The sequence below is a fragment of the Protomyctophum bolini genome (assembly GCF_963924005.1).
Source record: "Protomyctophum bolini genome assembly, chromosome: 14".
Classification (NCBI taxonomy): Eukaryota; Metazoa; Chordata; class Actinopteri; order Myctophiformes; family Myctophidae; genus Protomyctophum; species Protomyctophum bolini.
In genome coordinates this window covers 25,600,867-25,672,955 of record NC_137875.1, presented here as the reverse complement: position 1 = coordinate 25,672,955, position 72,089 = coordinate 25,600,867, and the positions used below count along the sequence as shown (strand labels likewise).

The 72,089-nt window shown below is 42.6% G+C and overlaps 2 protein-coding genes across 10 annotated transcripts; one reads left to right on the top strand and one right to left on the bottom strand.

Moving 5' to 3' along the window:
- Window positions 1-16,899: 16,899 nt before the first annotated feature.
- Window positions 16,900-41,174, top strand: fancl (FA complementation group L). Its single transcript, XM_080781993.1, has 14 exons — window positions 16,900-17,201; window positions 18,438-18,496; window positions 19,167-19,227; window positions 19,982-20,038; window positions 20,644-20,741; window positions 25,522-25,618; window positions 27,495-27,563; window positions 33,062-33,212; window positions 33,442-33,525; window positions 35,569-35,614; window positions 36,267-36,348; window positions 38,916-39,032; window positions 40,486-40,557; window positions 41,030-41,174. The coding sequence occupies exons 1-14, from the start codon at window positions 17,109-17,111 to the stop codon at window positions 41,063-41,065; spliced, it is 1,122 nt and encodes a 373-aa protein (XP_080638119.1). The 5' UTR covers window positions 16,900-17,108; the 3' UTR covers window positions 41,066-41,174.
- On the bottom strand, window positions 40,991-58,657 carry LOC308328227 (serine/threonine-protein kinase VRK1-like). Of its 9 annotated transcripts, none has more exons than XM_080781983.1 (15): window positions 58,519-58,657; window positions 57,068-57,206; window positions 56,775-56,830; window positions 55,747-55,816; window positions 54,463-54,550; window positions 53,535-53,643; window positions 53,068-53,160; window positions 52,387-52,519; window positions 47,909-48,029; window positions 47,646-47,704; window positions 45,146-45,366; window positions 43,539-43,631; window positions 42,851-42,943; window positions 42,286-42,588; window positions 40,991-41,699 (listed from the first exon to the last, which is right to left on the bottom strand). In XM_080781983.1, the coding sequence occupies exons 2-15, from the start codon at window positions 57,195-57,197 to the stop codon at window positions 41,256-41,258; spliced, it is 2,013 nt and encodes a 670-aa protein (XP_080638109.1). In that variant the 5' UTR covers window positions 57,198-57,206; window positions 58,519-58,657; the 3' UTR covers window positions 40,991-41,255. The 9 variants fall into 9 exon arrangements, 8 of the variants coding, with proteins under 8 accessions (XP_080638109.1, XP_080638111.1, XP_080638112.1 ...); XM_080781985.1 differs by having other exon boundaries at window positions 42,851-42,940; XM_080781986.1 differs by having other exon boundaries at window positions 45,191-45,366.
- Between the last annotated feature and the right edge of the window lie 13,432 nt (window positions 58,658-72,089).

Sequence of the window (72,089 nt, the reverse complement as noted above, 5' to 3'; positions counted from 1 at the left end):
ATCAGGCATAACGCCGGCCATCAACAAACAGGAGTCTGGTCTGCTGTACTACTATTGCCAACGTAAATGTGATTGTGTGTATAAGACAAATAACAAATGACTGTCCAGGTTACTTATAACGAAGCAAGTAGAGGGGGGAGAGAGAGAGAGAGAGAGAGAGAGTGAGAGAGAGAGAGAGGGGAAAAAAGTAGAGGCACTCAAGTGAAATTGAAGACAGTTGTTCAATATTTAAAATCTAAAAGTGTGACATAGGTCATATGGCATGTTAATGCTCTCCACTCCAAAACCACAGTCTAGACATGACAGCAAAACCAACAAACAAGTGCAATAAAATGCTATGGCAACATAACACTTACTGAATACTGGCAGCAAAGGAAAAGGTTGAACCACAGATACATAAATAAAAGACAATCTGATAATTATGTCATTAGACTAGATAGAGATAGACGACAATTCCATAATATAGTATGTCACCCTTACTATACCTGTCAAGGTTCAGAACAACAACAGCAATGCAATTATCAGCACCACAGTATAGACAGAAAAAAACATCCACAATCAGTCAAAAACTATAACAATAGAATTAATCACAGTATAAAAAATCACCTAATGTAGTAGACATTTTCTTTATTTTAAAGTAAGGGGCAGAAGTCAATTTCCTCGTTTAGGCCTAGAAAGTGTGTGTGTATCACCACCTATGTGTTCAGGTCTATGATTATGTGCGTTAAAAGGGCAGAGGAGAGGAGAGGAGAGGAGAGGAGAGGAGAGGAGAGGAGAGGAGCTGACAGAAGAGAGAACCCCTGGCAGCCTGCCACTCATCTGGGCACCTTCCTAAGCAGGGCATAAAATCAAACATGCCAGGAAAGAATTAAAAGAGAGAGACAGAGAGAGAGAGGAGAGGAGAGAGAGAAGAAAAATGATTTTTCTTATAAATAGCAGGGCTCGCCAGGAGGCAGAGGAAATGAGAGCGAGCAGAGTGCTGGAAGAGAAGGACTTGAGCTTGACACGGGGCTTAAAATTGAGAGGGGGCGGAAAAGAAGGGACCGACTGCGAGAGAATGTCTCCAACCAAAGCAAGGATTAGTGTTCCAAACCTCCTCCATGCCCAAGATCCACTGCTACAACTAATCACCTTCACAGCTTCCATCCCTTTCTCCTTTCTTTCTCTCTCTTCCATGGTTTCTCTCACTCCCTTTACTCCTGTCCTTTTTTGCATGCCTTTTTCATTCTCTACTTTTCATCTAACCCCCCTTTCCGATTCACTCTTCACATTCCCTTATTTCTCTCTCTCTCTCTCTCTCTCTCTCTCTCTCTCTCTCTCTCTCTCTTGCCCCCATTCTTCGCTGTTGTTTTCTGCCACTCTTCTCCCCCCCCCCCCCCGCCCCAACACACACACATATTGTCACAGCCTAACTGGTGCGTCATGTCGGCAGGGAAGAGCTGAAGTGGAAGACGATAGATATCAAACTTTAGAAGCCATGCATCTATTCTACATACATGACAAGGATGTCACAAATGAACGACCCTGTCCTCTGGTCCTCCCCCTTCTCTCTGTCACCTCCTCATCCCTCATCCTTCTCTCTCATCTTCACCTCTCTCTCTCTCTCTCTCTATCCTTCTCCACCTGTCAGTCTTGTCCTTCCCTCTCTCCTTCTGTCTGCCACTGCAATCCTCCCTCTCTCTCTCTCTCTCTCCCCCTTTCCCTCCCCATGGACTCCTTCCTTCCAAAGATGGCGGCAGGTGACAACAGAGAGAGAACGGCAGGCCTCACGTAAACATAAACAAGTGGAATTGATCACACAGAAGATGGAGGCAGTATCAAACAGACAAGGGACCATTAAGTCCCCCCCCTCTATCTCTCGCACGCATGCACGCACGCACAGTCTCAATCACACACACTCACACTCTCTCTCTATCCCGGTGGTGACAGACAGACACACTTCATAAGCCTAAGATGCAGGCTGGCACCAGGGGATTCAGCGTCAACTCACTCTTCTATAAATACACATTTTCCACCTTCCATTTACGTGAGGAGCACAAATATAATTAGACAGAAGGGGGGAGGGAGGGGAGGGCATTTTTCTCCGTTTGCACATTTTTGTCCACAAATACGTTACTACAAAGACAAGAGCACTTTTCTTCTCTAGAATATTCATTTACAAAATAATGGCTTGCTGAGATGTAAGAGCGATACGTGAGATAATCAATTAGCAAAATGTTCTACAAAAACCTGGTAAGGGAAAGAACACAAACTCATGATGAAGGTGATGATAATGATGATAAAACACACACACACACACACACACACACACACACACACACACACACACACACACACACACACACACACACACACACACACACACACACACACACACACACACACGTTGTTTGTTAGTGTTTCAAAGTACGTTATTTGTTAGTGTTTCAAAGTACTAGTTCAGCAGAAGTCAGCCCTGAATATCCATACCACATTAGCCTAGATAACAATAAGACAAAGCACGCAAAAAAAACAGAGAGTACAATGTTGTTTCTAATGCCTTTGTTTGTTGTGCCGGTTTGTACAGCAAGGCGAGAAGTTTGTTTTACATCCAGCATTCCTAAATTCACCTGCTGTTTGCTGCCGTTTGCTGTTGTTTGCGTGGGATTGTGAATATTACAGGAAACAAAGAAAAACGTGTACTGAATTTGCAGATAGAATAGGGGCCTGTAAAAACAAAGAAAAAAATAATAATAATGAAATGACGAGATAGTCACAGAGGGCATCGAGGCGGAAGGTCATGAGAATATGAGACTCGGCACCGCTGGTGATCAGCATTGGCAATCCTTGTTGTACACAATTCAATTTTGTTTATATCAACGGACAAATTGAGATCACGGCTCCAAATAACACATTTCTCAGACCTACGACTCCTGGCCTTCCGATGACACCAGGAGATACATGCATACCGTACACACACACACACACACACACACACACACACACACACACACACACACACACACACACACACACACACACACACACAGACATATATATATTCATGAAATGATCCCTGCATATTCCCTGCACCATCTCGCAAATATGCCAAGTAATTTACCGTTAAATTCCAGTACGGCGGAGTGTAATTTTACAGCATGTCCGACCTAATTGAATTGTTCTACGGGCACACTACTATTATGCGCTGCTATTGTTACCACCGCACTATTACTGCATGTGATACCAATTACTGTAACTGTAATTACGCCTAGTGCCTACGATTAATAACTGGTAGTCGAGACTAGAGCTACGGACGGTCAAATTAACCGCTGTCAATAATAATAATATCATTATCAGCAATTATAATAAACAATCATACTCCTACTATACGACTGTTGCATACTATACATCTAAGATTACTTCTATTACTACTACAATTACGAATATGTATATCATTATTATTATTATTATTATTCATGAAAATGGGTAAGGTGGATGAAAATGTGTAAGACTATTAATTGAACTCTGAGTGTGTAAAAAAGGATCCACAAGTGTCCACATATTTTTATATTTCTACATGAATATTTGGAAGCCCACATTCCTCTCCTCTCCTCTCCTCTCCTCTCCTCTCCTCTCCTCTCCTCTCCTCTCCTCTCCTCTCCTCTCCTCTCCTCTCCTCTCCTCTCCCCTCCCCTCCCCTCCCCTCCCCTCCCCTCCCCTCCCCTCCCCTCCCCTCCCCTCCCCTCCTCTCCTCTCCTCTCCTCTCCTCTCCTCTCCTCTCCTCTCCTCTCCTCTCCTCCTGCAGCCTGGACCTCTGGTGTCATGCAAGGCATGACATCCTCTACTGGCCAGATGAGGAATGGCAGCAGTGTGACCCTGTACTAGGACTCTTGGCAGGGAACAAAGAGGTAGAGCTGTGCCAAGGAGGGTCTGATCTCCCTCTCTCCCTCTGTCTCTCTGTCTCTGTCTCTCTGTCTCTCTGTCTCTCTGTCTCTCTCCCTTGGAGAGCCATGAAGAGGAGGGCATATTCCAGGGGACCGGGCAAGGAAAGGTTGCGTGTGTGTGTGTGTGGTGTGTGTGTGTGTGTGTGTGTGTGTGTGTGTGTGTGTGTGTGTGTGTGTGTGAGCATGCAGCTGCACCAAGTTGCCGACTCAGTTTCCAACGGGCTAGGGGCTGTTTAACATGAGCACGTAAAGGGTGCAGGATTGAGTGATAGTGTCTGTCTGTGGATGCTGTGGACACGCACACATGCACATACGTGCGTGTGTGCGTGTGTGTGTGTGTGTGTGTGTGTGTGTGTGTGTGTGTGTGTGTGTGTACGTGCATGTGTGTGAGGGTGTCAGGGTGGGGTTTGGTGGAGGGCTGGTTAAGGCATCTATCAAGCTACCAACTAACGCAGTCATATTCTCCCATTATCATGGAACACACGCGCAGTAGGAGTGAATACCTCCTCACAACCCCCAAAAGAAAATAAACAACCCCCAAGGTTTGGGGGGTCAAAGCGGCAGGGTGTGGGGGTGGGGCTTACTCAATAAGAACTGTGACTGCACTACTACGCCAGCTGAATGTTCACCCTCATATGACGAATGAGCGAATAACATAGAAGCACAACATATTAGCTCAATTGTGGGGGGGGTTCCAAAAGAAAATGAGCAACAGTGCCACAAGGGCATCACAAATTTGACAATATCCTTACTCTGGACACAGGGTTCAGCTGAACGAAGAGTTAAAATATCCTTACTCTGGACACAGGGTTCAGCTGAACGAAGAGTTAAATATCCTTACTCTGGACACAGGGTTCAGCTGAACGAAGAGTTAAAATATCCTTACTCTGGACAGGGGGTTCAGCTGAACGAAGAGTTAAAATATCCTTACTCTGGACACAGGGTTCAGCTGAACGAAGAGTTAAAATATCCTTACTCTGGACACGGGGTTCAGCTGAATGAAGAGTTAAAATATCCTTACTCTGGACACAGGGTTCAGCTGAACGAAGAGTTAAAATATCCTTACTCTGGACACGGGGTTCAGCTGAACGAAGAGTTAAAAAGCAAAAGGAAGGAAGAAAGAAGTGCGAGACTGCAAGTGACACATTTCCTCACCCACAACCCACCCGCACGCATGCATGCACACACACACACACACACACACACACACACACACACACACACGTTTTGGAGACTGAATCTGAGGAGGCCGAGACAAGAGTTCTAGCCTCTCTCATAATGACACCAGGAGAACTTCACCTGCACTGCATCTGGCAAAGCCAGCTTTGTTGAGTGAAGAAGAAGAAGAAGAAGAAGAAGTAGTAGCAGAAGTTGAGAGGTATTGAACTGTGGACTGACGGGGGTGCAGGGGGTGTAGGGGGGAGGTGACATGCGTTCCTAGCACAAATGTAAATTATTGTTACTTACATGTTTAACTCAGCACCCACAATCCCCCTTTTCTCTGTTCACCACATACACTGACCAGGAGTGGAGCAATTCTGACATCATGTTGCCCTCTTTTGGTGGACATGAGCAACTGCGGCCTCAATCTCCACTCCAAAGGTATCAAACGAATACTGTCTTCCAAAAACGGTGGAATTCAGAGACGTGCCAGAAAGAAAAAAGTAAAAGTGGTGAGACAATACAACCTAGGATGTGAAAAAAATAATTAAATGTGCCAAACGACACTGAGAATCCACTTCACTGAAGCAAAGGACCATAATGTTTAAAAGCTGACAGTGTGTGTGGGAACCTGGGTGGTACAAATCCTCCTGTGATTTATTTTACTGTGAGTATACTGTAGGAAAGCAGAGAGCCAATAGATGTTTTTATGTAACAAGATTAGTAATTCAGATCTTTAATCACAGATATTACATACTATATAGCTGTAAAGCAGAATCACAAGCTGGACAAGCTAATGATACATGGACGAAAAACAATCTGTCGCACAATTATTAGAACCCTCACCGAGTACATATTAGTACAAATGAAATGCAACTGATGAGCATTAATTTTGTATCTGAGCGATGTAAGATATGAAATAACTGAGGGGACTTTTTCATTTGAACGGATACTAGTGCTTTGGACTTGTGACGACTACCTTGGTTCATTGTCATGGTGATGCGTGTCGTGTTTTACACCTAGCTCAAGCTAGTCACACATCAATTAAGCCATCGGCTGTCAACATGGGTGGCTCGGCTCCCCGCTGTTGGATTGACGCTAGGCTATAAGACTCAAAGAGTCCATAGCGTTGCAGCTGCCGTAGTACAGTCATCATTTCTGAGATGTCTGAAGGTTGCAACCACAGCCACATCAGCACACTGCTGGAATACATTCTACCTGCTTTCAGAGGGAGGCGATATTGAACTCCTCACCTGTTCTCTCTTTCTGTCTCTGCTCGGCTTGTCCCCAAGCTCTCTTTCAAAGTTCAGCTCACTGTGACTCACTCGCTCGCCTTGGGGAGCCTTTTTACCCAGGCAGAGACACAGAGCAACGCACACTCTCAAATGGGCACTGCAGTTCACGTAAACACCGTCCACGATGCAAATCAAGAGATCAAAGCGTGCCAAAGGGACCTGCCTCTTTTGTGTTGTTGTTGTTGTTTTATGGAATGAAGAGGATCACACAAACTGAACAATTGAAACACTATTTTTTTTTTTTAATAAAACATCCAAGCGATGTTGGACGTGAAATGGAACAGTGGTTCAAGCAGGTTGTTTCATGGTCATACCTGGTGGTGGTGCATTCAGACCTCTGAATCACAGCATCTGTCTCTGTGCAGAGCTCCAAAATACTGAGAAATACATTCCATGCATCTGTAATTTGTCTGTTTGGCTTCATTCAGGTAATATTCAGCAACGCAAGGCTAAAGGTTCAAACAAGCAAACAAAAACAACATACTGTAGTGCAGTTGGTCACCAACTGTTTCAACTGCATTTAAATGAAGTGATACTTCACTTTCAATCAGGGAATTAAAAAACAAATAGTTTAATGAACCTTACAGGAGAGGGAAAAAAGGAAAGAATAACCAAAGCATTGTTTTTAAAGGATTGTCCATTGCTGATGATTTGCCATACAATTAGTGTTCCACAGTCATGCACGCACGCACGCGCATGCACGCATGTGCGGTGCGGCACACACACACACACACACACACACACACACACACACACACACACACACACACACACACACACACACACACACACAGGCACAGTCGTCAGGCAGAGCTCCAAGCCATTTCTCCCAGATGCATCAGGACTGAATCGATAGGGCTCCTCGCAGCATATCATTAGACATAAGTATTATAATTACTTGTGTTATTAATTTTGCTTTAATACCGGGGATAATATGATATGCAATTCAACTCCATTGAGGGAAGGGAAAATAAGATAATCGCAAATGCATCTCTTATGAAAATCAATGGGTGAAATGGATATTCCGATAGCACCCAAACCGCCGGGCCCCCTCTGTGTTTTTCCTCATGCATATCAACCAATCATTTTCCTCACTCGTCTGGAAAAAAAATTGAGAAATACGTCCAGCATATTTCACATCGGTGCCCCCTTGTCCGAGGCAAAACAATATGGATTTGTGTTGCCTCGCAAACAATTTTAATAAAAAGCTATTGATTGGGGATTGAGCGACCTGCCTGTGGGCGCACCGACCACCAGACCCCAGTGAGTTCAGATCATTAATGTCCTCCACTGCTGGCTTCATTGGCGCAAATTTGGTCAATAAGGGTCTGGCACGCACGCTTCAGGCTTTGATTTTGATACGGCCACGTCAAACTGTTTTCAGTAGCTCAGAGAAACGCATATTTGTAGAAATTGCAGTTTTCAACAAATACTTTTAACAGTATGAAGGTGAACTGATACAACCTCTTTGATTCTGCTTACCGGCATTCTAATCGGATTCCAATCAAAATCAAATCATGGCCAAAGTAGGACTTCAGAATATCTCTGGATGGTTAATATATTTGACACACATCGTTACTCCTGCTCGTCTGAGGCGCTTCTAACAAACATTCCCCACAACGCTATATGCAAACAGGCCTTGTCATACCATGGTGTTGTAATAATAGACCCAGCCACAAATGTGCAGTGCACAGTCTTCTCTGCAAGCTAGGTAAATGATGACACACACACACACACGCAAGCAAGCACAGACGCACGCACGGACACACATGCACGCACGCACGCACAATGCATGCTCTGTGAACCCCTCATGAAAATAATAGGTGCATCTGCAGTGTCTACACTCACAGTCACAGACACACCCACACACGGACACACCGACACTGACACACACGCACACGATGCCGCGCACACACACACACACACACACGCACACACACACACACACACACACACACGCGCACACACACACACACAGTTTTTGAGCAGGTATCAAAGCCTTAGCGCAGCGAGACAGTTTTAATTACCAGCTACTTTCCTTATGCTTATGATTTCAATTTCTCCCTGCAAAGTCGGTAATGATATTCAAAACGCCTGCTGGCAACTGCGACTCCTTTCTTTTCCTCTCTCTCTCTGCCTTTCCCTTTTCTCACTAAAATGTGAATACCTCACTTTTATAGGCTTATTTGTCCTCCAGTCACTTTGTAAAATCTTTATTTCTGGCAACGTATCTTTTAAAATGTGAGCCTTGCTGGAAGGAATAGCAATAAAGGTTTTTCTTTTCTTTTTTTAGAGGGGGGAGGGTTGGGGAGAGAGATCAATGCAGAATGTATTAGGCTGTGCTGCCGAGACAGACTTCAATAATAAAATAATTGATCCTTTAAAGTGAAGCTTATTCTTGGGGCCAGAACAGTGCAGAAGGACGGCCTGTTGCAGCACTGCACAGCCAGGTACTGTACTGTAGAGAATCAGTCACACCCAGGCTGCATTTTAATAAAGAGGAACATATAGCTGCATGTTTTACAACTATTTAGTCACATGATTATTATGTGTGACTTCCAAGTGTTCTCACTTTTGTCTCTACAGCAGTACAATCCTCTGCTTAACTCTGAGAGTCTACAAATTGAATGAAATGTAATGGAATGAGTATACAAATGATCCATGTGTAGATTTTCAGGGTTACAAATGGATAAATTAACATATGGGATTTTGTAGTGTAGCTAGGCTATTTTTAACCCAACCCACATTTTATTTTATAATGCATTGCATTTTAGAACTAAAACATATTTGTGATTTTTTATTTATTTATGGGTTTTAGTTTAAAAAGCTATTCATTTTGAAATACCATAACTAATACCACAACACAAAATACCTGATATCAGATTCTTGCAATGCAAGCTAATTAATCTGTGAATATGTGTGCTTGCTTTTCAGTAATATTCAAAATGAAGCATCATTTGAAATATACCAGGCTAGCACACAATTCACAGACTATCTACCAGATTCTCTCTTCATCTTTATTCTTTTAATTCCACTCTACCACAATTCTAAACGTCCTATTCTCCCTCTGTAAAAACAAGCAAGAGCAGCTGATATTTTTTTCCACTTTACATTTGCTCAGCCGTCAGACGCCGCCGATCACAACAGCGCGCACGTTCCACCCAGGCAGACAGCACAGGAGCGGAGTGCGCTGGCGCTAATCAAGCGCGAGGGCTGGGGTACATAACAGGCACACTTCACAGTGCGCCTAACAAGCACACTTCACACACTAATCACATGGAGGGGACTTGCTAGACATCTGCATCCTGCAACTTTGGTTTCCCGCCTGGCAGAGACAAGCCACTTGATTATGGAATTATCTTCCAAAGTATTAATAGGTAGTGTAGTAGTAGGAAATAATGAACACATCAACATAAGGAAAGAAGGACTAAGGAGGCGAGAGGAGAGAGAGAGAGAGAGAGAGAGAGAGAGAGAGAGAGAGAGAGAGAGAGAGAGAGAGAGAGAGAGACAAAGATGCTGATTGCTGGGGTGTTTTGGAGTTTAAACCACCTTATGTAAAGTGTTTTCTGAAGTAATTGGAGGCTACTATTTAAACGCGAAATGCATGTGCGCTTAACCTACATGCGTTTTGCACTCTCACTCTCTCTCTCTCTCTCTCTCCTGCTCTCCCTCTCTCCCTCTCTCCCTCACATGCACACTCTCGTTCTTGTTTCTAACTGAACTTCAATACAGCTTCTATTGATCCTACCTGAGCCTCTGCAGACTTGGTCACCTACACTTTCATTCCCCTGACAATAAACAACAATACATGTACGCACAACTCTCTCTCTCTCTCTCTCTCTCTCTCTCTCTCTCTCTCTCTCTCTCTCTCTCTCTCTCTCTCTCTCTCTCTAACTCTCTCTCTCTCCCCCCCACTAACACACTCCCAAAAATAACGTGTGCACACCCCCACGCACACAGAGCAACTATACTACACTTCCCTATACACCTATACTTCCCCTCCAGGTCCACCAGAAGACATTGAGGAGAAGTCAGTCGTCCCCCCGGCCCTTCCAGGGTGTTCTCTAAGAAGACATTGAGGAGAAGTCAGTCGGCCCTTCCTGGGTGTTCTCTGTCAGCAGTCCAGGCTGGTACAGATGCACACCTTGTGTAATCCCATCAGATTCATGTCAGACACTGCTGTGGGTGCAGACCCATGTGCCAGCCCTGTAATCCACAGCTAAGACTTCACACACCATGCACCCACTCAAATGGAGACACACATGCATGCATGGCTTGCACACACACACACACACACACACACACACACACACACACACACACACACACACACACACACACACACACACACACACACACACACACACACACACACACACACACACACACACACACACACACACACACACACACACACACACACACACACACACACACACACACACACACACACACACACACACACACACACACACACACACACACACACACACACACACAAATCCTCATGCAGTGCAAGGGTCCATTTGGTTAAATTTGTGTATAACCTCAGAGTTAAATGAACGCAGAGGATTTTGCTGTAATGCGCCATGATAAAAGAGACACGCACACACCACTGCAACACGGATACACTACATACAAGCAGGCATGCGCGCGCACACACACACACACACACACACACACACACACACACACACACACACACACACACACACACACACACACACACACACACACACACACACACACACACACACACACACACACACACACACACACACACACACACACACACACACACACACACTAATATGCGCCCTCTCAAACATGAGTGGGTGCTGATTGTCGTCTGGTTCAAACTGTGTAGACACAACCATTATTATCACTATGCTGAACATACTGTAAGCCGTAACGTCACCCGCTGGTAGCCTCTCAACGCAACACAAACAAACACACACGAAACAGAGCGAGGACATGGACATAATTAATAGTGCGTTGCTATCGCTGTATGTTCAATTATGGTTACTATCGCTGTATGTTCAATTATATGGTTAATACTGAAAGAATAAACAAAGAAAGGAAAAGGATAAGAGGGGGAAAGAAGAGCATATGTCCAAAACGGTTACTTTTCAGGGATTCAAATTCAAAATCTAGATCTACAAGCTCAAAATGAGCTGGCAGATCTGCTACTTCTGCTACTTTTTTGTGTGATGCTGTAGTATGACCAAGTAGGGCAATGTATGAAAAAGGAAAATATGGAGGTACAAGGTTTCACTTTGTTTGTTCTGAAAAGGAAAACAAGTGGAAGAGGAAAACATGAATAAGGACCAAAGCATCCGTCTTTCATTTAAATGTTGTTCTGTATCATTTAATTCCTGGCAGGCTCCTCTGCCCATGGTGCTCGTCACTGCCTCTGCCAGCGTGACCCATACGTTCACTCTCTGGCCTACACAGGAAAACAATCACTGTTCATTTAAGTCTGACTCAGAGACTCACAATTTATACTCTCTCAGACATACAAATCGTTAACGCCTCGCAACTCTATTTTTTTTAACGTTCAAGTGCAAGTTGTCTGTTTGTGGATTTTAGAATTACTTAACCCATGAAACATATTAACAAGCTCCTGTGACTAAATAATTACAAATGGATCCATTGGAACACAGGTTATTTTTTTCTTTTTCTGAAAAGTCACAGTTTTGGGACATACAATATGTTTCCACCCAACAGCCACTGTCGTCATCTGCCACACACAACGTGTGTAATTGTAAGTGAAAGTGTGTCTGTGTGTGTTTATGTCTTTTTGGCAAAGGAGCATTTTAATTCTGTGTATTTTAATGAGAAACATGTATAAATCCACATACAGGTTACCGTTTTGCTGCAGGGGACAACAGCTAAATGGCTTTGTGCAAAGGATTATAATAAAATAATTCTTAACCTAGTAATTCAAAATATTACAAAAGTCTTGTAATGTTTTAATTAGATTTTCAAACAAGAGTAGAAAATAGTATGGAAATGTACTAAAGATAAGACATTGAAAATGTCAATTTCTTTGTTAAATTATGTTAACAAAATAATATTTTACACACGAGCGTGCGTTTGATTTAGGGATGCAGCCGCGCGTGCGTTTGACTTTGATTATAGTGATGCTTGAAGGAAAAAAACAAATAAAGCAAAAACAACAAAAAAGAATAATACTTCAAGCAGAAAAGTCCTGGATGGATTGATAAATACATTTTTTCTCAATCTATTAAATTGGTCAGCGTTCCAATGGAACAGTACAGATCCACTGTGTACATGCAAAATACAGTGAAAGAAAGAGCCAACGAACGAACGAACGATTAAAAGGCACATCGGACACGGCAATCCTGCTCATACAGTATCTCCCTTCAAATAGATAAAATAAGGGAGGGAGAGAGAGAGAGAGCGAGAGAGAGAGAGAGAGAGAGAGAGGCAGGGTGCAAGACCCACACGGTGTAGTTCCAGCCAATTGCATTCCAGAGAAGTGACCATGGCCAGCAATAAACAAAGCACCATAGATCATCCCTCGCACAGACGGAGCCCAGCGCTGGAGGCAGCGGAAGGGAGGATGGACAGAGAGAGAGAGGAGAGACAGACTACAGAGAGTAGAGAGAGAGAGAGGGAGAGAGAGCTCACCGCCTATGCATCTGCCCCTTGCTATCCCTTCTGACGTTACATTATGAAGCCTTTCTGCATTTGGAGCACCATTAAGCCAGACGCGTTGCATGCCTGCAGAATTTCAGTCTGACAGGGAGAGTGTGCGCCAAAGAGAACGACAAGAGAGCGAGAGAGAGAGAGAGAGAGAGAGAGAGAGAGAGAGAGAGAGAGAGAGAAACACACAGAGGGGGTAAGAATATACTCCCACAGCCACTGTGCCAATACGTCCCTTTCATATCTCCCTTCTGTTAAATCCATCTTAAATCATCCTGTTTCCACACAAACAAACAAAAGAGCATCGAACACTTACCCCACTCCCTGAGACAAGCCACTACCCATTCAGTGTTCATTTGAGCACGGCGTGTGACACCACAGAACACCCTCAGATATTTCTCACCAAAAACAGATGTGCAGAGAGGAGCAGTGAGGTTTCTCTGTCTTTTGTTTTGTCAGCCTCCCTGGGTAGGCTTCCCTATTTGCATCAGCCAAGCTTTTTTACGGCTTTGAAGCAGGTGGATGACAAACACATCAATCTCTTCAGGCACATTGTGTGGTGGTGTGCACGCTTTGACACACTCTTCTCTCTCGTCTCTATGTACAGTATAATCACACATTCCAATTGGGTCCTCAGAGCTTGGGAACTAAATATTTGCTGAAAGAAGCTCGTGGATCATTGCGCCGAATAAACCTTATCTAAACTGACAATGGGCGAAACATCGGTGGGTGCATTTCAGCTAAAAAGGCATCAGACATAATGATCAATGACTATTTGATTTTTCACTCTTAACTCACTTACTGCATCAATTTCCAAGCGCTACAGTAAAACCCCTGTAATGACCCGCCATAAAATAATCCAACGTCAAAGCAAACTCTGAATATAAACGTCTTTGACATTTTATCAGTGACCTTCTGTAACTCCGCTATTATGCAGGCGGGGGCAAAAATGTGCAAAGATTCTGCAAAAAGGGTCTAGAAATAAATGTATTCACAATATAGGCTTTTTCAGTGTTCAGTGTTTGCGAGCTGTATAGTGGCATGAGAGGGTTTTCAGATGTTGGCTGCAGCGTTGAGGGCATTCAGACAGGGCATTTGTCTTGCTTCTCGCTTTTGGCAGCTCTGCGGTGGACGCTTCTTTGCCTTTGTGGCCACAGGGTCAGCCTGGGCGAAGATAAGTAACAGTATAATTCACTCCTCTTGAGCATGTGCACGACTTGAGAGTGATATGGTTTTACATTATCCGAACTGATTTGACTTTTAAAACACTCCAACTCACGGTTTTCTTGTTTCTCTAATGTGCAGTAGTTATTTTCTGTGATGGGTTTGGTGGAGAAGCGAATTTCAAGAACAGTGTACAATATCTGCCATCTTGGCAGCATCCCAGACAAAATGACCATATTTTTGCAAGAATGCTTGTCCTAAGTCTTGGCATACTCTCAGTGTCATAGGCTCCAATGAAGTTCTAGCAATGTCAGAAATATTGTTCATCTACGGTGCCTAATGCTACGATGAAAGTCAACAGGAGACCGTTACTGTAACACCAATACCTTCAAAATAAATGAAAGGTTATTGTTTGTGTGAACAGAAACGACAATTGTAAGGGTTTTCCATGGATTCAATGGTTATCTCATTGTTCTACAAACTGCATGTGCAGTCAGTTTGTGAGTAATGGTTGGAAATAATGCTTTACCAACCTTTGGACAATTGCCAACCCTTGTTGACATTTTCAACCAGGCCAAGACTGGGTCAAAATATTTCTGTTTTGTTTTCTCAAGGCAAAAATACTGCCAGGCATATGCTTGACATATTATGTCGTCTGACCATAGGTTGTTGCCTTCTCATAGAACGTTTGAGCCGGCGACATCACTCACAAAAAAGAAAAATAAAGAAAAATAAATCTACAAGCCCACAACAGATCTACTATTTTCGGCATGCAAGTAGCCTACAAATTAAGCATCAATTCAACTTGCACAGTCTGACAAGGTGGGTAATCAAGAACTTACCTTTTTCCCATGGTACAGTATGACTTGAACATAGGATGGTCAACATCAAGCAGGATACAACTTTCTTCTCCAGCAGCAGCATGCTGTTCTGGGAGTATGAAGATGCAGCTTGGAGCCTCCTGGATGAGGGAGGTTAAGGACCTTGCTGTTCTCATCGTCTGCATCCTGGATGCCACCCAGGTTTCTGCATTACAGTAGGCATATACGGTAGCATGTTGTCAGGCTAACTCCACATAGAATATGCCTATTCGTTAATCAAGCTTAAAGGTTTCATGACATTTTTCCTTTAGGTTGTATGACCTCAATTACACCCAAACAACCTGTGTCTGTGAAGCCTTTTGGGCTGCAATGAAAACAGGCAAAACAGTGAAAACAGTGACATCTGTTGTCATATATGGGATTTGCTGGCTCTTACATCACACTCCACAGGAAAATCAGAGCACTTGTTTGAGCCAGAAAACCCCAGACCACAGAAAATCTACTGAATGTTAAAAGTTCAGTTTTTTTTTTGTTAAAAAAATTAATAAAACAAATTACAAAAACATTTTTTGTCACAATCCCTAATCCGTTTTAGCTGTTTTTATATTACATATTATGTTGATGGATCCAAATATCAAGAAAAATAGGTATCTTTTAAGGCAGTCATTATCAAACTTTTTAAAATCAAGTTCACCCAACGACCCTCAAGGTTCAAGGTTGTCTCATAACTCCTGAGAGTGTACAGCACACTCTGAGTTATAGAACCATAAGGATAGTAAATAATTAATTAAGCTGGGGACCCCCTGGAAACCCCCAAGGACCGTGGAGGTCCCCAAACCCCACTTTGTTTTATATTAACTTGATATTGATACATATATTTTATTTCCTTTTTGCATCTTTTTGCAGCTTTTTCCTCACGCCAGGTGACACCGTGACCCAAATGACTGAAAACACGTGCAGTAACACCCCTAGCCCTGAAACATGACTCTCGTATAATCATCATGGCAGTCATGTTTCAGGGCTATAACACCCCCAGCATATGCTTACACAATTATTTAATTTTCCAAGTAGCCTACATCTAACTTTTATTTTCATTCCGTCTTCCCTCATTTCAATCTATTCGTTATCTTACCCGTGGTGGTTTTAAGTATTTCCTGAGGCAGCATCTTCAGATAAATCTTCGGACACTCGACCCACTATAATGACCATTACAAGCATAAACCACTGTATCCACTAATAAACGATGTAAAGTGGTTGAAAGGGATAAAAAATATAAGTTTAACAAGAATGTCAAAAGTTGTAATGTAATGTTGTCTTTTCCTTCACTCCTCCTTCACGAACACTTCAAGCCAAGGCTAATAAAGTTTTGTGTATTCAAGTTAGACAGTTTACGCCCAGGGTTGCCAGGTCTGCTTATTATAAAATACTTTAGGCTTGTTGTTTTTGGGGGCTTGTTAAGCCTTGTTTCTGAAGTGTATTTTATTTGAGCTTGCTTCCTAAATGTTTAAAACAGTGGTTTTCATACAAATGTCAAGGACCCCGCAATTTGGCGACATATCTGAAAATATTTAGGGACCCCCATTTGTGTATTTAGAATGTTTCAAAAACACGACGCGTTGTGTGAGCTTGTAGATAGGCTACCGGTATGCTATTTTAAAATATGTAGCTGATGTATTCAATATTGCCCATTGGCCATTCCAGGGCTCCTTAATTCATGATGTGGCAGGCCTACAATATTTGCTTCTCTTTTGGTCTTGTTTTCATAGACCTTATTTCTCTCGCAGAATCTGGCAACACCATAGATATATCATACGTCATGTGTCACGTGGATGCTTTGTTTTTATCGCGGGACGGAGTGTTGTGTTTGTGTGTATACTTAAAATAAAAAACAAAAATAAAGCCAGCGAGTTTCGTGACATGACAGTCTCTCTTGTTAATCACAATATCAAGAGGGGACTTTCGATCACTGAAGAGGGATATTTATTTTCTTGACATTGTGCATGCAGTCAGTTAACCGTTGGACTAGTCTGTACACCAGCAGTTAGCAAATACATGCTAAGGAAACAGCTGTTTATATGATCATGGAGAGTTCACTGATTAAAGAGAGTCCTCTATTGTTGCCCCTCAACAAGGAAAAGACGGTCTATGACGGATTTATTACTGTTCAGGTAGTACTCTCTGGGTTAATGTAATGTAGATGTTTTAGCCTCGATCGGCGAGATGGTTTAGGGGCGACCGTGGTGCGTGGTCGTACCTGATACCCTCTGCATTATAATACCTTGCATGTTGTAAGTCTCACTGGATAAGAGCTAAATACATACATTTTAAATGGATGTAGGGTGGTTTTCAGCGCCTGACTGTCCTGGGGAGTGGGGACTATTGCTGTGTTGTGTTCACTGTTCAGCGACAGCGTGTCTTCCTCCGAGATGGTGGAAAGCTAAAAATTTGGGCTAGTGGAAAGCCTGGTGGGCGAGGTTAGCTTGTGTCCAGTCACAGTGTTGCCAGATAAATTTTGACAAACTTGACATAAGCAAGCAACCGGTTGGAAAAACAAGCCCAAAAGACGACTTTGAGCACTTTAAATCTATATCTTTTCAAATAATCTTGAAATAAAATGTGGAATATCTTTAAACATTCTAACAACACAAATCTGGGTATGGGTCAGAGCTCATTGGCACAAAATATTTTCAGATGGGGTTTAGGGACAAATACAACATTAATGTGTGGGTCCATGACATGAAAATATTTGAGAACTACTTGTTTAAATGATAATTTAACAATAAAATGTGAAAGCATAGCAACCCCAAGCAATTTTACAGAAAATAACAAAATAAGCCCAAAAGTCACTTATAATAATGTCAACACAGCTTGTGTCCCACACTCAGGTCTGTAGTGCTCCAGTGGGACTCCCTCTTTCATTGTTGTGTTGCCTGCCCTAGGTTGTGCCTAAATCCTAACATTTAACTTCACAAAAACTAGGCCTAAACCTCAGCCTAACTCTAACCCTATAACCTCACACTATGCCTACCCTAACCTGAAGTTCTGAACCCTAACCTCACATAAATTATGCCTAAACCTAACATCAAAAACACGTCGACCTGGGCGAAACCTGAAAAAGAGTCTCCTGTGTCTCTGTCACCAGCAGCACAGCTCACAGTATAACCTTCAGTGTACTATTAATAACCCTTGTGGTTCCATTTGGTTACATTTGTACACTATCAGAGTTACAAAGTGGTTAAAATTAACACTGAGGATTTAACTTTGTGGGATCCACTGCTTTTACATAAAAGCTTATCTGTGTCAGCGTGAGGCACAGACCCTGACAACGGCCTTGGCGAGGCTAGATCTACTGCATCGTTGCTGCCATGGGATTAATGTACATCTATGTTCATTTTTCTTGGCAGGAAAAAGACTTCAGAATAAGAATCCTGCTGCCGGTAGATCACCAAGTCAAACGGGCCAAGTATACATTCTATTACCTCCATTTTCATAAGAGCTTGAACTGAAGTATCTAGCATAGGGAAATCGCACAGATGCTGTGGTGCTGTATACGATACAGGCCTTGCACTTTAAAGATGGGAGGTAATGCATGCTATTGTTGTCATCAAGGGAATACACAGGAGCACACCGGCTCTGGTGATAAAGGCAGCTCTGCTAGAATGAAGGCTATTTCTACTCATAGTAGATGGAATATGTGATGTTACAAGTAACACAATCATTTCATTTTAGTTTCCATTTATATCGCAGATATTATTTTCACAAGCAATGATCATTTAAACATCACTACTGTGGTAGTGGGTCTTGTTATGGGAGATGGATACACACTAATAATGCAGATTATTGATTGGCTGGACCCTGTAACACAATGGGAGACAAGGGAGATATTTCATCTGCATGGATGCTCTGCCAATGTAGCCTTCTCAATGATCATGCCAAATGCCAAAACGCATTGAAGTCATATTTGTGCTCTAGACTAGTAAAGACGATACCTGCCTGATTACTATTGAGGGAGCGGTTGAGTTGTAACCAGTAACCACATCCTCAACTGCCTCCCACACAACTCCAGTACATCTCCAGTTACTACTTTCTGTGGCCGTGACGGTTACATGTGTCTGATGCTGTTGTCCTTGTAGGTTCCACTGTTGTTGGCAGCTCAAACACCTGTTGCGTGGATACGATCAAATAGTGAAACAGGTGAGGTCGAAATCGCCGAACCTGCTCTGCTACATTATACTGTTATACCTTTGTGTGCTATTGTGTGTTTTTGTGTTGTGTTGTTTCGTGATGTATTTAAAGTGGAATTCAGACCAATTCGTCTAGTCTTTGCAATGTCCTAGTCTAGTGCTTAAATGGCGGTGTCTCGAGCCAGAAATTGCCAATCTACAAGCTCAGAATGAATGGATGTGACTAGGTTGTATAGTTCTGCTACTTTCGGAATAAAGTATAAATCAGGCTTGAACGGTTTTGTCTTGTTGCAAATCTTTGGTCTGTGCAGTGACTAAGTTTTACATGTGCTGACTTCCGGCTGACCATGCAGTCATGTGTGTGCATGCATGTGTGTATTTTCTGACACCCTATTGGCTTGCTCCATTCTGTCCCACCATGTCAACCATGCTTCCTGTCACCTCATCTCAATTGGAAGCAAGAGAAAAAAATATTTTCCACTGCTTAATTAACATTGCCTTGAAAATGTCCCTATTTGTTATGGGGCCCCTCAGGGTTATTTGGGCGAGATTGATATTTCACCCCGGGCTGCAAAGTTCATTATTTTCACAGCCTTTAAGCTATCATTAATTATTAAAGCTGGTGGCAGCCCCCATTAATCACAAACAGTGTGTTTGATTTGAATGGCTGGCTGACGAGGGAAGAAAAAAAAAGAGAGAGACACTGCCACTTCATTATCCTCGCCATTCATGGATGTCTGTTCTTCTCATTTGACTCTTCACAGAGGCTGCAGCACTCGGCCGATCTAGTCAGCTTTCTCCTAGAGTTGAAGACTGTCATGGTAAGGTGGCAGGAATGGCGCCTTGGTTCATGGTGTTACATATGCATTGACCCGTATGGAAATGGAAATAATGTGGCCTTTGGCCATCATCAATAGCCTCTACTGTGAGCAACACATGTATGTATACAGTAGCTCTTTAGGTTAATGGAAAAACGTGGTAATGTGTTGGAAACAGACCATGGTATCGTATGAGATAGTATATCGATACATACAGTTTATAAAATGTATAAGTATGATTTATGTAGCAGGGTTTTAGTGGAAAGCCTGTATGTAATATTATGAAGTGATGATGAGATGATCATTTGCTTTGTAATTTGGGAAACCAAAAACGGTACTATCCTGATAGTACCCTGTCGAAAACGAGATACTATATCTCAATGGGGTATTCCTAAATGAAGTATAAGTGTATTTCAAACATAGTGTTGGGATTGAGATCACTTAGCGGTGAAAAGTTCAAAATGTTTCAAATACAATCTTTACGCTCACAAGTCACAACGCTTTGCAAAGTGAAAGCTATTTTTCGTTTAGAATAGAAATGATAAAATTAAGCAAAAAGAGATTAATATCAATTAATTATATTAACATTGTATGTGTGTCTGTCTCAGGAAGTAGCGATGAAGAGCCATCCTGAGTGTCGGTCCATCCCTCCTCCTCAGTATTACTCCCAGCTTATCTCTGAAATGGAGGCGCTCGGTTGGGACAAGTAAGTATATTTAATACCGTATGTTTGGTTCTGACTTCACCATCAACACAAAGTGTGTATCCAACTGAAACCACTTGTCCACTAGTGGGGCTCTTAGCTAATTTATTAGACTAACCCCTCCTTTGATAACATAAATTGAAATGTTACAGTGCAAGTCGCTTGCCAGGTGGACACACCAGCTTTAGCCTATGCCTACAACTTAGTGCCGTGTAGCTATGACCAAAGAGGAGACACAACCTTGTGGGCTTGTACTCTGCTCCTCATGCATCCATTTCTAGGTTTTTAAACAAAAAGTAGAAAACCATCAGAGACTCTGAGAGAAGTATTTGACAGAATTTGATCAAAGGTAGGGAAGTCGAGGTGCATGCAGTTCCATAGAACAGAGCCTTTGCAACGGCACTATCTCAGGGCACAAAAACTACTTTCTATTGTCTCTGAATGTAAATATCACCAGCGGCTTAAATTAGTTCACAGTGGAAATCAAACCAGTTATCAAATAATTATGTTTCCCTAATGAGTAACATGGTAATGTTCCCCATACCCCAACTCGCCTGATCCCAAGACACACCGAAACTAATTTGCCTGTAGAATTGCTTGCTGACGGAGCTTGTTTAGTGTGTGATCCAGAAACCAACTTTGGGTTTTCCCTGATCTCCACAGAACATCACTGCAGGGATGGGGTGCTGCAGGGGTGGGGGTGGGGCAGAAGACTGTATGAACACACACCAACCTTTTTATAGGCCAAAATGAGGCTACCGGAATTGATTAACTATAGCCTTAAGCTAGGTAGTGACATTACTGGGACTCATTTACAAATACAAAGCATGCAGGAAGCTGAAATGAACAGAGAGATGGATGGATAGATGATTAGATATATGTAGATATACTCATAAAGGATCAGATAAAAAAAACCATCTAAACAAAACTCCAATTTACATTACTAACCCATACATTATTTTATTTTTATTTTTCCTGGCGCTAACACAGGCTAGGATAACGTTGCTCCACATTACCAGACTGCTCTTAATGACTTCTTTATTTTTAGTTATTGAGTAATAGTTAAATCCAGGTCACGTTTAATAACTCCTGCCCACACCACAGCGGCGACAAGACCCCGCTAATACTGTCATCTCCTTCTGCCAGGGTGGGGTGTGTGGTTGGAGATGATCTGTCCTCCCCGAGCATGGATTATGCCTCGACTCCCCACGCTCATTTTCCACTTTTCCCTATTAATGACCACCGTCTGCAATTATGATATTGGCTGAAATGCAAATGGCTCTAATTGAAGACTCTCAGGTTTTAATAGGAGGGTGGTATGGGGTGAGGGGGAGGCTGAAGGTATGCGGAGGGAAGGGGACCGACATCATTTGGACGTGGCGTTATGCTTAGGAGGCATTATACACAGCGGGCCTCAATCTCCAAAGCACTCGAGATTCGTTTAGCGTCTTAATTGGCACGGGCCACGCTAATGGCCGCCAGGGATTTTTCTGCTGTAATTCTACCCGCTGATTGGGCCAGGTAAGATTATTTTTTCTCGCTCTGTCCCTCTCTTTCTTTATATCTCTATGACATGTTCGCTTCCCTCTATCCTCTCTTCTCTCTCTCTCTCTCTCTCTCTCTCTCTCTCTCTCTCTCTCTCTCTCTCTCTCTCTCTCTCTCTCTCTCTCTCTCTCTCTCACCTTTACATATTTTCTCTCGCTTCATTTTTTTTTTAGAGTTTGGAGAGAGTGGTCATTTTAATTGGCTGGAGAAGGCACGTCGTGTGTTAATTAATGGGAAAAATGAGGTCAAGTAGCCATGGCCACCGGCGCCCGGTGCCCCCAAACACAAGCCTGGCATAGCTGGGCCTCATTATGGGCACAGCTGGCACTTCATGTCCGCTGTGTCTTTGTGTGGCTGCAGAGTGTCTGTCTTCACAGGGTCTTATCACAGTACTGTCACACTGTCAACGTGTCTTGTTCTTTTTGTGAGGCCAGAATATACATGTACAAGCAGGCTAGGCTGAGCTCGAACAAGCGACCTAATTAGGGCCCCACATGAAATGCGGGAGCCAGTCTGTCTGTCTGTCCGTCCGTCCGTCTGTCCACAAATGTTGTTCTTCTTGTGGACACTAGGGCGGGGCCCTTTCTGACATGTCAGAGTTATAGTTGCTGTTTGTAAAAGTTTGTTGGTGCATAGTCCTTGTTTAGACAGCTAGGTTAAAAAGAGCAGAATCTACTTGAACAGATAGGATTACATATCGTCCTAAACCGTTCCCTTTTCATGTACCATTTAAAAATCTAGCAGATCTACAAGGTTGTAGATTAGGGGCAATCACACCGGTTCAGTCTCTATCCTTGTATTACTCATACATGCCTGTATTATGTTGGATTATTTGCTAAAATGATGAAAACATATTGGTGTTTATGGTTTTACATAGTGACTAAATTGAAAAAGCAATAAAATTTTGAATCATAAAAAAAAAAATGTTTAGCCTGGTTTGCCTCATTAAACCCTATATTAGAAACCATGTGATGGTTTGGTTATTATTATTATTTGCGATCACAAAGGGAGCTGGTTGTTATTGTTATGGGTGTGAATCTTTCAGTATCTCACAATCCGATTTTGATTATTACGGGCACGATTCGATTCAAAATTATTCCCAATTCATAATATTGTTTTTATTTAGTACAGGGGGCTTTCAGGATGTACTATAGTTCACTGCACCAAGGGTGGTGTGACAAATTATGGCGTAAGTGGAGTGTGAAGAAGTCATTTTCAATCAACTGATTGCAATAATGTATACAAAGGCCTATTGTAGATGTGCCCACACTCCCAACAGACACGTATGTTGTGTGCCGCTGTCGCATGCCACAAATAGGGGTAGATAGCTTGTAGATGAGCTATTTTCAGCCCACAATGAAGTATCAATCAGATTTAAGCCTACATTGATGCAGAGACATACACATGCATAACAAATAGAAATGCAAAACTTTACAAATGCACTCACTCACACACATACACACACACACACACACAGGAGATCCGTGAAAGTGTCGCGCGCCACGCTCTGAGCAGCTCACTTGGCTGCGGAGTTGCAAATGGGAAGCACTCATCAGTGTCCCCAGCAGGACGCCTGACTGTCACGCTGTTTCTTTCCATCATCGCCAAGCAGTCCCTGCTACCCTGGGTGGGAGACCCCACAGGAGAGGAGAGGTGGGGAAACGAGGCACAGCGAGGAGGGATGCACCGATAAGAAGACACCACCTGGGAGTGCAGATATTTGTAGAGATGGAGAGATGCAACAGAGACTGGAAAAGTAGCCGTGAAGTGAGGGAGGGAAGGCAGAGGGTCACTATGGTGTGATGGCATCTTTAGAAATGAATACAGATTTAAATGTGCAATACAAATTTAATTTAATGTTTCATGGTGATGTGGGTCAGTTGTGATTAGAGCCAGATCGATACGGACAGCATCGTTATCAGCAATTATGCAGCTGATTTGTCCTGATTTTTGACCACATTCATCCTGGCGTCCCTATTTTGGGCATAGGGGAACCACTTGAACAGTCTTCAAATATTTTCAAAACGCAATACGTTTGGAACTTCTAGATAATAATATATTTTTTCTTTTTGTAAATATCGGTAAATTGTGCGTTAGGACTCCAAATTCCGGGATCGGCATTGGACACAAAAATATGGTATTGGTCAAGCGTTAGTTGTGATCTCTTCCTGTCTCCTATTAGATACCTGAAAGCATGCCTATGTGCTCCATCCTTGTGCTCCTTGTGAGGACTAAAGGAAGATTGTGTGTGTGTGTGTGTGTGTGTGTGTTCATTCATTTGTGCATGTGTGGCCTTCTGTGACTGTCTGCGTGTGATTCCGCAGCATTTGATCGCGTGTAAGTGCATGTCGACGCTGTCACTTTTTTATGAGTCGGCAAGCCCCGTCTTTCTCAGCCGTCGTCTCCCATCATTCCATCAGTCCCAGAGTGCACGTCAGCCAGTACAATCCACTCGCATCACTCCTCACTAACAGACTCCATAAATCCTCTGCAGAAATACGCCAGTGTCAGCCGGCGGTAGTGAACACACACCGCGCCCTGTAAATCTGATGTGTCCTTTGTTTCCAACCTTAGAAGGCTAGAGTTCACTTGTTAAGTGGGGTAACATGTACTGTTAAGTATAACTTAAAAGTAAGTGTTGCACAACAAAAATGCTGTATGTTCAATGGAGAGTGGTGTAATAACACTTTCACCGAAGCATTTCAGGGCTCATTGCTGGTCTGCTGCCCTCGAATGTAAGGCCATTTCCAGTGATCGTTTACTTGGTGCCATATTTAGCCAATTTTAAAAGTGTACTCGCACTGTATCGGTCACGTAGTTAAAGGCTCATATCCAGTACCACATTCAACAAAGTCCGTATAGTGTGAGAGTCTGAGAGTACTCTGAGGATGTTGCACATATACATGCTGGCCAAGGGTTGAATCTCATGAGATAATTCTCTCCCGTGTGTCCCTCCCTACACTGTCTCCCATTCAGTTTCCTGAAAGGGAGACAAAGTAGGTTTTATTAGACGTAACTAATCAAATGAGTAAATAGTACAGCTGTAGTTTGGTGACTAAAGCGTTCTTATATGGCCATTAAGCTCTTCTGTAGTCTGACTGACTGCGATGGAGGCAGGTGTGATAAATGAGAAGGACTTGTTTACGGCTCAATATAGCTTAAGAGCTGCAGTGATTTATGATGGAGAGTGTCTGCTGTCGTTGGACAATATGACATGTACAACACTGTGTGTCCTCAGGTTGGTCTTCATAGACACAGAGTTCTGTACGTTGAGATTGAAGGCAGACGACTCTTCTGGACGGCAGCACGCCCTCACTGTTGTACTGAAGTCCAAGGTACAGTACTACAGTACGGAACTATCACCCACATTCACTTAAACACACCATGTACTGTTGTACTGAAGTCCAGTATTACAGTACGGAACTATCACCCACATTCACTTAAACACACCATGTACTGTTGTACTGAAGTCCAGTATTACAGTACGGAACTATCACCCACATGCACTTAAACACACCATGTACTGTTGTACTGAAGTCCAGTACTACAGTACGGAACTATCACCCACATGCACTTAAACGCACCATGTACTGTTGTACTGAAGTCCAGTATTACAGTACGGAACTATCACCCACATGCACTTAAACGCACCATTACGCCTGAGTCCAATTTAATGGTCACACAAATAAAAATGAATCATACAATTAAGGTAACACACAAAGAGACACTCCCTGTCTTTCAATTATTCACACACACACACACACACACACACACACACACACACACACACACACACACACACTAGGCCTGCAGCTATCAATTATTTTCTTATGGCGATTATTCTATCAAATATGTTTTCGATTAATGAAATCATTGAGGAGTACATTGTAATCTACAAAAGAAAATACAATTGGCTTTTTATAATCAGCAACTTTATCAATTTATCAGATTAACCAATTAGGCTAAGCCCTATTTTATTTATAGTACAACAGTGTTGCACAAAAAATGAAAATAGCTACAGCTATGCTGATTTGTGCTTTGAGCTTGTAGATAAAAATGTAAATATCAAAAAAATCTAAATTATTTCATTGATATTGTATTAAAATTGATTATTTTCAACAATCAATTTGATTAATTGTATTAATTGTTGCACCATTAAAACAAACAAACGCACACACGCACGCACTCAGAGTGAAACCACACATAATAAATATTCATATCACTACACCATCCGGCGACATGATTACAATGACCCATTATTCACATCTGTAGTCAGTCCAAACGAGTCAAATGTGACCAAACATGTCCACACATGTGGTCTGTTCAATTTGTTGATAGTGAAGCAGTGATTTCCATTCTGCAGGCTCTAGATCTAGGTCATACTGCAGAGACAGGCCAGCCTGCTGTGACCGAGATGTAGAACAGATAGAGCCACTCCACATAGACCTCAGCATGATAGAAAAGCCATCTACTGTATCTCCACAGACATGCATCAGGATATCTGGTATTCGTACATGTGCTTCTTAACCACTTGAACCCTAGCATCCCTATTCTGGGGGGGAACATTTGCCGAAAAATAGCACTTCTTCGGTGAAGAGATTTGGTGTAGAGGGAAAAAAAGGATGAAAATACAATATTCAGCTACAAATACCTCTACTAGGTACTGTATGTAAAGTACTATCTCCCTTCTCTCAGATTCTTTCTATAAACATTCAGGACAGTCCCTCCAGTTGCATTACAGACACATACGCGAGCACACCCACACACAGCCAGGTGGGTGACAAGGCCAGGTGAGATGGTTTCAAGGCAAACGGATGCCACCTAAACCCAGGTGAGATCCACAGGGACCCGGGACCGTGCTGAGATGTGACCCTTTGCCAACCCCCCCCCCCCCCCCACACACACACACACACGCGCACACACACACCTTTAGATATAAATAGTTCAGAGTCCTCGCTGAGATGCAGCTGGCTGGCAAAGCCCGCGCCAGGTCACCTCTCAGAGGGCACATTCAGAGAGAGAGAGAGGGATGAGGAGGGAGGCTGGAAGGCAGGAGGGGTGGACAGGGGGAGAGGGGAGGTTCGGGAGGGGAAGGACAAAAGGCAGTGAGGGGTGGAGGAGTGGAAGAGAAGGAGTTGACGTCTGTCCTGTCCGTCCCATGACTCTTCTCTGTCCTATCTGTCCCGTGTTCTGTCTCATCCTACACCACAGCACCCTGCAGAGACACCTGACTGCTCCGCCGACCTACCTGTCCCCCTGGACCTCAAATGGACACCACAGGTACAGTACTGTATACAGACACGTTAACCCCCCCACCCCCCCAAAAAAGGGGAAAAGAGTTATCATCGTCATTGTCACGCCACTGGAGAGCTCATCCGAGGACGACCGTCCTAGATGGAGACGTTGAGGTTAAGTTGATTTGGAAAGCTAAATTGCCTCTGAACAGCTGCTTATTTTGCCAACACAATTCACTTACTAGTTATGGCAAACATGCAGGGACTAGTACAGACTGTACAGCCTCGGAAACGAGCACGGAAGACCACCTGTGGCCGTGTGCCATGATGAGTGGATTACACATATCTGCCCTAGATATTTTCAGTGGTCAGGGGTCCTGACACATTTGCATCTTAATCACATTAACTATTTCGACCCTATTTTTGGGCATGGCATTATAGCCAAACATTTTCAAAACAAAATAATAACGTAAAACAAAATAGCAGATCCACAAGCACACAATGTGATCATCTATGGTCTACAGGTGTAAAGATGTGGTTTACATTTGTTTTTGTTACGACCATCTTATGATGAAGTATAAAATAGGGCTTCAGTGATTAACCTCAAAGCCTGCATTGAAGGTGTTCAGTTCATCTGGGTGAGATGCAGACACTATATGGCAGTGGTTCCCAAAGTGGGGTCCGCGACCCATAGCCAGGGGTTCAGCGAAATAATTCAAAAAATAATTTTGCCAGTGAATTATGATATGTGAGCTTACCATAGTCACAGTAATCCTTATCATATCATATCATATTCCATCATTCAAGGGCCTTTGGATAGAAATGAACAGACTCCATGCAGTCACTTTCAGTTAGAGCACTGCGGAGGCTGAGTGTCTGTGACTGTGACCAGCTGATGGTCGTTGACGCTTAATTGATGCATCAATTATGTTTCTGCACTGTACACTGTCAAATAGGTAATCTATTCTAAGATCTATTCTAAGATAGCGTCTTAAATAAATGTTCTGAAATTTCCCCCCCAAGGGGTATGGGCCAAAAGAGTTTGGAAACCCCTGCTATATGGCACACGTTGCAGTTCTGTATGAGTCACAGTACTGTGGTAAGATAGTTCTTTCCATGAGAAATACAGAGAAATCACAGAGAGAGCAGCCAGTGTTCCTCCCAGGTGCTTTACAGTCAATGTGGGCCACTTTATCAAGATTTGCCGGCCGCCTTGACTGAGAAAATGTCTTTGTATCTTGTGAATTTCGCTTGTACAAAACTGAGTTTCAAAAGTGAATAACTGCAACCTCTCCAAAATGCATAAAATGCTGACCAGCAGCACCCACCCCAATGTTTGTTTCCGTTATCCTTTTTTAATTGAATGTCATTATATCAGGCTTCATATCCGGCTACGTGACCTTTAATCTTACATATAATTAATAAGTGAGCCACTAATGGCAATTGGACGTCCTGTAGCCGACTTAAAAATAAGACCTGTGGCTTATTGAATTCTGCATTTATATCATTATATCAAAATGAGTATAGTAGTCATCATGTCATTAACACACTATTCCACCCCCACATTGCTTTAACCCTGTTTCTACAAAGCAACACATATACACACACAGACAACACAGGTGTGTAATGTCCGTGCACGCACGCACGCACGCACAAACACACGCACGCACATGTGTGCGCGTTTGCATGTCTGTGCATGTGTGAGCAAGAATGAAAGGCAAATAAAGGATCAGAAAAGCAAATAAAAGTAAATAAATTGAGAATCAAATACCAAAAGAATGTAAGCAGAGATGCTAATGTGTGAGTATAGATGTTATGTGCGTGTGTGTGTGTGTGTGTGTGTGTGTGTGTGTGTGCACGCGCTACATGGCAGGCGTACAGTGCAGAGCAGATCAGAACAGCGTTGCCGTATGGAGGCTGTCTGCCTGCTGAGCCGCTGATGGATCTCCCCCACACCGCAACATGATGTGTGCGTGTGTGTGTGTGGCATCGTGTGTGCACGTGAACGAGCGTGCATGTGTCTTAATACATGTGTGCACACAGCTTGATTCGTTCACACGCTGTGATGTGTTCATATGCACGTGCATTTGTCTATTGTGTGTGTGTGTGTGTGTGTGTCAGTGTGTGTGATACATTTGCATGGACCCATTTATTTTGTGTGTGTGTGTGTGTGTGTGTGTGTGTGTGTGTGGGGGGGGGGGGGGGGTGGGGGTAGAGCCTGTCTGTCGGCTGTCCTGACATGTTCATTTGAATGAGTAATTATTGCCTGCTCCGTCTCAGGGCCAAGACATGCCACTCTGTGTGTTTGTGCAGAACTGGATGGCAGAGAGGAATACGATGCTGTGTGTGTGCGTGTGCGTGTGCATGTGCGTGCGTGTGTGTGTGTGTGCGACTGTGTGTGTGTGTGTGTGTGTGTGTGTGTGTGTGTACCGTACGTGCAAGAAGGAGAGGAGAAAATCTGCCCTTTTGTTGTATGCATACAATACAAAGACGGTCTCAGTTATGAGCACGGTGTTATGAGACAGTACAGTTATGAGCACGGTGTTGCTCTAGTTGACATTAGAAAGTGAGTGAGATGTCTAATGTTAATGAACATGTGAGTGTTATTACAGTGTGTCTGAGTTGGCCAGCAGCACCAACCAGGAAGTACTCTGCAATTAGAGCTGCAATAGTAGTTAATCAAACAAATCAATTTAATTGATTATAAAACGGTAATTCAATAAATTAAAAAAATGTAATGGACTCTGCTGCACTGAAAAGCCCTCTCTCAATCAATCCTTTGCCTTATCGACCAGTGTAGCTGCCCCTCGATTGATGAAAGAATGACAAGTTTGGGTGGTCTCGACGGGTGTGTTTATTGTTCCAACACCGTGAAAACTATAAGGATATAGAATAAATACAGTTACAATCGAATAATCTCATAGTTTCACTACTAAAATCTGTGCATTAAACTTGTCACTTCAATAGTACAATCAACAATAAAAATGGTTAATTTATGGTCAATTATAAATTAGTGATACAAAACTCAAGTCATTTCAATTATAAGACAACGAAAATGCACAATAACCAAAAGTACAACCAAACGAAACCCAAACAAATACAATCATGAATGATACTCCAAATGGAAACTAGACAAATAAATAATCATGTATACCTCACTCCGCGTATCGAGGGTGCTAAAGGGCTGCATAACCAACTTGAACCTCAGGGCACATCAACAGTCACCGATGGTCACATTTACACATAGTGTGACGGACAGACACTGTAGACAATAGACAACTTCAGTCACTAAAAGTCCACTACAACTGCAAATGTCACAGGATTCAACACTGCTTAATCAATAAGAGTACAAACATAACTAGAAAGAGGCAATTCTGGGAAATTGCAAAGTGTGATTGCCTACATCGCAGCCGTCGAAAATGGAATCGCTTTTGGCTCCGCGTTGATTAAGCCACCATCGACACGCGATTCAGATTTGGGACGGATCGGACATTCCGTGCGTGAGTTGTGGCGTTTTGCGTGAAATAGGCCCCTCCCACTAACTTCAGAACACGATTACGGCCGAACAATACAGAAGATCTAAAATCTGACTGTGCCGTTTTAATCGGATAGGTCCCGAGATCATGTGTACCGATTGTTGTGAGATTTGGACAAAATCTGTAGGAGGAGGCGCAAAAAGTGTGTTTTGAACAAAATTCAAAATGGCGGGAAATCTATATAGACGCAAATGGGCGTGGCCTATATGGGGAGATGCGTCATGACCCAAGGAATCCAGGGAAAAAATATTTTTGTTATACCCAAAAACGTAAAGTTGCCTGTTATAGCGCCACCATGAGGCCGGCCGGTATACTTCTATGGTAATTAATTTTAGTAATTATGATGAATCTCTCCTCCAAGTCTTGTAAGTATAGCCCTTACGGTCTCAGAGGAAAAAATACTTGAAAGTGAGTTTTTGCATTTTCCCATTCATGTCTATGGGGAAATTTAATGCACTAATTAATTCATATCAATTAAACTATCCGACAAATGTCTTAGCAGTTGATACGCACACGATTCCCGATGTAGCCCGTCGTTTTGACATATGGCTCGAGTGCGTGCGACAAAAACTGTGGGAGGAGTAGCGTGCCAAAATAAAGTTTATCTAGTATAAAAATAAAGGAGAAATAAAAGTGCAGTAAAACAATAGTCTGATTGCCCTCAGGGCAATCACACTAATAAGAGTCACATAAACAGTCAAACATTTCCTACCGTGTGGTCTGGTGCAAACACACACACTGGTGCTCTCTCCTTCTGCTCACTCTGGAGTCTGGCTGTGTGAAATGAGTCTATGGGTCTGAGGTGTGTGAAGCTAATAGGCTTCAGCTATATATGGATAGGTAACAGGAGGTGTCAAAGTAAAAGTATGCCAAATTACAGGAAGTATCCAAACAAACAACAAAATAAGACAAACAATAAATAAAGAATAAACAGACTTCAAACTAAAGAAATTATTGCAGAACCAACTGTCACTGGCAGTTACAACCAGGCCACTACACAGTGAGTCTAGTTTCTGAGAGGGTACAATGTTACATTTGTAACAACATGGTGCATGGGAAAAAAAATGAAATAAAACGTTCTGATATATTCTTCCACTCTAACGATATATCCAGGACTTGGGTTACCAGTCCTCGTACACAATAAAATCCTCAGTGTTCATTTACAGATTCACGTTTTACAATCTTGAGTTAAATTGACACAGAGGATTTGACTGTATATTATTTTAACAGGGCTCTGAGTAGAGTCACACCACTGGCATTAATTGGGCTGTAATTGCCAAGGCTCTCCCGCACCTGGACGATGCTTAATTGTGTGCACTGTGCTGGCACAGTGACCCATCATTTGTGGTTCATTTTTTGCCCCCAATTTTTCCCTCTTTCCATCTTTATTGCTCTCCCACACACCTCCATCAGCTTCCCTATTTTCATCCTGCGTGCACACGTGTCTAGTAGTGCATGTGCATCATGTCTATGGAGTTTGTGTGTCTCAAGGCTTTGTGGTGCCTGTGCACATCTGTGCCCTGCATGTGTTTGAGAGAATGTGTTCTGTGTTTGAGAGAATGTGAGTGTTCTCTGTGTTTGAGAGAATGTGACTGTTCTCTGTGTTTGAGAGAATGTGAGTGTTCTCTGTGTTTGAGAGAATGTGAGTGTTCTCTGTGTTTGAGAGAATGTGAGTGTTCTCTGTGTTTGAGAGAATGTGAGTGTTCTCTGTGTTTGAGAGAATGTGAGTGTTCTCTGTGTTTGAGAGAATGTGAGTGTTCTCTGTGTTTGAGAGAATGTGAGTGTTCTCTGTGTTTGAGAGAATGTGAGTGTTCTCTTCACACCAGTTAGTTGACATTTTACCAACTGTTCAATCATAATCATCTATTTCAAAGTTGAAGTTACATGTGGCTTGTGTGCGCATGTGTGTGTGTAATGTGTATGCGTGCGTGTCTCGTAGTCTGTGTTTAATGTGCTTAGGTGTTTAACTAGGGAATTGACTAATTTCCCCATGGCATGCTGTGGTCAGAGCACACTGGGCCAGCTCCATGCTCAGTTCCTACTGGTTGTGGAGTCCCTGGCAGGGTTCTGGGAGGTCCTGGATGAGATCGATACAAAGACCTGGGTCCTGGAGCCAGAAAAACCCAGCCGAGCCGACACTATGAGGAGGATCGCTATAGGTACTGTAGAGCACACAATATCATATCACACAATAACACAACTACAAGTATCATTTATGCATGTAGTACTGTGTTAACAATTTACACTGACCCCTGTGTGTGTGTGTGTGTGTGTGTGTGTGTGTGTGTGTGTGTGTGTGTGTGTGTGTGTGTGTGTGTGTGTGTGTGTGTGTGTGTGTGTGTGTGTGCGTGTGAGTGTGCGTGTGCGTGTGCGTGTGCGTGCATTTAGGAACCAATGTTTCCATTAAGGTGGAGGTGGACCCCCGACACCCAAAGATGCTACCAGAGTGCTGCCTGTTGGGAGCTGACCATGGTGGGTAATAATAAAAGAAAAACAAGTCGACAAAGCACAGGTGACAGTGACAATAGATGGCAATGGGCAGGACGTGTCGTGAGAGGGACCCACAGCAACAAATTGCATTGTGGCCATAGATAGCGTAGTCTGGACATGTGTCTTACTGGTGTAGGATCACATCCTGCCAGAGCCTTCTCTCCTCTGCCTCCTGTACACACACACACACACACACACACACACACACACACACACACACACACACACACACACACACAGACAATATCTCTCTCTCTCAGCTTGGAGATGAAGATTTTCTCTGCCTCCAATATCGCAGTCAGACTCTAGGCTGACTCTCTTCCTTTCACTGGTCTGCATTTTAAAGGACCAGTTAAGATGTCAGAAGGTAATAAAGGAAGGGGTATAATAGCGATGATAAACCCAACGTGGCTATCGCTTTGACCCATTCATGTCCCTTTTCAGATGAGTTAATCAGGTGTGACTAGAATGAGCATTTATAATGCAGCATTCAGTGGATATGGACTGAAGCTAATTGCATATGCTTCAAGTGTCCCTTCTACCCATCCTTACTGTTACCAGATCACTGATCATAAGGCACCGGTCATGAATAAATAAGGGGGAAAAGCATAGCAGTGACATTGTGATAATCTGAAGCGATATAAGCCATCCCTGCTGTTGTCAGATCAGCCATTACTAGTCATCAAGCATGGATGGCTATAAAAAAGGGGGTAATGAATGACATAGCGTTAACCATCTCTGAGTCAATGTGACTGCACCCATCCGTTCTGTTACCAGATTAGTGATTATCATGGATAATATAATATACTCACATGGCTGGCTGCTACCTGTCCAGGTATGTTTATCATCGTCCGTCCTCATTCCTGACTCCCACTCCCCCCAATTCTCTCTCCCAAATCCCCAGCACAGCCAACTGTCTCTCTGGGCTTGGCAGCATTCTATTTAAGTCCTTGTCAACTGTCGCCAATTGTTTCTGCAAACCCCAAGGTCACGCACGGCCGGCGACGCACAACTCCTCTCCGGGTTGCCTAGCAATGCTACTCAGAAGATATTAAACACATACACACATGCAACCCCCCCCCCCACACACACACACACACACACACACACACATACCAACACCTCAGCCTGGAAGATGGGAGGCAGGCAGCGACCCTCGAACACAAGGGGGTCAGGCAGAAATATTGCTTTTTGCATGTAGGAATAACAAACAGTGAAAATGATGAGCACCGTTCAGACAAAGCTCTCTAGTGGAACAGGAGATTGTAATGGTTCTTTACATCTGTCAGTGGTTCTCTCTTTTGTTCACAATGCTCTCTCTCTCTCTCTCTCTCTCTCTGTGTGTGTGTGTGTGTGTGTGTGTGTGTGTGTGTGTGTGTGTGTGTGTGTGTGTGTGTGTGTGTGTGTGTGTGTGTGTGTGTGTGTGTGTGTGTGTGTGTGTGTGTGTGTGTGTGGAGTGTTAAACCATTAAACCTGTGTCATTTTATACTATTCAAAAATAGCAGATATACAAGCTTCATTCCATTCCCCACTTTGAGCTTGCTGATTTTTGTGCACATTTATGCAAATCTATGAATATATATATACCGGTGTATATACAGTATATATATTTTACAGCTAACATCTACAACTAAAATCCTTGCTTCTGGGGGTCCCTGGAACAAAATATTTTCAGATGAGGGTCTGCGGCCAAATACATATTAATTTGGGGGTCCTTGAAATTATTTGTTTTTAAGAAATTTAGGATTTAGAAGACATTTGTAGAATCGGCCTCGGGTCTTATAATGGGTTAATTCAGCTTACAGATCAGCTTTACACTCACAGTTTAGAGTATAATTAACACTCCAGGTTTTGCTGAGAGAAGGTTCTGATGGGACTTGATCCAGGAGAGCTGACGTCTGGTTCCAGAGATAGGGGAGGCCTTCACCACTACACTATCAACGTGTTAATATAGGCACGTGGTGTGTGAAGTTGGAAGACGGGCTGATCGGTGCATTTCATGTTGTGCTTGTTGTTGTGTTGCAGTGGTGACGCCTCTGAGGAACAAGCTGAACGCCAACATGCACCTGTGGTAAGACATGACAATTAAAACACTGTCTGTAACACTTTTCTTTTCCCTTTCTTTTGTTATATGATGATCTGTATTTTAATTTCATCATGCAATGTTTCTTTGTGTGATATTAATTATGTCTCTGTACAGTTAGGGTTGGCTAAATTATGCGTGTGTGTGTGTGTGTTTGTGTGTGTGTGTGGTTCACAGATTGAAACCAATTTCACTGAGTTTGTGTGTATATAATATATATAATATATATAAACCATTTGCAGTGCAGTTTCTCTTCTTTTTCCAGGCAGATCTTCTAGCTGAGCTCATGTCAGCTCCACTGCACACGTCTCTCTCCAGCAGCAGTAGAAATGTTTGCTTTGTATTGGATGTTTATAAGTCGGTGTGGTGAGATCCTCCTGATCTCCCCTCAGTCTCTCTCTAGCTCTCTCTGCAGGCTCATTTGCATGTGTTTAATTACTGTGTGTGACTGAGCTGTCTCTCTGTGCGTGTGTGTGTGTGTGTGTGTGTGTGTGTGTGTGTGTGTGTGTGTGTGTGTGTGTGTGTGTGTGTGTGTGTGTGTGTGTGTGTGTGTGTGTGTGTGTGTGTGTGTGTGTGTGCGTGTGTGCGTGCGTGCGTGCGTGCGTGTGTGTGTGTGCGCGTGTGTGTAATGTGCCGGCAGGAACCCGGACGCCAGCATCTTGCTCAACCTCCAGGATGTTTTGGAGACAGAACTCCCGTCACCTGCCACCCACGAAAAATCTGTATGTCACACAACTGCCCCCATCTCCCCCTCCCCCCCTGCAACCTCCACCCCCATCCTCCATCTCCCTCACCGTTTCAAACACATCCGCTTCCCGTCACAATTACCTCTAGCCTTGTGTGTGTGTTTGTGTGCACACGTGTAGTGCTTGTGAAGCCTCTGAGGTTCGCTAGTGTGTGAGTATACTGTAAACATCTACATAGATGTATGTGTGTTGCTGTGTGTATACAGTACATACCTACAGTATATGTTTGCATGTTACTCTGTGTGTGTGTGTGTGTGTGTGTGTGTGTGTGTGTGTGTGTGTGTGTGCGTGTGCGTGCGTGTTTTACCGCTTTCTCCTGGAGATATAAGGGGGCGGACATGTTGCCATATATTCTGGTTTTTTTCCATCTATTGCCGTCACTTTCATTTATTTATTTTTTACCTTAAAAAAAAACACTTTCTAGTTCCCTTTAATTGGAGCAGCTACAGACAGAATCATTAGAATTACAAAGATGGCAGATACTTCGCCTCTATCAAGATCCCTTTAATCACAGCAAAAGCCTTTATCTTTTTTAGTTGTTTTTTGTTTGTTTCTTTCTTTTACACTCCTCCTCTGTGGAAGGGTTGAAAGGGCGCCGTGTTCATCCTCTGTCGCCACGGTGATTAATGCCTCAGCTTCATTAACATTCAAGAGGAGCGAGGAAAAGTTGAGTTGACCAGATGTTGGGTGGCGGTGGCGTTTTATTTATTTATTATTTTTAATTATTTTTTTACCTGCCATCTCTCTTCTCTTAATGGATAGCTGTGGAGGAGAAAAAAAAGAAAAAATAACCGGAGGAGGGAGGAGAAAAAAAAGCCAGGAACCCTCATTACGCACAACTGGAAACGAGTGGAGACAGAGATCGAGAGAGAGTTTGAAAAGAGAGTATAGGAGAGACTGGGTACAGAGAGAAAAAAGAGATGGGGAGTGAGACGGTGTAAGTGAGAGAGAGAGAGAGAGTGAGAGTGTGACAGCAGGGTTGTAAGATCGCTGGAGACGGGGAGAGAGAGAGAGAGAGAGAGAAGGTGGTGCAGGTAGACTGGAGGTGGGCTGGGAGACGCAGGAAGCTGCTTGGTTAGCTGGGGAGTAAAAGCGTGCTGTCACAAACGACACTGGAGTTTTAACAACAGGCCTGTTTGGTACCTCTGAGTGGGCTGAGAAACCCACTCCCTGAGACTCTGCACCTCACCACTGCAAACTAACACCCTGCAGTCCTGAGTGGCAATTTAACCAATTAAACCCATTAAACCCATTGAAACCGGGAATACGCTTTAATGGGTCATTTTAGATTTTTGCGTTGGCTATTCAAAAACAGGACATAGGCCTACTGTATACAAGCTCACAGCTCATCACTTTGTTCTGCGAGCTTGTACATCTGCTATTTTTGTTTGGAAAAAATCTTGAAATTATTTTCTTAATATAATTTTGCAATATGAACACATTTGAGAACTACTGATTTAGACGGCATTTGTAAAAGCAACCACATGTCTTAATGGGTAACTTAAGCCATATTTAAAAAAAGAATCTGATCTACAAGCTCACAATAGTTCTGCTGTATATATAACGTAAAAACAAACATAGCATGGATGGATGCACCTTGAACGTATCCCAACTAAGGTCATCGGGGTTTCGGGTCTCTCGAACATCATACCCACTCAGGTGACCCAGCTGGGGTGATCAAGTCCCGACTTACGTCCCAGTAGCTACCCTCGATCAGTCCTATTAGGGAAAGACCAGGGCCACACAATCCGTTGCTCCGGAACTACTCTGCCGGGACTGGGAGGTAGATCAATTTGGAACGTGGAAGGACTAGGGCTATCCACACTTTTCCTGGGCTGTGTGTGCTCCAGTTCCTGTTGATTTCATTGGATATCATTGGTCATCTGACCAGTTTCATTGGCTTTCATTGGATCAAATCGACAGGAACTGGAGCACACACAGCCCAGGAAAAGTGTGGATAGGCTCTGTGGGTTGCCTCCTGTCCGGGCCCCTCCTACGTCTCACCAGGTCCAGGACCTGTGCGTTGCACCAAAGGCGTTGCAAGCTCCACCTGGACAACGGTGGTGCTGCAGCCTCCTAAAGGCCTCACCGTGGGTCAACGGTGGGGCTGCAGCCTCCTAAAGGCCTCACCGTGGGTCAACGGTGGTGCTGCAGCCTCCTAAAGGCCTCACCGTGGGTCAACGGTGGGGCTGCAGCCTCCTAAAGGCCTCACCGTGGGTTTGTTGGGCTTCCTCCTCATGGAAGACACAGGCTGTGGCGCCAACCCATACTGCTCCCGGGTGCCGTCTACATTCCGGCTGTCACCCTTCTCTCCGGTGGTCACTAGATTGTTCCTGGTTGTCACATAGTCTATTCCTATGAGTAACTATAAATAGAATAACTAGAACGAGAAAAAAAACATTGCATGGATGCACCTGGGACGTATCCTCAGTGATGCATCCCAAGGTCATTGGGGTTTATATATGTATGTGCTTCACTGTTAAAGTGTATTATATGAAATTGCGTGACAAATTTGTGTAATTGTTTTTGTTTGTGTTGTGTAGAACTTCAGCATTGAGTGTGGGATTTGTTACGCCTATCGGCTGGAGTCTGCCATTCCCGATCAGGTGTGCAATGACCCGCGCTGTGGCCAGCCTTTCCATCAGGCCTGTCTCTATGAGGTACGTGTGTCACGCGCACACACACACACACACACACACACACACACACATACACACACACACGGTACAGACAGTATGGAACTTGCAGAGGTGGCCTTCATCATGGATTTCATGCTTTTTATGCATTTGTCTTTAATTTGTGTTTAGGAAAATACTTTTTTGGACCAATTTCATCCAACCAGGGGAGATAACATTCAGGATACAGGATAGAAAAGTGAAATTGAAAGTGATTAAATAAACGAGCAGACAAAATTGAAATTTTAACACAAGTTGATAAATTATCTTTTTGAGGTTCACTCTCCTAATTGGATGAAAACATACTTTTCTGTTTGCTAAGAGCTGGAGAGATGAGCTGTTACTGAACACTATAATGAGCTTTAAATTTAATGAGCCTTTTTTCTTTTTTTACCAAAACATATCACTTACACTAACCATTAGTAGAGTTAAATTTTGCATCATTCATTAACCACATTTAACAGAACCGTTATATTCTTATCTTTATTTTAAGACTAATTTATTACAGAAAGTTGCCAACGACAATGTTTTGTAGCAATTTAATACAAGTTAATAATAAAAAAAAGCCAGTGTGAAATATACAAAGTATTTTTTCTGTATTCATTAAAGAAACACTATGTAACTTTTAAGTACAATCAAATATTCAAACCTGGTTTATCACTGAGCTAATGCCCTGCTTTCTCAGGGGATACATTCAATTTGGTGTTTCAGGAAGTACCACCTGTCAACCAGTAGTGGGCAGTCTGCAGGATGTACTGTAAATAGAAGAGCAGGGAGACCAAATACACCACCACATGTTTTAGTTAGTGTATTTGTATTAACATATTCTACCATACCAATTAGTCACAACGGTTTGCTACCACGCCCTCGTCCAATCACAACAGTTTGCTGCCACGCCCTCGTCCAATCACAACAGTTTGCTGCCACGCCCTCGTCCAATCACAACAGTTTGCTTCCACACCCTCGTCCAAACATTTTAGGTGTTCTTCTACTGACTATTCCTCCTGGGAGGCTTTACAATCGCACCAATTGTTACCAAGTGGGATTGTGGATTTGTCAGTGAAAAAACCCTTAAAATGTCAGGAATGGACCTGGAGGCAGGCTTGCAGCTAAAAATATATATTTTTTTAAATGTTTTCCAGGCTTGGATAACATGAAGGTGTTCATTTAGCTTGCCAGAGGGTGAAGAGTAGCGTGTCTGTGCCTACTGTAAGTTGGTGACTGTACATTTAAACCAGCTTGCTTCACAAGCTGGTAAAAACTGACGATTTCAATACCACTCCAACATGAAGATGTTCATCTCTCTCTTTGTGAGTTGGAGACAAAGAGACAGCACACTGAATTGCACAAGAAACCAAACCGAAGTATTTCAATACTTATATTGATTGTGTAATTAACTATGGACAATTGTGTTCTCTCTCATCTTTCTGGTCATCAGTGGTTACGGGCCCTGCCTTCCAGCAGGCAGAGTTTCAACATTGTCTTTGGAGAGTGTCCTTACTGTGCCAAGGTGAGAAACTTCACATGTAACAACATTTCACACAAGTGCTTTATAATAGCCTTCTCTAATCTATCCTATGCTCATGCTACCTCCTTTCTTAAATAGCTCCTTTTTAGAGACATTGACACCTACAATGCCAGTTACATCATTTGCCCTGAGGTCTTTTTTGTTCGTTTTGACACAAAGCACATACTGATACTGTCAGGTTTTTCTCTGGCCATAATTACAGTACACCACTGATTAGAGGGTGTGCAACAAATTACAATTTATCAGACGCTCTAACCCACAGTGATTTACCAGTGTAAGATCAGAGTAACTAACATGTATCCCCCCCAAAAAAGAACGGTGCTATTGTATAAGTGATTGTATGGTATGTATAAGATTAGTAAGCTCTACTACAAATATTAATAAAAAGTCAACAGTCAAGTGAAAATATAATAAACAAAATTAAAACCATGTGTTTATTTGACTTGTATTTCAGCCTATTACTGTGAAGATGGCAGCACAGACATCCTGACAAGTGGAGGCATTACCGGATCTTTTCCCATTTGAACTTCATACAGTACAATGAGTACATGATGGGAGTCGGTCTGAACAACACAGAGCATGATAATCATTTGGTGGCAGAAACAACAGAAAGAAGTCGTCTTATTGGTTGGAGCTATTTGACATTGGGGCAATAACCAACAGAGCAGCAATCACATGTGCTATCTTGTGGCTCCTACTGCAACCAGGAAGAGCCAGGCCAGGCCCATGAAGACAGTGCAGTACATCAGGACACCCCGGCCATCTCTCCGGCACTGCTCGGGTGCGGTACTAGCCACGACTGAACCTTTGACAGGGCTCCCTTCATATTCACCAGAGCCATATGCATCCCACTGGCCTTCCCGTGGACCACCGAATGGTTTACCATAATGGTCCTCAACGCCTCTCCTCTGTCCGTTAGGGTCATAGTCATACAGCCCTTGGAGTAGCTGTGCATGGCGGTAGCTGATCGTGTGCTTGATTATCATCTCACCCGGTCTTTGACTCCTCAGGCCGTCGTTTGCCATTGCGTGTGGGCGGGGACGGCGTTTGACTTCCCGTCTCACCGAGGTCACAATGACGTCAGCGTCTGTCGTTTTTCTGAGCGGCCGATGCAATCGAGGGTTCTGTTGAGGAGGATGATTGACATGTTTGTTTTGAACTGCCATTGACCTGGACTCTGCACTTGTTTGTTTCATGCCAGACATCATGTCAGATACTCTCGATTCTTATGACCGTTCTTATTAAGCAATAAAGTGATTTACTACTGTAAAGAGTCTGTCTGTTGATATGTATGTACTGTATGTCACCTTGTCCTCAATGTACTGTCTATCATCAAATCACAAGCATTAAGTCTCTCACTCCATATCGGACATAATGGTATATTTGGGTTATCAGAGGTCAAGGACAATGAAGTCAATAAGTCATCTGGCAAGTATTTTATTTACAATTTGGACATTTTAGTCACATCAATTTTATAGTTTATAATGTCAGGAGCACTTTTTTGAGGGACTGATGACGCTATAACATTTGGCAATAACACAGTAGTGTTTGCAGCTTTCCAGGCCTATGGCAACCACAGTAATAAAATACTTGACCTGCGAGTGACCCGACAGCTACTTGGTGGCAATATGCTAATATTGTATCGAGAAAAAAAAGTGAGGTCTTGAAGCCTTGGTATGGCGCTCGGATGGCTCAGTGCTTTGGTCTCACCGCCTGTTTAGTTTGTAGTCTGGGGCCGATCGGAGGCCCCCGGATGTACCGTGGATCAATAGGCTTGGATCTTTCCTCTTCCTCTTCATCATCATCACCATCATCATCATCACCACCATCATCATCATCATCAACATGGCGTCGGGGGCTGACCGGAGGCCCCCGGATATAACGTGCATCAATAGGCTTGGGTCTTGCCTCCTCTTCTTCATCTTCACTATCGAAAGAATCTTCATCAACCCGTACAGGTGCTGGCTTTGTCCTGGGCGATCTTCTGACAGGGGCTGTGGCTTTACCAGCTTTCTGTGTGGGGAAAAACACAGTTTCTGACACTTAAAAGTTATGATTTGCACAACATCCTGTGTTTTGCAATGTTCACAAATTTTAGCTAAGAAACAAATAATATTTGTTTCTTAGCTTGTAAAACTTGTAAAACTATTCTTTAATTATGTACTTGATCAAGGGTAAGTATTATGTTACATGACCTGTATAGCTTCATCTGTAAACACAAACTCAATAATTAAAATACAACTGAAACATACTGTAACACCTAGTACTACTGTACCTGTTCTGACTGAGGCCTGGTGATGGGTGGCTCATCTTCATCATCTATCTCCATGGCAACAGCCTTGGGTTTGGAGGACCCTCGTCCTGCCTTCTATGAAGAGAGACAATGTTTAACTTTTATTCTGTATTATGTTTCATGTATGCTATTTTTGAAAATGTAGTGCAAATCTTTGAATATATATTCTTTCACAGCGAACATCTTTAACTCAAATCTTTGCTTCTGGGGAGGTCCCTCGAACAACATTTTCAGATGGGGATCGGCAGCCAATTACATATAATCTTGGGGGTCCTTGACATGACATGTTTGAGAACCACGGACATAGAAACATGGGTTTTTCAGAAAACTGTCAGGATTTAGAAGGCTTTTGTAGAATCGTCCTCAGGTCTAAATGGGTTAATTAAAACCTGAATAAGCGGTGTTTCCATTTCTACAAAAGACTAATCGCCAATGGCTTCATTTCTGCCAACCACTTTCCAGATGGAGTTCATAGAATTTACAACAAATACTTTAAAAAGGACCATGACAGTGGTCTGGCATATTTAGCCTATTGACTATGATTCGAAATACTTGACATTTACTGCAGACCATACTATATGGAAGCTATTGTTTTTACAACTGAAACATATGACAATGAATTGTGCCATGGCTTCAGATGTAGTCTGGTTTCAACAACCTACTACTGTACCTGTTCTGACTGAGGCCTGATGCTGGGTGGATCATCTTCATCATCTATCTCCATAGCAACAGCCTTAGGTTTGGAGGACCCTCGTCCTGCCTTCTGTTAAGAGACAATGAGAGGCCTTTGTCCATAATGCTGGTTTAAGAGTGCTGACTTCAGAAGTCTATTTGGTCTTGAAATACACGTGCACTGTAACTTTTATTCTCTTGTATTATATCATGTTTCATTTGGAGCCACATCAATATACTGTATTGGAAGGCAGATGCTGGTGTATATTGTTTGGTACATAAGCAAGGTCAGAGAGAGGGTCAGCATAGCACATCATTCTGATTCATTTAAAAGTTGAATAAGCCGTGTTTCCATTTCTACAAAAGCCTAATCGCCAATGGCTTCATTTCTGCCACCCAGACTGGAGTTTATAGCTCTTACAATAGAGGGTATGCACATGCATGAAGTGAATGGCAAATCGAGTGGCAAAGTGAGTTTAACATTCTTTAACGTTGTTTAATGCAATCAGATAGAACTTTTCTGTTTGGATGTATGGGCTGTCAAGGCCAGAAAGTTTTTTTTTTGTCACTCAGTAGGCGTTCTTGCATAACATCCGGGTTTGAGGATGATGTCACCCTTCATACTTCACTTTAAAAGGGATTATAATTAATATTTAGCTCAAGGAAGCGATTTGATTACATTTTGTTTTCAGTACAGTATAGTATGACTTACTTAAAAATAGTTACATTATCAGTGTGTTTTAAATAACTTTAAAGGGCTTGAATTGATTTGAAAAGTCCAGCCATAAATACTGCATGGAGAGGACATGTTTCTTGACAAAATCCTTTTACTAATCCCAAGTCCTTCAACTGTACGGCACTCTGGCAAAATTCTTCCACATTCACACTAATAATTATTAGTTATAATATTGTTATCCAATTTTGGCCCATTTTCCTTTAATACCAATTTGCCTGAATAGTCACTGAGTCATACAATGAATAATATTACATTATGACAATGGTGACAAATGAGGAAAGCGACCATTACATGACCTTTACCTCTGACATTTTCTCTCCTTAGTAAATGGCCACTACACGGCCACTTCTGTTTAACTGGGGGTCAAACTGGCCAGCACTCCAGCATGGAAATGAAATGACACAAGAGAGGAGAAAGGGAGAGTAATTGAAGATGCGTGCTGATCTTCTGCCCTGTGTAAAGTGTGTGTCATCGACTTCCTCAAAATGGGCCGTTTGAAGGGCGCCCACAAGGCTTGAAGGGTGAAGTTGGCCACTGGAGGGGGAGGAGTGTTTCCGGTGAATTCTGGAGAGGTCACGACTCTACTCTCCATCACTAAATAGACCATTTTAGAACCTTCTCTCTCTCTCTCCCTCTGTCTGCTTGGCTGACATACTCAGCATTGGGTCAGCGGCAGGTTAACTCTCCCTCCACCAGTCACACTCACAAATAGAAAATTGGATTCTTCTCACTGGTCAAGTGTGACTGAATCTGTTGAGGGTTCATGTGAAGGCACACTGGTTCAAGTTGAAACGATCCAACTTTGAGGGAGTGTGCACCATGTAACACAAAATTCTTCTCTCTGTCCCAATACGGCTGACTAAACTTACTGGCTGTAGATCACATGAAGCTGTCCATCTCTCTTGCGTTCTCACCTTGGCCCTGGCTGGAGGTTCATCAGAGGTGGACCCCTGCGTCTGCCCTTTGCTTGGCCTGGACAAGTCGATCCTTCCCTGGGAACCGCTGGCCAACAGGTCCCTAAGCCTGTGGTAGTCAGGGCGTTCCTGGTACCCCAGTGATTTGACATGCAGGAGGAACTTGGCCAACTCATCTGAAGATGGAGAGGAGGAAGAGGGTGAGGAAGAAATGGGAATCCAACCATTTTTTTTCACCATCGAATTGCTGCACCATCATGCTCTGTGCTGATTACATTCTATAATAAAAAGGTAGTCTCTTTTTGCTTGTCTTGGTCTTCATTCTAGTGGTATATTATATTCATGGTCTAATTTAGGCCTGGGTCACCTGGGGAATTGTAATTAACTACCTGGTAAAATAGAAAATTAGCAGTAGCTTGGGTCCTCGGGACCAGAGCTGAAAGCCATGCTGTTGTCCAGATAGCACACAGGCTCAGGTGTACCTGAAGGTCTCGCAGTCCAGATTGTGCATTAAGCCCTATTATATCTCACCGCAGGGGATAAGGGGATATTAGGCCTGTCACACACATCAACAGAAATGCTGCGTTTGGGCACATAGTTGTACGTACATGCGCACGCACGCACGCACGCACGCACGCACTTTGTGGAACTGTATGACAAAAGCTTGATACAACAGTCAAACACTGCCCAGATGGACGTGTCTGTCTTAATATCTTACTACTCTGTCCGAACATCCTAACTTGCAACGTCACTACTACAGACGTCATTCAGAACTTTCTTTGGATGCTCCTGCACCCCTAGATGTTCCGACTGACTGAGTGGGTGGGCGCGATATATTTATTTTTGTTTCCACATTCAGGCCCAGGCTTCATTCTGCCAGCATTGCAAGCTGCGGTAGTTTGGAAGAGACCTTGGCTGAGGAGAGTTACTAGTCTCACGAGCCCAACCTCCAGGAGGTACAAACAATCTGAAATCCCTCCCTAGTGACCATGCATAAATACAACCTGTCGTAAGAAAACACCGTAATCCCAGTTATCCCACACCGCGGTGGAAGGATATCCAGGTATATCCGGGTATTAGAACCAGCGAGCTGCCGACTGCGGTTGTTGCTGGGCAAATTCATGGGTCAGATTGCCGAGTGGACACTAGGATGCATTCAGAACACAGAAGAGTTCGCTGGCAGTATGAGTGGGCTGGGCAATCGTCTGTCCGAAGTTTATTCAGACAGGCCAGCCGGAAAAAACTTCTATTTGAACTTGAAGCATGCACACTCAAAACATACAGTTCAATTGCTACACACTGCCTAATTGCCTATATGAAATATGACACTGCTGCAGACTTCATTACAATTGGTCTCTACACACAGCCTTACATACACACCGCCTAGACAACATATGACACTGCTGTAGACTTTTTTACAAACACAAACGCAAAGTCACAGCCTCACAGGCATCTCCACACAGTTGATGCATCCCCCAGGTCTTATCTATAGCAGGCAGCCGGGCCCTTGTCAGCAGAGGAGCAGTGCGAGTCAAGAGTTGCGTTTCAGCCATACATCACACAGCCAACACTCACACACATGTGACCTCTCTTTATAAAGAGGAGAGATAATATCTGAAAGATATGCAGACAACACGGTCGTTTAGAACTGCTACACAGAACTGTTTTGGTGGTATGAATTGGGCGTTCCACGTTCCAGCCACAAGGTAAAATCTAAGGTTTAACTTTTATTTAACCCTATACTTTGTAGACCTCCAGGCTCTATACTCTTTGTTTTACCCTTGCACATTTTTGGTTTTGTCCAAAGCTAAATACATTTTGGCAATCAATATTTAAAACATTTTCAGATGTATTAGAAGTGCCCATAGAACCCTCTGCCACTATTGCAGTGTTTAGAGTTATTTCCCAAGATCTACGTCTTAGCCGGCAAAACAAGAATATGATAGCCTTAATGATGTTCTACATCATTTGACATTGGAGAAGATTCGCTACTCCACAAGAGGGTACGCTGGTGCTTTAAAGTTTTACACCATTTGGCAACCTTTTTTAACATATATTGACAGGGTATCTGTTAAGAGTCAACATGAGATGGAGCTCTCATGAAACCATGCTCTTTGCTGTCTTACCGTTATATCATTCATATGCATTTCTAGTCTCCGTTCTAGTCTTGCAAGTCTAATCCTTACATTCGTAACATTATTTCCACAGCATACTGTGGTCTAAGTCTCATTCAAGTACATGTCAGACAAACTGGACAATAACTAGCATGAATTATGCAACAAGTGGGGCTGAGAAAAACATTATCATAGTTACTAACACACAGCAGTTAGCTGTATGTAGACACTCAAGACCACCACAAGGTGGCCTTGGAAAAGTGGTTTAATCCCCAGGATAAATCAATCATCATTAAAAAAAGTTAGTTCAGTCTTATTTTCTGTAGGTTATCCCGATGTACCTGTACTGGTTCCACTCTGAGACAGATTCTGGACTGAGCCTGGCAGGTTATCCATCAGCCTGCGAATAGATCGATAGAACAAACAAGATGATTGTCTTGTGTGTTTTGAGTTGTCTATCTGCGTTTATGTATATCTTATGTCACCCTGTCCGCAAAGAGGATACCTAAAACACCAGAACAAACATGGGCTTTCTTAGCTTCTAATGCTACCTTAAAAATTTGGGTTTTCACCCGAATGCACCAGGATGTGTGAGCTGCTATACCTGGCCTTGGCCTCCTGGACCTGCGTGGGGTTCTTGAGAAGGGCGTCCCAGGGAAGGGTTCCACACAGCCAGTGAAGAAGACAGAAGCCTAGGATCTGGAGGTCTCCACGCCTGGACGGAGCTGTGGAACAGATGGATAGACAATGGAGAGAAAGACAATCATTTATAAGAAAACGTTTGTGAACTATGATTTAGAAAGTATTTGTAGAATCGTCGCTGTCGGGCAGAAATCCGGGAAAAGGAAACAGAACCTGAGTTCAAAATGTAGTTATTTAGTCACAATCTCTTTCCATTAGTGCAATATTTATCAACCTATAGAGAGACTACAGATCGGACTATTTTCACACTTAATTTACGAAAAACATAAAAAGTAGAAATATGTAGATACAACATTTCCGCCCGTCAGCGACAACAATGTGTGTGTGTGTGTGTGTGCGTGTACCGCATCGATACTTGTGGGCTGAGTACATGTGAAGGGGTCGAGCCCGGGGAGTTTTAGCAGCTCAATAGTGTAACGGCCCGCCACACGTCTCTGGAGAAATTACCTATCGACTGGTCTCCATCAGCACGGACAAATCTCTTCCCTGAGCCAGGGACCACATTGATCCTGCACAGCCAACAGACCAGTGGAACAGAGCCAATATGGAATCAGATTACAAGTAGTAATCTCATTTAATTACTCTCGTGTTGCATTAAAATAAATAATTGTAAAATAGCTGTCCTCCCTAAAAACAAGCTCTCTGATCAGAAACTGTGGGTTTCGTTTCTGCAAAGAGGGGACTTTTGTATGAAGCACAGTCATGCAATGAGGCCACATGAGTTCTGATTAGATGAAGAGATTAGAGAGATTATGTACATAATCCGAATAAGAAATGAAAGAAATATAATTTAACAGTACTGAAATGATTGACACACAAAAAAAAGTTACTGCTGCAGAGGAATTAGACTAGCAGACTTCAAGTAATCTGATTACCGAGTAATCTGGTTGAAGAAATCTGATTATTCAAAGTTCGGCAGGCTCAACTACCAAGGAACTGTTGTCTTTGAATTTAGTCGTGTGCAGATTCCAATCCATTTCCAATCCATTGACATCAAAAACCACCGCACTCACAAGTCTTTTTTAGCCTGAAAAAACTACTAAAGACAAATACTTGTGAATGTGGTTGTTATATGTGTCAGTGAAGAAATGTGATTACCACAGAAGACTGTCAAGGAGAAAGAAACTACATGCAACTGGACTGGCAGATGGCCCTTTTCTTCCCAGCAAGCCAAATGACGTCATGATAACGTTATGAAGACGTCCTCTGGTGACTCTGGTGACGTTCAGGACTAGGCCAGATCACAGCCCATATGGGGATGATCTTTACGTCATTTCCAGGACGTCTTCACCAAATTAAATAATATATCTTATTTTGGGCCAGATCAGACTAGTTATGATATGACTTAAGTTGATCTGGCCTCGATCGGACTCTCTCTGATTCATCCAGGGACGTCCGTCTTAGTGGATAAAATTTAAGTTGGTTGAAATCAGGTGATATTCTGGGCCAGATCTGACCAGTCTTGGTTTCACTTGATCTGGCCACAATCAAAACGTTACTAATTCGTCGAGGTCCTGACCGTGCTTGCTGGGTTGCCTCTAACTTGCCTCAGTCTTCAGGATTCTGGTCTAATGTCTCTCGTTTGTGCAGGAGACAGGAGTTACTGGCATGGACTGTTCGGTTTAATCAATTTAATATATTTGGCTCCTTCGCACAAATTGTTCGAAAAACAAAAAAAAGGGGTATGAATTAAACTGCTCCAGGCATAAACAAAAGAGTGTAACCTGTCCTCTATGGATCAGACCTTCATATTCCAACTATTGTTGTTGGCTGCTGCACTTTTCCGCCTCAACAACTTTGACTGAACGGGGGGCCTCGGTTCTGCTTTGGGCTCTCAACAGTTTGCTCTTGTGGGTGTTAAGTATGCATTAAGTCAGCATTACATTGTGGCGTCCCTATTGTTGTAAATAATTACAGAGCACTTCATTGCTACTGAGAGGGCCGGCTGAAGGAGAACACGGATGAAAAAAATATAAGCGACACTGGCGCTTGAAGAGTGGCACAACTCCCACAGCGACATAATAGATTAACAATTAAAAAGATCAACAACTACATTAAGCAGAGCTGGCCTCTCGGTACGTGCTCTGGGCACGTTATCGCTCCGTACAATGGCATTTTGTCTGTTTGCTCTCCTGTATTTAATGCAATTTGCCCTCCTGCGAGAAGCGGCGGAGGGCTGTGTGTGTGTGTGTGTGTGCGAGCATATCCACACCTACACTTCAAATAGCTTTGAAAAAGGAATTTGGGCACATGCATACACACTCACACACACACACACGCATGCTCTGCACTGTATACAATAAGTGAACGCCCACGACAATACACACATACGTACTTGCACCCCCCGAAAAACATGTAGCATGTACACACAGTGAACTTCAAAGCGCACACAAGTATGCACATATACACACTGTCAAACACACACTAAGACTGAACCTCAGAGTGTGCGCACGCACATGCGCACACATAACCTCAACGTGCGCGCGCACGCGCACACACACACACACACACACACACACACACACACGATGACTTTAAATCAATAGCATAATTAGCTAAATTATTTCCAATGTAATGCTCGATGAAATTGCAGTTCTACATCACAACACGTTTAACTATTTTTGCAAGCCTCCATTGTACAACAAAGTATAATACAGGGCTTATGTGGTTAATCAGACTCATCTATTTAGTTGATTATTTAAAAATAAATATCAGTTTTGGTATTTTTTCGGTTAATTGCCCAGACCTAACACATAAACACACACTTAAACTCAGTGAGGCAGTGATGTTGTTGGCAATTATGTCTTGTTATTCAGACTCTTCAGCCGTTACCCATTGGGGGTCTCAGCATAGCCATTCCAGCAACAACGCAGAAGTCCAGCGACCACACTGGGACCGATTCTATTTGGACCCAGCTGTTCTTTAGATTTATTTTCCACTCACACGTTTAACCCTTACCCACCTTCTTTTGTTTTTTATTTTTTATTTAAGACAAATTTTCTAAAAATACAATGAATCTGCAATTTGGTTTTTGATAATCACTGGCAGTATGCTTTTTTATCCTTGCTTTTAGAAATCAAATCATTGAAGGAAACAAATCTCAAAGCAATTTGGCAGTTTGAGCAATGCTTGCTGGCCAGTCCAGAAGTTAAGTTGAGTGGTGTGTAACTGTGTACACACACACACACACACACACACACACACACACACACACACACACACACACACACACACACACACACACACACACACAGAGCTCAGAGGTTATCAGCAGGGGGCCCTGGACTGGCTCTAACCGAATATCAAAGGCCTTAATTAATGGAGGGAATGAATACACAGTGCAGGTTATGACTCCGGCTAATTAGGGAATTGTTAAACGGAGCCGGAGCCAGAGGTATTCAGTGGGGGCTCAAGGGGGACTAACAATCGATGGCCGATGAAGAGAGGGAGCATGTATGCAATTTGCCAGTTAATGTGTTCCCGATATCAGCTCAGGGAGGAAGGGGGGTGGCGAGAGAGACTATTTTGCATGTATTGACAAAATGAGGGGTCACTGAGCTAAGAAGGGAGTGTTTCATGGTGACATTAACCTAGAATCAGTCTAATTACCAAAAACTCTTGAGTGTGGTTCCTGCAAGTCTCCGAAGACCTGCGACCAGTGGTTCTCAACCAGTAGGTCAGGGAACAGAAGTGGGCCACAAGACGTACCGACAGGGTTTGTGGACAAAGAGCAACTGTTACAGAGTGCATTGAGTGACTTTGCAGTCAATGCAACATTGAGGTCCTAGTGTGATACCATATATATACACTGTAAAAACACATGAAGGAGAACATCATTTTGATAATAATCTAATTTCCATTCAATAAATATTTCTGTAATTCATTCAAATGCAATACAATGTGCACATTACATCGAGGGAAAGTTCACAGATAATAAAAGTAGTTTGAAAAATAAATAAATCTATAAGCTATACTGGGGTTTTACTTGTTCATGAAGATAACGGTTTCTTCATCAGGACTATTGTTTTGTATTAGTCTCAAGTCTCTGTTCTACATTCATGTGTGCATTACAGTACTATATTACTTTCCCGAACAATTTCCCGGGTTGGTTACCCTTCTCGGATTTTATTAGCTTTCATAGGTGTACAATACATAAAGGAGACTAATCTTACACCTAAAAACTAGTTAGTAAAAATTGGAAGGGGCCTTTTTAAGTAAATAAGGCAAAGAGTAATAAATTAATCTTATCATAATATTATGTTCTTGTTGAGTCATTCAGTGACTGTTTAGTTATTTTTCATTTGAGACAATCATTTATAAGTGCCTTATGCAGCTGCTACAAGCTCAGTGCTGTGCTGTGATTTCTGATAATGTCCGTACCAACGCCATTGTGTGCGTCCAGGCTGGTGTATTCAATTGTTCCATCGTGGCCCTTCTTTGGGTTCTCCTTGTACTCTTTGTGTACTCCGTCAGGACAGTATCTGTAGGACAGGCCGTAGTCTGCTAGGTACACCTGCAGCACACAATACAACACATGCACGCATACACCACACCACACAAGGTGAGACACTGTATATACTGTACATAGTGCACAGTGCACTCAGCACATCGACATTTCGTTTTTTTCTGCTGTTCACAGTTGTAAAAATGACAAATAAACCTATCCTATCTGTTAATTTGAGTGTGTACTCCCGAGTTACAAATTGATACATGAACACTGAGGATTGTACTGTATCAAGTAGTTAGCCACGCAATGTCTGAATTAATCCTGTAAATTCCCAACTGCTTTTTGATATGTTTATTTTCTTGTATGCTAATCTTATTGTCCTTTTATGTCTTTAATGTGTTTTTCTGCGTTATGTAAAGCACTGTGAATTACCATTGTGTACTATGAAATGTGCTGTACAAATTGCCCTATCTGTAGTACACTGTACTGTGTAATCTGTTTTTTAATGACCAAATAAATGAACTGAACTGTACAAATTGCCCTACCTGTAGTACACACGGTGAACAGTACACTATAATGTACTTGCATAGTAAACTGTAGAGCTTTAAGCTGACCTGGTCAGGGTCTCTGTGACCCAGCATCAGATTGGCAGCTTTGATGTCAGCGTGGACATACTCATGGTCATGGATGTACTCCAGCACGTCCACCTGGAGAAGGAAAGGAACGTGTGAACATACACATGTACACCCCCCCAAAGTCACATACAGTATACAACATTATATTGTCATTTGAGTGGGAACATCAAGTGCGATGAAACTGACGCAGTCCAATTTACAACACTACTGTACAAGCGTTGTTCCACTATCCTCCATTTTATACCAACTTAAGTTCAAGCTCATGTGGGTCAATATCTAAAGTTCCCCTTGACCCTGCTGGTTCACAAGTAAAACTATACTCTCAATTTGTGGAGTATAGATGCTTTGAGCAGTGGATATGTACTCAGCCTTGGCCTCCAATCCATCGCCAATCAATGCATATGAAAGGACCTGAGTCGGCAGCTCTCCACGGCGGGTAATCTCACCAGTCTCCGGCCGATCTGGAGCACCGTTGCCTTCTTCAGCCGTCCTCCGTTGTGTTGGCAGGCCTTCTGCAGGTCGCTGCCCAGGCGGTCCATCGCCATGAAGCGGTACCTGAACAACGATCAGGAGCAAAAGAAACATTTTCCTTATGATATAAAGCACACATTCTGGTGAATCTAGAGGTCAAACTCTTAAACCCTGACTGGGGTCCGCTAGGGCCCAAAAGAGGGTATGCGCATGCATAGAATGAGTGGCACATCGACTGGCAAAGTGAGTTTACCATTGTGTAATACAGTTTTTTGCCCCTCAGTAGGCGTTTCCGCATAACTCAGGGTATGATGATGATGTCACACACATATACATGATCCACTCCTTTTTTTTATCGACACCAAATTTCTTTGCCGAAAATAACCGATATAAAAGATCGTATTACTGTGTTGTGACATATTGTGAGCTTGTAGATCTGCTATTTTTGCAAACTGTTCGCCCCAGAATAAGGACGGTAAGGTGCCCTGGCAGGCCTAGGGTGGAGGTCAGTACCTGGTTCCAACCTGGCAGGCCTAGGGTGGAGGTCAGTACCTGGTTCCAACCTGGCAGGCCTAGGGTGGAGGTCAGTACCTGGTTCCAACCTGGCAGGCCTAGGGTGGAGGTCAGTACCTGGTTCCAACCTGGCAGGCCTAGGGTGGAGGTCAGTACCTGGTTCCAACCTGGCAGGCCTAGGGTGGAGGTCAGTACCTGGTTCCAACCTGGCAGGCCTAGGGTGGAGGTCAGTACCTGGTTCCAACCTGGCAGGCCTAGGGTGGAGGTCAGTACCTGGTTCCAACCTGGCAGGCCTAGGGTGGAGGTCAGTACCTGGTTCCAACCTGGCAGGCCTAGGGTGGAGGTCAGTACCTGGTTCCAACCTGGCAGGCCTAGGGTGGAGGTCAGTACCTGGTTCCATTGTGCTCGGCCAGTCCCGATCCCCAGTAGGTTGGAATCCCTAGAAAGTCCAGTTTCCTGTCTCCCGTCCATCTCTGCACTGTAACAGGACAGATAATTATTTGAGTTCCAGATAGATTAGAATAACCTGCACACAGAAAACATTGTCTATGCCTAGATACATCCTATATGAACTGTTAAAAGTTTTTAAGAAATAATGTTGTTTTATTTTTTTTACAGCAAGAGTATAAATTAAGCCCAGCTGGTGGTAACAGGTGCTGTTCAACCAAAGAATGCTGAAGAAAGGCCATTGGATCACCAAAATCAGTAGGGTTTATCCTGCAATCTGCCTATTAAATCGTCTGTGCAAACAAAGCCGACATTCTATTCTGAGCAGGAATGCACTCAGTGACTTTCATGGCAATCTTCCCATTAGATTGTGCGATATTTTGGGTGCAAGTGAAAAGATTTGGCCTAATGGTGGCGTTAAAGGAAAGGTCATGATGTGGTCACACAAATCAGTAGGGCTCACCCTCCAGGGAGGTGAACTGAAGTCCAACATAGTCAGCATTGAGACTCCCACCACTGAAGAGACTGCCGGGTGGGTGTTGGTTCTTATAGTGGAGAGATTTGTCTTAAGAGCATACTTTTACTAATCAATGACTGAATGTACTAATGTGAAGATGACTTCATTAATTCCCTAAAGACTAACCCCCAAACATCTATACTTAAATCTATATGTCACCTTTATAAGTTTCAAAAAATGCCCCCTTTTCAAGGTGAAGACTGGCTCAGATGTTGCACACACACACACACACACACACACACACACACACACACACACACACACACACACACACACACACACACACACACACACACACACACACACCTTTTCAAACAATGTGCCAGTGCCACACATGCACGCACCCACACACATCCACAGAGGCCCCTCACAGAGCAGTAGTCCTGGCGCGGGCCTTCATGGCGACCAGCCTGACTGGCACTCCACCAGACTGGCAGGTGGTCAGGGGCCCCAGCGGGGGGCTTCGGGCATCATTATGTGCGAGTGCCCCCCCCCCCCCCCCCCGCACATAAACACAGCTCCCTTGCAAATGCCAGGCGTTGGAGAGCTCAGGCGAGCACACAGAGAGAGAAGGGGGAGGATGACTGCCATGGAGGTACATGTTTGCTTTGGCTTATTAATTGCTTTGCGGCCGGGCAGCGAGGGCCCCTGCGTCAGCATGGACACTTCATCAGTCAAATACACTCGTGCTCCACTGGGCTGCTACTCACTGCTCTCTGGCTTGGCTGCCCTCTGGTAGAACTTGAGCTCGGAGAATAGGGGCCCGTTCTCATGGTACTCCTGCACACACACGACACAAGCAGATGCTGTCCATCATTTCATCCTTGTCTTACCCCTTCACACAAAGCATCAGCACAGTTGAACATTAGTCATAGCTGATATATGACAGTGGTATGATTGTAATAATAACTGATAAGAAAGATAACTGATTTTTGCAAGCCTCCATTGTACAACAAAGTATAATACAGGGCTTATGTGGTTAATCAGACTCATCTATTTAGTTGATTATAAAATAAATAAAATAAAAAAGGAATTCTGTGCTGCTTTGTTGATATAAGAAACAAAATGATTAAAAATTGGTTCTAAATATCAGTTTCGGTATATTTCCAGTTAATTGCCCAGACCTAACACATAAACACACATATATATACAGGCTTAAACTTAGTGACACACACGACACAAGCAGATGCTGTCGATCATTTCATCCTTGTCTTACCCCAGCATAAATTGTATTAGCACAGTTGAACATTAGTCATAGCTGATCTATGACAGTGGTACGATTGTAATAATATCTGAAATTAACTACTGGCACAGATGTGAAAAGTGTAAGTAATTCTATAGTAGCCTAATTCTAAATTATTCAACATTTTAAGGGTTTAAGATAACACTAAATTCAGACTAACTTCAGAGTCAAAACGTTGGCCTAGTAAGGTCATCATATTACAGGTAAATGTGTGGTGAAGAAGCATTTCATTTTTATTTATTTTTTGCGGCTTAGGCCTTTTATTGTTTTTTTTTTGAAGGGACAGACAGTAGGCTGACAGGAAATGGGAGAGAGATGGGGGAAGACATGCAGTAAAGGCTGTGTCGGGCTCGGACACAGTCGAACCCGCGGCACACTGAGACTGGATTACCAGTCGGGTGCCCAGACAGTTACGCCACCGCCTGGGCCGAAGAAGCATTTCTATCCTTTCACCAACTGTTAGGAAACAATGGTGGAGATGTTTGGGCTACTCACGATTTTTATGACAAAATCACTGTCAGCTGCAACAGGTGTGTCCACATCCTGAGAGGCTGTGAGTAGTAGGAGAGAGTAAAACATACATTTAAATACATTTTATAGAAAAACATCATTTAGATCCGAATTAGGTTTCTTGAAGTTAACCACTTAAACCCTCTATACTTAGTCATACTAGTACGTCCACTCCATTGTTCTGCTAGATCTGCTATTATTTCGCGTCACACATTTGCCCCAGAATAGGGGATGCTATTGTGGTTACACGCAACAATGTCAACATCACTATGGTTTACCCAAATAGATCAACCCAAAGCCTCCTTGACCGATGACCTTTCCCAGCATCCATCTCTTCTTCTCCGTGTCAGTGAGAAGAAAGCCTTCTGGGAGTGGTTTAGGCAGAGCCCTTCTCCTTGGAGGTGCCATGAGAGCCTACTGGATAGAGAAATGTGTAACAAAATCTGAATCACTTTTATTGACACAAGCTGGACACACAAGGAACAGTATAAATGTTCCCAATATTTATACAGTCCTTTCAGTATGCAAGCCCAGTAAAGATTTTAATTTCATGAATATTTATACAGTCCTTTCAGTATGCAAGCCCAGTAAAGATTTTAATTTCATGAAATGTGGAATATGTATATAGCTTCAGAACTCTTTCTTGCAGTTGTGAACGCAATTAAGTCACATGAGGAAATGAGGAAGTATTCATTTGATAGGGTAAATCCACTCACAATAAGTGGAAGTGAGACACAACATCAGCCAGTGAGTGACCAAGACTGATGGCACTATGGTGTGTTGACGTAAATAATAAAACGATGAAATATTGAATAAATGGAAGCATGAAGCACTAGTACGTTTCGTTAGTTTCTGCATTCACTTTCAGCGGCCAACGTATAATCTTTTAGATCAGTGGTTCTGAACCAGTGGTCCGGGGACCATCAGTGGTCCTTGAGGGGGTTCCATCAGTTTAGTTTTAAGTCATGACTGTCATGATAATCATCATGGCAGTCATGTTTCAGGGCTAGATTCATCCCATTGTAAAAAAATCTAGAGTTGCAAATTGCGGCTAAATTCATGTTACAAGACTCAAGACTTAAATTATTGTTAACAATAAACACCTGGCTGACTTAATTTACACAAAGTCTACATAATTAGAGAATGGAGAAGAATTGTTATTTTGATCAACATTTGCCTGTTATCCCTCCTATAATGACACGAACATCAATACAGCATGGAATTCATGTGGACAACATACTCTTTATTTTTGGCTCTTAGAGGCTACAGTACATCTCATCAAATGGTGGTTCGTGGCTCAAATGCAGAATACATAAATGGACCATATGACAAAGGTTGAAAAACACAGTTTTAGATTAAAAATAGCCCACTGGTAATCCAATATTAAGCGATTGTCTTATGATATAACGTTTTGAATGTATAATTTATACTTTGCATAGCCTGTTAGCAAGCAATGCTAGCTGAACATCTGACAAGAAGGAGCAGAGATAGCCTAGAACAGAAGTTTCGCCCCGACCTAGCCATGGTTCATTTCAGGGCTAGCCCTAGCCCCTCTCGGAACCCTACATAAAGCTTTTATGAAATTTGATTGTCGCTTATCAAAGTGTCAGAAACTTTACTACATTCGGGTTCTGCTTGCGGGGCTAGGCTAGCCCCGACCAATGAAGTAAAATTACGATATAACCGCAGATGGTGATAATTGATGAAGCCACTTGCAGTTGTTAATTACCTTTGAAGTGAGGACGGTGTTTTAAAACCTATACTATAATGTGATGATTGATCATGTGACTGCACTCTTCTGACATACTGCTCTAGCACTGCCGAAAGCAAAACAAAAACAAAACTGTCTCACTTCCTGAAAGCTCGCCCCTCCCGCTACTGTTCAGCCAATGAGGAGAATGGTTCCTCCTCCCGCTATACCCGTTTCAGTTATACTTATTGCTTTGTTAATTGTTATTATTCATTCAAGATAAACGGCTCAAGACATTGTTCGCCTTCAGGTCCCTCACACACACCAGAGGCTTCCCCTTTCATTCTCTGTTGTACATAGAATACAATGTGATACGCAGTGCACAAAGTTATAGGTAACACAACAGCTACTGGGGGGGGGGAATAAAAAATACTGCTACCAAGATATGCACAAGCATGATGCATTTGATGACGCTCTTGCATCTGTTTAATTCTCTCTTTTCTCTTTGCACTCTATCATTAATAACTATGCTGCTACATTGTCTGAAAAGCCAAACCACCAACATTGAACATTGAACATTGAACTAATTGATAGTTCAATTAGGTATATTCTATTTTTTGTTTTAATTCATTGTACAGTGACTATTGTAACACTGTTTTAATACTGAATCTATTTAACAATTATTACACAATTTCACATAATTTAAAACAGTATCATGTCTGAATCATTTGAAATCTGGGTGCATGGCCTACATGTTTGGGGATCTGTAGTGTAGTACTGTGTATGTCAGATGAAAAGGTTTTTAAAAACATAATAAACTACATTATAACATGGCTATACAGTCACTAATTGTCATGTACTTGCTAGTAGGCCTATGTTGTTCATCCATGTGTCCAGTGTGCTGTTGACAATGTTCTCTTAGTTAGCACTTGTGGGCTGGCCCAGGTTCTGTATGATTCTATTGCACTGTTACACTAGCTGTAGTGTAGCCCACATGTCTATGGCTATGGATGAATAACACACACAGTAGCCATTCACTTCTGGGGCCATGCCAGCAAATCACTATGGCCCCCATGAAGTATCTATGAAAAAGTAATCTTTTATTGCTTTCATATTTGTCATCCCAGACCCCATAGGCCAGTGGTTCCCAAACTTTTTATTGACACAAAAGAGAAATTGAAAAATGAAAAATGTGGCCCGGGACCCAAAGTGAAAATAGCAGATCTACAATATTGTAGATTGTCTATTTTCACTACTTCTTAAACATTTGTTTTCTATATTTTATGGCATTTTTGGGGAAATGTTTTTTTTTTAATGTTTTGAAATACTGATTAAAAACAAAATGTAGGAAACAAAAACTTCATCACCTTTTAGTTCATTTGGACTCAACTTACCAATCAATCATTCTCTTTAGATTTAAAATGCATTTATTTGTATAATTGATGTAGATAACCCTCCTCAATGATATTGCAGGTTATACTGGCCATTACACAGTAAAAGTCAGTGTTCTTTATATTCGGACAGTATACAAATGTATACTCTCAGATTTAAATATACACAGTATTTTACTGTGTATTTTGCCTTTGGAATTAGATGTTATCAGGTGGTGAACTGGATAAGAGTGTGGTTCTGGGGAGTGGCGTGGGGGACCACTGGACCACCGCTGGCCACAAACACAATACCAATTCATTTTGTATCCAACATCACACGTCCAGTAAATTAATTTGAACAGCAGCAGCAGTCTATGTAATCTCGACATCACAGGTGGTGGTGCTTTGTCCCGGCTCAGGATTGGGCCTTAAATGCTGCACCAATGTGCTGCTTATCCTTCAACCTAACACCAATCAATAACAGTTTGTGTTTTTTAATCCGTAGCTCCCTCAAGCTTCCCAGCTTGGTCTCCATTTTGCCGTACAACATGGTCAATATGTTGCCTGGCTAACAAACAAAACCTGTAACTAATGGAAGCACTCAGACTGGCAGTGAATGTGCCCCCCACACACACGCACGCACGCACACACACACACACACACACACATGCACACATGCACACAAGCGATATAGTCCTCCACTTATCACTGCCAATCAGTTTAGTTTTATTCAGATGAAAGAAGAGGCAGAAAATAGCCCTATCCCTTTCATTCTACTTTCTCTTTGCCGCTCCTGGAAGGGTGCACCTGCAGCGAGCCTATTGATCTACGATCACTCTCAGGGCCCAATTTAACACTCAAGGACTCTCTTTTAAAAACACCAACATTATGGTTTGAACGTCAGGAAGCGGAAAGCTAGAATAGGGCAAACTAGGACTGTTTTGGTGTGAAGACAGACTCCAAGCAATGTGTGGTATTTTTCAAAGGGAAACGCAAGTGGAACAAGGACGATGATAAACGCAGGCTAATTGTTGCACTGGAAGACCTGTAGTGTAGCTCTGAATACCCACTAATCACCGAGGTCATATTTAATTGGGTTAGGAGGCATGTTAATTAATTGCTTAAGCCTCTTCCTACATTCTTGATGCATTTTGATGTGATCATGTTCAATGCATTGTGCTCGGTTTTCTGTTTGGTGGGGCCTTTGTCGATTAAGGCACAAGTGGTTGCAGGCTCTGATTTTATATACTGTACATTACAATGTACATCTAGGCCAGGGGTGCCCAAACTCTTCTATATGCCAAGGACCCACAAATAACCAAAGCCTCTGGATGTGCCATAAGCGCAGTACACAGCGGCTGCTATGCTCACGCACCTTATATATTATCTGTAAATATGTTTTTTTGAGGGAAAAGCTAAGAGACCCTTTAGTTGTACAGTTGTAGCAAGGCTTGTAAATAAGCTAAGAGACCTTTTGGTTGTACCGTTTGTGGCAAAAGCTTGTACATATCTAAGACCCACACAGAAGAGTACTTTTTGTGGTAAAAGTGCTCAAAGTTTATTTTTCCTGCCTTGATCTCCTAACCCCCCTTTACTGTATATACGTGCGTGCGTGTACATAATTATATTATACTTTATATATATATATATATATATATATATATATATATATAGAGAGAGAGAGAGAGAGAGAGAGAGAGAGAGAGAGAGAGAGAGAGAGAGAGAGAGAGAGAGAGAGAGAGAGAGAGAGAGAGAGAGTTAGAGAGAGAAGTAATTAGCCGATCTACAAGCTCACAACGTGTCGATTACGGTTTGTGGTAGAAGAATAGTGTGGAAATTCAAATCGATCCAGAAGTCAACTGCATTAAGATGTGTGAGACCATAATCACTAGCTACAGTCCAAGGTTTAGCTCTCTCCATCTGTCTCCCACTCTCTCTCTTCTCCTGCTTTCTCTCTCCATCACTCTCACTTTATCTCGCCTATTCCTCTCTTCTCCTCATGCCCTCTGCCTCTTTCTCCCTCTATTTCCTGCCTCTATCTTCTTTCTCTCCTTTCCAGCTCTCTTTCTCTCCCTCTACACCCTCTTTCTGTCTCTCTGTCTCTCTTCACCTGTCGTTTCCCTCTCTTGCCCTCTGTCCAGCCTCTATCTCCACTGCCTCCCACCCAGGGTAATTGCTCTGTGAGCAGGGCGGAGCCTTGTGAGGGCCACCTCTCGCAGGCTCTCATAGTCTGGGCACGGTGACACCAATCTTGGCGGGGGCGCGACCCCATTTTGTGTAACTGGCCCTCGTGATGGAGATGGCATAATTGTCCTAATTAGGGGTGGGGGGTTGGGTGGGCACGTGGCTGTGACCCACCCCGGCCTGAGTCCATATGGTGGGAGGCTGATAATGAGCCAGTTAATGTGCTGTGTCCATCAGTAAGGGATACTCAATATGGATACCATGCCAGAGGTGGAAAGAGTTTTCCCCGCACTTTCACTTATTCTCTCTCTCTCTCTCTCTCTCTCTCTCTCTCTCTATCACTCTCTCTCTCTCTCTCTCTCTCTCTCATTTTCATCCTTTCTCTCATTTTCCCCTATCATTTTAGTTTCTCTCACACACATTGAGTCCAGCCTCCATCCAGAAATGTCTTTTTATTAAAAGTCACTCACCTTCCCTCTCTCAACAACAAAGATATATATTCACATTCACAACCCACTTCCACATAAACATCCTGTCATTGAGTGCTTAGATTTTTATATAGATGCTCTTATATTTTGTGTGTGTCCCCCCCCCCCCCCCCACCCATATCAGAAACATCATATTCAAACAGCTTCATTTTATGAATCACGTGTTCCCTGCCTTGTCCCTCGGCTGCCATGGTGCAGCTGTGTCACAGCTCTGTGTTGTGGTGTTGTACCATTTATGAATATGAGATGTATTGCAGTTCAAATGAAAGTAATATAAATCTAATGGCCAATAATGAGATGCTGTTTTGCCATTATTGGACGTGGGCTGGGTGTCTGTGTGTAATATGCGTGTGTGTGTGTGTGTGTGTGTGTGTGTGTGTGTGTGTGTGTGTGTGTGTGTGTGTGTGTGTGTGTGTGTGTGTGTGTGTGCTCGTGCGTGCGTGCGTGCGTGCGTGCGTGCGTGCGTGCGTGCGTGCGTGCGTGCGTGCGTGTGTGCGTGTCCCTCTACGCTGTATGATTTGATGCTAATAAACCCATACTTTCTGCTCCAGGGAGCAAGCACTGACCAGGATTCAGATTAGGTCTTAATGGCTTTCAGGCCTCGGGCTAAATTGAAATGTAAAACCCCAAACCAAACATCATTTAGTCCTTACGTTTCTTGATGTGTCCCAGCAAGTGGAAATTGGAGACATGTAGCTGTTTAACTGTAATTTGCTTTTGTTTTATGCTGCTGTTGCGTCGAAGAGGCTGTACTACAGTACATAAACGCTTTCCATGTATGAGTTTGTGTTGTTAAACTGTAATTTTGATCTTTTTTTATTAATTGGTGTTCACTTAGGTTTATTATTTTCTTTCACCTCTATACTGTGACTTAATTGTCTTTTTCTGTTTATTTATTTTTTGTTTGGAAATAGATGCAAAGTTCCAGAGAATGCGAATTGATCCCAGGAAGGCGATGTGGTTCCCGATCCCACACATCTGGAAATGTTATGTTGATTCCTGAAAGTGAAACATTTTGACAAAAAAAAGTTACAACTAGATACATTAAGACTGGGCATTTTAGTTTTATATTTATTGTTTACTATGAAAACTTGCATTCTTCAGTCAGTCAGTGCGTCGTGTCACGCCTCCATATGGTCACGCCTATAGTCTGACATCATGCCTTGTGACACGTCACGTTTCTGACCGATTCCGATATTATACAGAGGACCACAATGAAAACAAGCCTATAGGTCCTATAGGGGCTTGACCCAAAGTCTGTTAAAAAGTATTCAATCAATAAATAAATAGCATACCGGTATACTCTTTTCCAAGTGTCTGTTTTCATAACTGAATGACTACTGAATGAGAGGAGTACACAAATTAAATGTAGAATATTAAATAATCTGTATTATTTTGAGACCGTTCCGATACCGATATGGCATTTTATTCTATTCCAATTATGCTACCGATTAATCTATATATATATATATATATATATATATATATATATATATATATATATATATATATATATATATATATACTTCTGTTCAACGTGTCAACATCCTAACCAACCAATGACAATAACATCTTTGGACAACTGTCAATACAATAATAAGCTTTTCCCTCAAACCCTTTTCCAATCATCTATGGAAGCAATTTTCTTTTCAGCACAAAATAATTCCATCACATTCGGGCAAATCAATTGTCTTATTAGAAATGTATAGAACATGCAGCCATAACATTGTGTAATTGTTTCCTCTGCACGCTGTCCTTTGTGGAGCATCGTGAAAACACATTCCCGGCTTGACGTATTCACTCCTTTGACCTTGGCCGAGTCGACGCCATGACGTCCACCACGCTCGTTGGGATAGAGTGAAAGAAAGAGTCAGTGACGAAATAAAGCGAGATGGAGAGGTTGGATGGGGAGTGAGAAAGCAGGGTCATGGCAACAGTTTGCTGTGGTCCCAAGCAGCCAGTGTGTTCACCTTGAATCTTCCTTATTGTGGATGAAGTTTCAAGATGATGTCTTTGTTTGGGGTGTTCAAGGCCAAATTATCAACATTATTTCTAAAGCGTTACTGCATAGAAATGATTCCATTCAATAAAGGTCTTTGGTGGGAAAAGTAATTTGTCCAAAGAAGTGGTTTGTGCTGTGATTTTATGGTATGACCTTTTCACAAGTTCCAAAGTTGTGTGTTCTTTACTGTACAATACAGTAGGCCTACTTTGTTTATAACTCCAACAGAAGGTTAAATAAATTTGTATGAGATGCTGAATTGAACTGTGACCATATAGTTTATGGACCAGGGCCATACCTTATTTCATACAAACAAGTCAAGTACTGTATGATAGTCTACACTTTTGGGTCCATATGGTTCAATTTGTAGTGTACACTGCGTGTGCACGGCATTCATTCCTGTGATTCAGTAGGTAACTTTATTATATGTGTCTCAAACACTAACTATTGGAAAAATAAAAAAACTGCTGCAACTGCCTCTGATCCCATGGCAAAAATGCTAAACGGCTTAAATGTTGGAAAAGTAAAATAATCACCTTCAACCATTTTCAGATTGACATACCAACCCAATGAGGAGAAAAATGAATGGCCATGATGTAACTGTATAAAAGTCCCTGTCAATACTGTTTCACGCTTATAGAGCTACTGAAGGTCCAACATGATTATGAGATATGTAGCCCAGCCATGGGTCTGCTCATTGCTATGTATTTAAATCACAGTCCTTTATAACTTCACACCATTGATCCAGCTCTCTCTCTGCTGCCATTCTCTCTGGTGTTGCGTGGCCTTGAGCCCATGGGTACAGCATGCCTTTTAATGACCTGAGGCAGATTCTACAAATACCTTCTAATCATTACTAAAAAAATGCAGATATACAAGGTCGCAGCACAATCAATTAACACATATCACTATTGAAATTAACTTAAATTTGGGATAGGTGAAACATCGGCTTCCTCACTCCCTTCATTGTGCAAGTTCAGATCGATTGGTCAACAACACATTGACGAGATAAATGGTTTGACCATTTTATAGTAGGAAAATAGGAAGTTAATATAATAGATATATAATAGGATGTTGGATAGTAGGATAGTGGGATAGTTTTGATTGTGCACACTATGCATCACGATGAACTGCCATGCATCCAGTCTACAAAGCCATTCTTCTAAGAAGATGCTTCATTTTAGCTGACTATATGGAAGTTTTTGATGTTACTATAAGTATAAGTTAAACAGATCAGGAAGATGCAGGACTCCAATTTTAGGATCAAACTCCAGTCTTTATAGATGATCACACCAGAGAGAGACTAGTGTCTTCCTCCAGAGCTTCCCCCCAGAACCCGACACAAATGTCCCTCAAGTCAGGAGACGTACACAGAGGTAAGAACAGATCACTCCAGGCCAATCCTTTCATGCAGGCTTTATTCTATGGCTGAATCATGCACAGCAGTCGGTATGTTTGAAATAGGTTTGCGTGAATCGGCTGTCTGTATTTAGCCCCCGCCTTGCAGAGGGTGACACGTTTCATCTAGTAGGCTATACATTAAATTAATCAATACCACAATGTTATATTCATTTTGTCCACCACATGATCTACTGTAGATAAACATTCATGTACATGTTTCAAACTCAACCTGCATTCACACGACGACAATGAAATAATGAAGGAGTAAAAGTATTACATAACAATTTTGGCTATATCAATTCGGAAAAAATAGATAATGTAATGGCTGTGAAGCTTTGGCTCAGACAAGGCGTCTTAGTTTGACTTACTTTCACTTTTTATAGCGTGAAAATATACTGACCAACATAAACTCGATCTACTTTGGGGAAAAGAAAAAAACAAAGAATCTCTGTTGGCCGTGAAAATGATATTGATTAATGTTTTTGTAGGTTAATCAGCAGGCTTGAGTTTGAAGTTGTACAAACAATACACCAGTTTGCCTTTCGTTTCATCCCAAGTACCACCCCCAAATCATTCTGACCCCAATTCACAGCATACCTTTGGAAAAAACAAAAGAAAAAAGACAAACACTTCTGATGTCGATCCCGAAGTTTTCCTATCCAATTTGCACAGGTGTGTGTGTGTGTGTGTGTGTGTGTGTGTGTGTGTGTGTGTGTGTGTGTGTGTGTGTGTGTGTGTGTGTGTGTGTGTGTGTGCGTGTGTGTATGTGGACTAACAGGGGGATGCAAAGACCCGGCCCACAATTTTTTGTATCTCCCTCACCTGGGGCCCCTAACTAGCTTGGAGATTTGGGGGTGCTATGCTCACAGGTATGGCAATTACACCACTATCATTTGCTGGAGATTACATTTCTCTTTGATGTCATCCCTCAAACAACAACACCACATTCCTGCTCTTTATTCCTATGGGGACCCTGGCTATTGTTAATTACCATGGCTATTATCATCTGCATAAGTGGGCTGTTCTTCAGCCCATGGGCTGGGACCCAGAAGTAGGTCACAAGCTGTTCTGACAGGGTCCAGAGAGTTACCACACTCCCATAAACTTAATTAGACCAAGAATATTCATATGGTATTCAACATTAAATCATTTATTGTCAAGACCAACGTACAGTTGATTTGGAATTAGTTTAGTTGTTTGTCCAGAGACAACGAGAACAAGAATAATGTAGAAAGGCTAACATGCGCACGCACGCACACACGCAAGCACGCACGCATGCACGTGCACACACAAAAATACACACACACGTGCACACAAGTGTGCACGCACACACACACACACACACACACACACACACACACACACACACACACAAACACACACAATAGCAAACCCACTTCAAAAGCTAATCGAAACTAAACTGGAGTTGAAAACAAAAGGTAAAAAATTTAACAAAACTAAAAACTAATGAAAAATCTAAATCTATAATAACCTCGGCAGGTATACGACAGGGTTCATTTTTCAAACTCATCATTGTTACTCTTACTAAGATGATTGTGAGACAATCAGATGTTAATAAGTTTTGCTGCTTTAAAAAAAGAAAAAGCGTTCCTCCTCGTGCTGCATCTCTCAGGTGTAGCTTTGTATTCAGGTTGGCTTCCTGGTGCTTAGAAAAAAATCTCAATCTCAATCAAGGGTGGTATGGCAAGGAGTTTATCATAAATTATCATGAAAAGGGCTCTCACTCACTAGATGCTTAATTACAATCTCATTTGAATAAGTTTGCATATTAATGACTTTGGAATGAAAATGGTTTGTGGGGTTTGTGACGGGGGGCCACGGGGTAACCCACGGCGATAATGACGGCCCTTTAAAATGTATGTGATATTATTGTTCGGTGGAGGGGCTGCGTGTTTGTAATGTGCACGTGCACAGACATCAGAGAGCATACAAATAAGTGTACCAACACACTCACGCATACACACACGTGCACGCATGCATGCACGCATGCACGCACTCAATATGCATGGAAAGAAATGCACACATGTATGCTGGTATAAACTTCATAAGCGCACACATTTCCACACAAATACATTACATGCACACATGTGGGCCTCTGCAAGCGCACACACGTGCAATTTATTTGCGCACACACACTCACATGCACTTATTTTGCAAACATGCCTATACGCACACACTTATCAACACACATTTACATACTACATATCATTCTCTCCCCCAAGCACACCATGCACACATGCACACGCATGCACAGTGTGGTCACACGCACACGCACACACACACACACACACACACACACACACACACACACACACACACACACACACACACACACACACACACACACACACACAAGTGGTGTTATAATATGATTAATGGTGGAGTGTGTGTGACATTAATAAACTATAACCAAATTAAAGACTTCATTAAGCTTAGCTCACGCACAGTGTTTGGTCACACGGTGAATCGGCGCCCTGTGATATTTGCCTTGCATGACTTTCCGCTTTTTAGTTTCTTTCCAATGCCAAAGAAAGTTCACTTTGATATAGTTTCTTCTGCTCGTCTTTTTCTCCATTCCAATTATTCAGATGTTGGCCTGCTGGGGTTTTGCGGGGGGATAGAACGTTCACATCCGGTGACGTTTTTTAAGTAGTTCATGAAGAGGAATTTTAAAAAGCTTTGAAATGGTATACGCTCCCCAAAGCACACTGGGTGGCTTTGGTTCTAAAACAAGGTGCTTCCCACACGTTGTTTGTCCAGTAAGATGCATCACAGACAAGGGAGAAGTAGGCTAGCCTACATCAAAATGGCACGAAACAGCACACCTTCTATTCTGGTATATCTGAGGATGCTCTATTTCCTGTGTTGTCTTTTCTTGTGTGACACAGACAACAGGAAAGCTGACAGCGGGTAGACAGTGTAGGAGAGACACAGCAATAGGCCAGAAGGCTGTGGTGAGATTAAATCCTATTGGCCAAATGTGACACAATTCTCCTCCTAATGAAAAGATCCCTGGTTCAAATCCCTCTGTCTACTAGACTGTAGATGTACTGTATGCTATATAAGACACTGACGTCCTATACTGGCTCATTATTTCAATTATTAAATAGCTCTGTATTACCATAGTAATTATATGGTAATACAGAGTCTTTGTTCAGTAACAGGGGTCTTCCCTGTCTCTCCAGCAATTTAGTAAACTCTTCAGCTGAGATCTATATTTCTTCCAGTGAGGAGAGCGAACTCATATAGGATACAGGATAAAAAAGTGCATGGCATTAATGAAACAAAATTAGAACGGGAACAAAAACTGATAACTGGGTTCTCTCTCCTGATTGGATGAAATTGGTGGCCCCCAAATCCCCACCTATATACTTATTGCAATGAAACTTGCTCATCCAGCGCATTATACTACTACCCTCCTTCGGGTTCGGGCCCTATGTGGGTTGGAACTTGGATGACATCATTGGCTCTTAACCCATTTTGTGCGGGAACCCCTTTTGGTGTTTTAAACATGTTATCATTTAAATATAGCAGATCTACAAGCTCATATCGTGCCACCGAGTGGCGCGCTACGAGCTTGTAGGTCTGCTATTTTGAATAAATCGTGAAAATATTTATTTCAGAAAACTGGAGGATTTAGAAGTTTTTTATTTCGAGGTCAGGCATATCCCAACAGTCATTATTCCCAACAGGCATCATTGGCCTATAATATAGTCATCAAATAAAGAAACAAAGTGAAATGAGGACAAAGACAGAGACAGACAGAGTGATGGACAGATGGACGTAAAGAGTGGATAGTATGTCCTTTTAATGGAGTAGAAGTAGTCTAGTGTGTGTGTGTGTGTGTGTGTGTGTGTGTGTGTGTGTGTGTGTGTGTGTGTGTGTGTGCACGCATGCGACCTGCGTGCATGTGTGAGATCAGGTCTTCCATACTTGATACAACAGCAGAGACTAGTGGTGAAACAGCAGTGTTATCTTTCTTTCTCTGCCTGTCTCCAATCCCCCCCCCCTCTCTTTCTATCTTTTACTGTGTAAATCTTATCTCATTTTACTTGCCCTTTCTCTCTCTGTCGGCCTATTTTAGTTTTTCTGTCTTCTGCATCTCTTTCGTTTTCACTTCCCATATTCACTTCATTGAGTTGACCTTTCACTGTTTGCCTGATTATTAGGGATACAATTATTGCAGATTACAGAGACACACACACACGCACATGCACATGCACACGCACACACACACACACACACACACACACACACACACACACACACACACACACACACACACACACACACACACACACACACACACACACACACACACACGCACAGATCCTCTTTATTAGATCTGTAGAGAAGAGCTTATCGGCCTCTCATGTCAAATGAGCCTTAATGACTTGAAAATTAATATATGTTTATTAGCTATATCTCAGTTATTGTTATGAATATTCACATGAATATTCACACCTTTCTCTCGCTTGTTGTCTGGAATGTAAAGGTTTATGAAGATGATATTGAAAGAATTTATCCAACCATCCCGTAGGCTATGCATCTATTATTTTATTACCCTTGGTGAATATGACGTATAAGTACCCATGTGGCCCATGAATGTGTTTCTGTAGCGTGATTACATCCCACCCCTTCTTCTTCTTCCCTTTCTTGTTTTCTATGGAAATAGAGATCAATGGGATGCACGAAAACTATCAGGAACTTACCTCCAATCCAACCCTTAATGCTGAGTGCCAATTAAGCAGGGAGGAATTGGGTCCCATTTATAATCTTTGGTATGACCCAGTGTCAGGGCGGACACTCTAATCACAAGGGATCTGAGCTGGTTGAGGTGAATAATACAAAGGACGCTAAGTATTGTAAAGCTGTTATATGGCAGCACATGGTTGAGCACAGCTAAAATGGCATTGCTTGCAACGGTCAACAGATGGAACTTGACATAAAACATGGACACAACTAACATGCTGGCAGTAGAAGCCTCAAGCCTGTGGTAGGCTAATCTGGTTCATCTCAGAGGCAGGACAGGTAGCAATAGGAAGGAAGGCACTGGAGCAACTCAGACAGTTTGAGCCCTTTTTAATTCACAGGGTGCAAGTAAAAATTGACAACGTTTCCGTGTTTGGTTAATTTGGAAAAAGGAAGCATGCACATCCCAATATATATTTACAGGTGCTGAACAACAAGACGTACACTGGAGAAGTAAGGGAAGTATGCACTATAGCTCACAGTAGAAAACTGCAAGGTCAAGCTACTGTAAACTGTAACAGAAATTACTTAATTGTTGTCTATTGGTAGAAATACATGACGTTAACAAGCCTTGGTTAACTGTATTGTATGTACATGTGGACTTATATAGCCACAGTGTGTTAAATTGGGTGTATCTCAGCTCTGATTAGACTCCACACATATCTCTACACCGCCCTCCATCCTGCCATCCCAACAGATACAGTAGGTTCTGTGGAAAACTATAGTAGATTTATGGAAATATAATCCCATTTCAACACTGAAATGGGATTATATTAAAGATGTGAAATGGTGCATTATATTGCACCTCTATCCAAAGCACTTTACGATGTGTATTACATTTCATTCAACCATTCACACACCAACGGCGGAGGCAACCATGCAAGGCAAAGGCACAAACCTGCTTATCAGGAGCAATTAGGGGTTATAGGTTTCCTGCTTATAGGGCACTTCGATACTAACCCAAATCATACTTTGCCATAACAAATATCAAGAGGAATATAATTTCAGTACATCCCTAACACCTTCAGTATCAACTGCCAGTTGAAGCAGGTGCAGCTAGGTTTATTTAACCCAAAGTAGTTGCATGCTGTGTGTGTGTGTGTGTGTGTGTGTGTGTGTGTGTGTGTGTGTGTGTGTGTGTGTGTGTGTGTGTGTGTGTACCCATGATGACCCAGCAGAACAAACGAAGCTGAAGCTAACGCCGCAATTATTTGTCGCGTGAATTCTGTTTCTAATAAACTTTTTCGATTATAATTGAAATACGATTGAATTGAGTTGTGGCATCTATAAATTGGGGTCACTTGCTGTTTGCTCTACAAATGCTGACAAAGCTTTATGCTGAGAAAAAAAAACATATTTTGTGCATTACAGTACTGCATACAGTATGCATAT

Excerpts from the sequence above, each read along its gene's own strand:
- fancl (XM_080781993.1), top strand. The coding sequence starts at position 17,109 with ATGATCATGGAGAGTTCACTGATTAAAGAGAGTCCTCTATTGTTGCCC. Across the intron at positions 27,564-33,061 it reads ACCTCAAATGGACACCACAG|AGCACACTGGGCCAGCTCCA; the intron begins GTACAGTACTGT and ends TGCTGTGGTCAG. Across the intron at positions 35,615-36,266 it reads AACGCCAACATGCACCTGTG|GAACCCGGACGCCAGCATCT; the intron begins GTAAGACATGAC and ends ATGTGCCGGCAG.
- LOC308328227 (XM_080781983.1), bottom strand. The coding sequence starts at position 57,197 with ATGGCACCTCCAAGGAGAAGGGCTCTGCCTAAACCACTCCCAGAAGGC. Across the intron at positions 43,632-45,145 it reads CTTCATGTGATCTACAGCCA|AAGGCAGGACGAGGGTCCTC; the intron begins GTAAGTTTAGTC and ends GTCTCTTAACAG. Across the intron at positions 41,700-42,285 it reads GACTACAAACTAAACAGGCG|AACCCTCGATTGCATCGGCC; the intron begins GTGAGACCAAAG and ends CCTCCTCAACAG.